This window comes from Silurus meridionalis, chromosome 2, assembly GCF_014805685.1.
Source record: "Silurus meridionalis isolate SWU-2019-XX chromosome 2, ASM1480568v1, whole genome shotgun sequence".
In the NCBI taxonomy this organism is placed as follows: Eukaryota; Metazoa; Chordata; class Actinopteri; order Siluriformes; family Siluridae; genus Silurus; species Silurus meridionalis.
Genome location: NC_060885.1, coordinates 23,516,390 through 23,588,478, shown reverse-complemented (window position 1 = coordinate 23,588,478; position 72,089 = coordinate 23,516,390). Strand labels below are relative to the sequence as shown.

General features: G+C 39.7%; 3 protein-coding genes across 6 annotated transcripts; 1 reads left to right on the top strand and 2 right to left on the bottom strand.

The window, feature by feature from the left end:
* Positions 1 to 12,537: 12,537 nt before the first annotated feature.
* Positions 12,538 to 34,675, top strand: LOC124400971. Its single transcript, XM_046872842.1, has 4 exons — positions 12,538 to 12,876; positions 15,007 to 15,135; positions 22,968 to 23,105; positions 31,704 to 34,675. Exons 1-4 carry the CDS (start codon positions 12,538 to 12,540, stop codon positions 32,295 to 32,297), a joined length of 1,200 nt encoding a protein of 399 aa, XP_046728798.1. The 3' UTR covers positions 32,298 to 34,675.
* A 5,973-nt stretch (positions 34,676 to 40,648) lies between these two features.
* Positions 40,649 to 44,368, bottom strand: LOC124394564 (cytochrome c oxidase subunit 7A-related protein, mitochondrial-like). Its single transcript, XM_046862884.1, has 3 exons — positions 44,181 to 44,368; positions 43,502 to 43,636; positions 40,649 to 41,354 (listed from the first exon to the last, which is right to left on the bottom strand). Exons 1-3 carry the CDS (start codon positions 44,250 to 44,252, stop codon positions 41,211 to 41,213), a joined length of 351 nt encoding a protein of 116 aa, XP_046718840.1. The 5' UTR covers positions 44,253 to 44,368; the 3' UTR covers positions 40,649 to 41,210.
* Positions 44,369 to 51,349: 6,981 nt separating this feature from the next.
* Positions 51,350 to 58,527, bottom strand: LOC124378463 (potassium voltage-gated channel subfamily G member 3-like). Of its 4 annotated transcripts, none has more exons than XM_046838172.1 (3): positions 57,369 to 58,527; positions 54,932 to 55,005; positions 51,350 to 54,853 (listed from the first exon to the last, which is right to left on the bottom strand). In XM_046838172.1, the coding sequence occupies exons 1-3, from the start codon at positions 57,995 to 57,997 to the stop codon at positions 54,360 to 54,362; spliced, it is 1,197 nt and encodes a 398-aa protein (XP_046694128.1). In that variant the 5' UTR covers positions 57,998 to 58,527; the 3' UTR covers positions 51,350 to 54,359. The 4 variants fall into 4 exon arrangements, with proteins under 4 accessions (XP_046694128.1, XP_046694127.1, XP_046694126.1 ...); XM_046838171.1 differs by having other exon boundaries at positions 57,339 to 58,526; XM_046838170.1 differs by having other exon boundaries at positions 51,350 to 55,005; positions 57,369 to 58,525.
* Between the last annotated feature and the right edge of the window lie 13,562 nt (positions 58,528 to 72,089).

The following is a 72,089-nucleotide window of genomic DNA, read 5'->3' as shown; positions in this document are numbered from 1 at the left end:
TGGAATCAGTATCTAAATACTTAAGTATAGTCTTACTGTACATCTGCAGGTTACATCTACAGGTCCAGATGCCTCATTAATTCTGACAGAAGATTCCTGCCAATCTCCCACCACCAAGTCCAATGAAAAGTAACTTTTTAGTCATACTTTTCAGAGCTTGTCTAACATATTCTAGCATTAGTGAAGAAAAGAGTACATTACTACATTTCAAGGTTGAAGAAAATGGCAGATCCATGGATGCCTGGAGCATGTGCAATTGAAGGACAGTCAGCACAATATAAATAATTGGCTTATTGGGTGGTTTTGAAGACATTTCCTGGCAAAGATGGAGAATTAAGAATGATTAAAATCAACGTGGTCAAAGAGACATGTTTGTTTTTAAGAGGGTTTTTTAGAAGGTTTATGACAACAATGGAATCAGTATCTAACTACGTAAATATAGGCTTACATTTTGAAATATGTGTTCTATGTGCTCTATGTCAGTTAAGAGCAAATGTCTCTAGGTTACGTAAGTAACCCTAGTTCCCTGAGGGAACTCGAGCTGCGTTGGAACGCTTTGGGAACACGATTGCGTTGTCCATGCTCTGAGTAATGAGTCTAATCAGTCAAAATTGAAGACAGGCTGTGGGGTGACGTCACGACTAGGGAGTATAAAGCACACCTGGAGTGAAGACTGTTTCAGCTTCTGTAACCGTGAAAGAAAGCGCTGAAGGGGCACCGGAGGTGTGGCTAGAAATACAGTGTCTCGTTCCCTCAGGGAACTAGAAAGGAAACTCATAAGAAAGAAAGATAGAGACGGCAAGACAGACACCAGTTATGCAGATGCATTTAAAATCGGTAACGCTGTTGAATCAAAAGTTGTTCAATGCGTGTGCTCAATTCCTGAACTCTGCATCTGCATTTATGATTTATTATTATGATTATCATAAATGCACTTTAATTTGTAAAGGTGTTCTTTGAACTAGTTTGAAATTAATATTAAAACTAGAACTAACACCATTAAAACAAAAGCTAGAAAAACTTTGTACATTTTTCTCAGAGTAAATTATAAATGAACTACTTTTTACTTTTACTTGAGTACATACTTAAATAAAATTTCATTAAAATAACAGTTCCTTTACTTGAATAGAAAATTGTATTACTCTTTCCACCTCTTCAACTTCTATTTATTCATATAGCACATTTAAATGCAACTTTGTTGACCAAAGTGCTTCACAAAATTTAAGAAAAGTCTAAATACATACACAACATTCAACGCAAATAAAACAAACACATGTAAGGGTTCCCAAATCACAATTCCTCGCTTCAAAAGCCAGACTTGTCTTCAACTTTGACCTAAAAACTAGTTTTTAGGTCAAAAGAATAAAAAATATTAAGAGAAAGACCATTCAACAGTTTAGGACCTACTACCGAAAAAACATGAAAACCCTTTTTTTTTTTTTTTTTTTTTTTGTGGATAAGTATAAATTTACTGTACATTATAAAAATTTTAAAATCTTAATTGAGTTCATCACTGGCCTTTAAACACACACCTGACACCCTGAGCAAGACTGCACACCACCTTTACAACCTTGAAAGACTATGCATTTAAAACTTAATTTTCCCAGGAGATCCAGGATCTTGTTTTCATCTCTTTTTGTTTATTGAATGTTTGGTCTAAAAGAAGAATGTATGGCTTATGTGGATTGGCTTTTTCGAATTATCCACTGTCAAGGGTAAATATAACTTGCTCTACCTGCTTAATTTCTCCTGAACCATTGATCTCCTAGTGTTCCCATAGGAGAAGATGAACTGTACAGCACTGACAAGATCCTGCAGTGTGTTTGAGAACTAAGCATACTGAGTTGGGCAGTGTATGACTGGTAGTGCCACATCAAGGCTTACTGAGTGTTAAGTGTAAAAGAACAGCCATGCTGAAAGCGAGGTCTGATCACAAAGCTGCAGTTTCTTTTTTTTTTTCATGCTTTCAACAAAAATAACTGCTTTGATGATTTATTGCCAGCATAAATGTCCATGAAAGTCTGGGTATAACTGAATCTATACAACTATAAAAAATAAAATCGAAAAGCTTGTCAATGGCTCATTATACATGATTTAACTCAGAAGGTCTTCTTCATTCTCCATAGCAACAACTGTTCCATGTTTTGTGAAAATTATTATGTAATTTTTTATGCTTTATTGGAAACAGGAAATTGTTTCAACGTAATGTTCTCAGCATATAGACACGCTATAAGCTTGAATGTGCTAAAAGAATGATGTTCACACCCCCATTCACAAAATTCATTACATATAGGAATTTTAGTACATCACATGTTTCTTCAAATGGCCCAATTAAAATTGTGACAAAAATGCATGCTTTCTCTGAGATTAATTTGAAAAAACACTTTACCATGTTAATTGCATTTAGATCATTGTTCCCAAAAAATCTATTTTTTGTGAAGAAAAAAAAAAAAAAAATGTGTGTCTATGTTTGAGAAATTCCTTAATGAACTATTAGATTTATTAGAGAAATTCTGACTTTATGCATTTGTTTTCTGCAAGGTATTTTCACTAGCACTTTATTTCAACGAAAGGTCTTCCAACACATCTGATTTAGCATATATTATCTCATGTTTTCAAGTTTTGTCCTGACTTTTTTTTTTTTTTTAATGATGTTCGGTGTAACCAGATTTGACACCATTTTCATGTGGTTATGAGTTTTAAATTTGTATTATTGAAAGGATATAGAGCCATTCATGTGTTTTGTTCAGCTTAGAACTGTATAATACTCTCAGCAGGTGCTGATTGCACAGTATCCAGCTGCTCATTCATTCTCATCAAGACGAAGGCTGTCAATGTGTTTGGATGATCAAGACTGTGGTGCAGTGCCTGATTAGACCTGTAATGTGTTATTTCTGGTGAAGAAGAATTTTCTATATGATATGTGCAAAGAATTTGGTTTTCACTATAGTTACCTTTTGTTGATCAGTAAATCAATTATATAGGAGTGCCTATATTAATTAACTGGCTTTAGGATTTATTGAACCTCTGCTGAAATACTGTATTGTATAGGCTATGATGCTCCATTTTTTGGTGCTTTCTCTAAGTTTGAAGTTGGGGAGTAAGGGTCTGATGAGCTAGAGGGAGGAAAGGACATAAAGATGCATGAGATCATGCTGTGGATCTTTGGTTAATTCTTCCTATGTCTTTGGATTTGACCATGAATAAACCATAAAGTAAAGGCTTTTTCTGCTAACACCAGAATGTGGAGGTACACATCTCAACTGTATCTACTGGGAGTGGTGTAAGTAATTGTTCCATCAAAATCCATTATTCAAGATATCCATCATATGAATGACTTGTGCCATGCTCTTTCACCAGTTACTGTCCATTTTGTTCAGGTTCTGGGATAACTTATTCAGGATGACTTACTTTAAACTGTCATGCTCCAGCTGTGTCAGCTGCTGGGCTTTGAATTGGACTTCTTTAAACAGAGGCAGCCACCCCACTGAATATGTCTCAGACGAGCTCTGTACAACTGCAGGAAATTTAAAACCGTCCCACAAAGGTTTTCAATTCATCCTGTGGTGGCACCTTTGTAAGACACACCTGGGACTCTGAAGGGTTGATGCAAACTTCACAACATCCTGTCAATCATTGCTCTGCTGTTTTGGCAGTACCTCAAAGCTGGTTATGCCAATGCCAGACAAAAGGGAGCCAAAGTCAAGTGTTTTGGGTACCACTGTAATAACCCTGATTGGCTGTGTGGGAAGGAGTAAACAGAAACTAGACAGAATGTTTTTTTTTTTCTTTTATAAAAACAAATTAGGTAAACGTGCTGCTACACATTTCTCCTATAGGCAGTTGTTTGCACTGTTTCTCCAATCCAGCGCTGATCTTTTGGCTTTTGTAAACAAAATAAGCTGAATGTTTTGCTACTTATCTCAATTTATCTCAATGGTCTCTACAGACTTCTGCTTCTCTTTGGTGAATCAGCAGCCTACTAAGAAAATGTAGGACACATTATGTTTTTCCTTCAGCAGCCAGCATTCATCCACACCCTTCTTATTACAATGATCCAAATTATTGCTCTGCAATGTTCTTGAAATTACTTTAAAGCCCTAACCTAAATCTAATTATCTTTGGTGTCTCTGAGAGCTCATTCAGTCTTGACATAATCAGTGTTCTGATTGTATTCTTAAAATTAGTATTTCTTGTATACTTTTTAAACTGGCAAGGCTAGTAATGCCTTTATGTGGTTTATATAGTCCTGTTTATTAAACATATTTTGCTAATCATATTTACATTACATTTATTCCATTTGCAGGTGGACATTAACAAGGTAAATGTAGTATGTTACTGTACTTAAGTACCTTTTTCAAGTATCTGTACTTTACTGAGGTATTTCAATTGGGCAAGACTTTAACTTCACTACATTTCAAAGTCAAATATCGTACTTTTTACGTATCTACCATTTGCGAAATCAGTCGTTCTTTTTTATCTATTAGTGGACCACACGTCTTTGTTTTCACGGAGACATGGCTCAGCGACAGACTTCCAGATGCCACCATTCAGCTAGATGTGCTAGCCATGTTTCGTGTCGACAGAAATGCAGCTCTGTACAGAAACATTTGCGATGGTGGAGTATGTGTTTAAATAAACACTGAATGGTGCAGGAACTCTGTGCTTGCCTTTAGCTACTGCTCATGGCTGGTGAAATTTGTGACTGTAAGATGCAGGCCATTTTATCTGCCCCTGGAAATCACCACTGCTTTTATTGTCGGAGTGTACATTCCCCCCCAGTGCTCATGCTAAGGAGGCACTGAGTGAACTTTATCGGGCTATTAGTGACCTGCAGAATGCTCACCCTGACTGACTGTTGTGCAAAAGAAAAGGGCACCCACTAAGCAAATCCAAAGGAATTCCTAGAGCTGACAACTTGGTGTTTTCTGTGAATTCTGAGCTATATTCTGTGCCACCACACTTGTTATATATCTGAGTCACATGCAGGCTGGTGATTGTCCCACATCGAGTGTAAAAAAGCATAGAGTTTTGTTATAAGTGTAAGAATTAAGCAGTCATCTGACAAACCATCTCACTTCACGATCTGTGGCAAATGGTGCAATTGTACAGTGAAGAGACAAGGATGACAAGTTCCACAGATTTTTGTTCAGAATGTCCCAAAAAGAAATTTCCCGCCATGCAAGTTCCAAGTAAATCAAGTTTCCATGGCTGCAGTTGTGCAGGGTAGACTGCTTTGTTAATATAGTTTTCATGCTGACTGTAGTAAGTAAACAGTGGGTGAATGTAATTTTAGTTAGCAATGAAAAGCAGAGACAGGGATGAAATTATTTACATGAATATGTGATTATACTCATAAACCAAACACTAATGCAGGTTTGCTTTATCTTTACAATACAAATGTGCACAATTAGAAGTTTGTAATTATGAGTGAGTATATAAACTATAAAATAAAAGTTAAATAAAAATAAAAGAATTTCAACATTACAAAGTCTACAGCAGAGGTAAAAATATCAACCAGGACTAATCAAAAACCTTTTATTCTCTTTGGTCCATCCTTTCCAAACCCTATCCTCTTTTGATGTGTGTACAGGGGGAACAGTGATAGAAAGTAGAAGTGAACAGTGGTGGAAAAATGTGAGGAAAAAGAGACGTACGATAAATGGAGAGGATGGCAGGTGCACGTTGTTGCTTCCATCTGTCGTTCTCAGTACACCTCTAATCCACTCATCTCTGCATTTTGCTCTTTCCGATTCAGTGCTTAAATTGTGCATCCTTTGTTTGAGTAGATTTAGTGAATAATTTACCACCAGAGAAGAGCGAGGACTGTGTGTGTACAGTCTCACATCTGTCACTATGAATGTTAATGACTCTCTCCAAGTCTAGCACCTACTTGTATACATTTCCGACTATATACTTATTGACATATCATATAATATGATTTTATTATAAAAAATAAAAGATTACTAATGTTGCTGATTAGATCTCTATTACTTCAGTCTTATACTACTAGCTGAGTGTACATACATTCTCCTTGATTCACTTGGATAAGGTTTGACCTTCTAAATATTCACTCTTTCAAACCCTGTGCATCTCGCTTTGATTACCTCTCGCTGTTAGAAGTGTGTCAGACTTCTAAGGAGTGACATTTTATTGGCCGACATGCGGCAGACAGAAAAGGGTACACAGTGACCCCAAATCTGTAACACTGGCCACCCCATAAACTCACTTATTGGTGAATATGTTAGTGGGTCTAGATAAAAGAGAAAAAAATTACCTTTTACAAAACAATACACCAAGAGTGGCATTGAATCTGGACACAGCTGCTTTGGTCTGACAGTAATTTGTTTGGCCATTTATGAATCAAGCTATTGTCAAGGAAAATGTCATGTCATGATGATATAGATGATACATGGGAAGAGAGGAAGACTTTACTTCTTTCTTTCTTACATAAAAACTAATCAATCACTGCTTGAAGTCTGGAAACAGGTTTCCTCATTTGTATTGTATGCCTCAGAGTGACAAATAAAAGCTTGTATTTCAGAACGCATGTGGATAGCTTAAAGATGGTACAGATTCTTTTGTGACATTTTCTATTTGTGAATGGTGCTACACTATAAGGATCTAAGGACTGTAAAATGCAGTACAAGCCTCATTCCAATGAAAATAAAGCATGAACAGAATGGAACAGAAAGTTGGATTTTGTTGGATGTTAATGTTCCTGTTTTAAGAGAATTGTGTTTAATTATACTACAATACAAATGTAAAATAGCACCACCTGCAAGTACACACATTATTTTCTAAATATTTGAAAAAAAAATTCTTTTCCTAAACCAAAGCCTTTTTAATCAGTCACAGATAGATTGAATGATTTAGTATAAACTTAGTATTCACTCCCTCATGCATTGCTGTAAAATAATGTGCAGAAATAGGAAAGGAAACCTGTGCATGAGAGCCTGCTATTTGTACAGCATTTGAAACCCGGAGCCCCAGCAGCACGGCAAGAAGTAGCGACTTCCTTTCCCCAGTGCTTCAAGCTTCAATGAGATCCATTTGTGTTTGTGCCAACATCCGTAGTACCAGTTCATCTCTGTCCTTCGCTTCTCTCTGGGGGAACCGCCCTACCATAGCCAACATGAAGGCTTATAATGCATGACTGAGCATATGCCACAGACATGGAAATCAAGACACATAAATAAGGTGTATCCTGTATCCACCTGTGGCCAATCGACCGACCCCCCCACCCTCAAGCTTCAGGAAAAACAAAATTGAGTGACAGGAAGAAATGCCACACTGCCTCCGACACATTTCTCTCACCACTAAATTGCTTTGTCCATAGTCGTCTCTTCAAATCCTGCTAGGTACTGGATGCTGTAGTCCCCATAACTATGAGTGCTCAGAGAGGCAAAATACCTTACTCCTTTTGGTGCTGAGAGGGATAAATTGGGAATCGGCCATGTGTGGCCAGGACCCTCTAAATAAAACCCTCTCAGTTTTTTTTTTTTTTTGCACAAGCCTATTAGAGCCCCACTCCAGCCTGTTCAGCTGTGGTGAGGTAGAAAGCTGGGAGAGATGAGCAGCAGTGACCTTCCATTTTAGCCATCCTACCATTTCTGTATGGAGTTCACTCATGTGGCATGTGAAATGAAAGAGGCAAAGAACTGTGGAGCTGTAGCTTTGTATACTTTTTACCTGCAAACTTAATGTGGTTTAATTCAGATGTGTACCGTTTAGTCTAACGGATAACTAATGCATTCACTTCTTGACCCATGTCGTATAAGTTTTATCATGTAGTTGGGAATTATCCACAGCATTGATGTGATAATTCCCGAAATCTAAACTAAATGAGTATCACTTTTAATAAACACTAGAAAAAAAATAGAAAAGCCACTGACCTTGTACAGTATGTAGGACAGTGGGTGGGAAAGCATGCATGGACTTACTCTTACACACCCACCGATGCTGGTGTAATGGGATTCCATGGCCCAGATATGTCATGCAGAGCTGGAAAGTTGGCCTAATAAGAACGTACAGAAGCTCTCCTGCAACCTTTCCATCTCTATTATAAGAAGCATGTTTTTTGGCCACGTACACACATGATTTCTGTAACTTCCTATTATCCGTTAACACTTCAGCATTGAGAAGCCACAAGAGACCTTCAATTGGCTGGCTCTTTAATTAATTCAGTGAATTTTAGAGCTGATCTGCAAAGCCTGCCTGACACTACAGGGAACATGAGCGTTATGTTTCACAGACTTGAAGCCTAACTAGGTCCGGCTGAAAAAAGCAACATAGCACACTTATAATAGGTGACATATCCATGCAAACACATTTAGATCACAACTAATGGCCTTCTTGGATAACTCAATAATCAGTGCATGATTTGAGAATGGGGAAAACACAGAAAATAGAGTTATTTTAATCAAATGGCGCTGGTTGTCTTAACAAACAACATGCCTTGTTACTAATCCCTGCTCATCAAAACTGCTAATCACAAAACAATGTCTTTTTCATTGTTTGGTCCCCTGAGAAATTAACATATTATTTCATTATTTTAACGTGTATAATAAATCATTTGATTGATGAAGCTTGTCTTTTTTAATACATATTTTGCATCCTGTCAGTGCTGCAGTGGATGATGGGAACAACACAAATGTGTGTATGCACATATGGGGTGGGGGAGGCAGGAGGAAACTGTGAAAGAGGGGCAGAGTCAACAAGGCAAGAAAAAGGAGATAAAAGGATGTTGAAATTCTTAGTTCGCTATTTCCTTTTTGGTTTAAAAATACCTTATATTACAATACTCTGAATATGTATAAAGTAATTAAAATAAAATGAATTTAATATAGTGTCTTTTGTAAAACGTTAATAGATTGCACATATGGATGTTTGTAATATTAAACATTCTTGGGTTGTCATATTTGTCTACTTGCCTCTCGTGCTATATGTCTAAGATGAACAACACGTCACATTACAACTATAGGATAAATGAAACCAATTCAATGTCTCGTTTGATATAACACATCTTGAATTGTGTTAAGTGGTCCAAAACCTCACTAAGCTTGTAGAGAGGTCATGTGTCTCTGAGCAGCCTCCAGACAGAATCTAAAAATTAGCGCAGTGCTCAAAATGCAGTCATCTCTGTTTGACCTCACATTAAGTGGAATCAGGAAATCAGGTTTTTAGGTGAGTCTGCTTTATTAAGGGTACTCCCATATTACTTTGAGAAACAGCCACTACCATGTCAAGATTTTTACCTGTTTCCTTTTTAATGGGAGTTTTTGGTCCAGACAAAATGATGAATGCCTGTTCTCTTTCCCCGTTGTGTGCATACAGTACACACACAAGGGTAACTTGGGTAATACTTTAAATAAATAAATAAGCTTAAAAGAAATAAAACAAAGTGCTTTTGTTTCAGTGGATGTCTTATTCCATCTTGGTAATTACTTCCTGATAAATGTACATGCCACACAAGTGGGTTCTTGGGAAAGTTCAACTTTGTCACAAGAGGAGACTGCTGGACTTGTATTAAACAAACACCCGGGATTCACATAAAGTCATTCCTCGACCCAACTAGGACAGTCAGATCACCTCTGCGTGTTGCTACTCCCAGCATACAGGCCACTGATGAAGCGCTCCAGGCCAGTACAAAGAACCATCAGAGTATGCCTGGAAGGAGCTACTTCAACCCTACAGAACTGTTTTGAGTTCACGGGCTGAAACATGTTCAAGAAAGCTGCCACCTATGACCAGCACATTTGTCTGGACGAATACACTGACTCTGTGACTGGGAACATAGAGAAGTGCATTGAGAACAGTTAATGTCACTTTGGGAAAAAACATAACCACATTTGCTATACAGAAGCTGTGGATGACTGGTGAGGTCCATGCCTTGCTCAGACAGAGAGATGCTGCCTTGAAGTTGGGGGTAGAAGGACCTCTTAGGACAGCAAGGGCTTGGCTTTCCAAAGCCATCAAGAAAGCAAAACACCAGTATGCACAGAGAATTAACAATCACTTTTGCAATACTAAGGACCCCAGACACAGGGCATTCAAGCCCCAACTAAATACAAAACCACATCACATACTCACGATTTGAAGCTCTGTACATCACACAAGCATGCAAGTCCACAGCTGACATGAGGAAAAGATTATCAAGAGTCAACTCACGAAAAGATAACATGCCTGGATAACATACAAGGGAGTGTGCTCAGGGACTGTGCTGACCAGCTGGAAGGTGTCCTCACAGACACCTTCAACATCTCCCTGACTGGATTCTCGATTCTAGACATCCTGATAGAGAGACAGTGCATATCGGCAGCAGAACATCAAACACCATCACACTGAACACAGGTGCCCCGATAGGGTACCCACGACTGCATGAAACACCATACAGAGAGGAGGTGAAACGGCTGGTGGCCATCAGGCAGGAGGTTCCGATGCAACAAGGTTCTGCAACAGCTTCTATCCCCAAGTTGCTCCCTCCTCCTTTATTGTGCACAATGGGTATTAATGGACATAACATAGACATTAACGCACACTCAAATTTAGCCACTTTACTGTGCATTAAAATGCACATTGGACACTGTAGCACATCTGCAGACATCTGCATTTGAGGACTTACTGTTTACTATAGCCATCCACCGATTCTGTTAAATATTACAAACTGATCATTGCACACACTTGTACATGGTCACTCTGACTGTTCATTCGCACTTTACTTAACTCAGTTCTTACATTACTCACATCCCAATCTCATATCTATTACATCTACCTTATGTATCACAACATAACTGTGCTATGTCTAATATTTAATCTTTATTTATTTATGTTTATTGTTACTCAATAATATGTTTATTCACTCTGTATGAACCTTGGTTCATAGTAACTGCATTTTGTTCACCACAGGGACGAGAGGAAGAATAAATAGACTTTAGACAAGCATAAAATTTAAGGTTTTTATTCTGCAGACTGCATATCTCAAGTCATTTGTGATTAGAAGAATAGTAGTGTTACCGGCACGGAAAGTTTTTTTTATGGAATGCTTAATGTGTCATGGATCTGCACACACACTGTCAATGGCAGTGCAATCAACATGACTCATGTAACTCAAGTTCTCATCACATACACCCACAGTGAAAACCCAGCCATGAGGCTCACCATTTTAGAACACCTAATGTGTGATGGGAAGTGGAAGTGGGAGAGAGAGAGAGAGAGAGAGAGAGAGAGAGAGAGAGAGAGAGAGAGAGAGAGAGAGTGAGTGAGTGAGTGAGTGAGAGAGCAAGCATGTAGGGGGAGTGGGAGGGAAGGCAAAATTTGATACTAAGCAGACAAGCAAAGCAGAAGAGATAAAATAAAGATGGTAGCTTTTAACTCCTAGCCCTGGGACATTCTGGCAAGAGAAATGTGGTAAAATATTGAAAGCAGAGTGGGAAACAATTAATAGTGTTCCATGCACATACCAGCCAAACTGAAATGTGATTACACACAAGGGATTAAGAGTGTATCTACGGATTGTATTTGTCCAAGACTTAAATCCCTCATTAAACAGTTCAACGTTTATTGTCTTTCTATCTTTGTCAGCCACAGGTGAACCTCCTTTCTGCCTCAATGGAATGGCCAAAACAACATCTGTTGTTTGTTAGGAAGACTTAATTTAAAAAACAAAATAAACAGCATATAAAACTTGCTTCAATGCCCATGAGAAAAGGAATGTGGTTGGGTGCACAACAATTGAAATAATTTATTTTCAGTGTGTAATTTAGTGAAAGCATTTCTGACTTGCCTGTGCCTGTCTGCATTAGGGATGGTAAAATTCACTGATTTGCATAAAAGCCAAGGATGTTATGCATTGATTTAAGTGTACATTGGATACAAGCGGGCATTTTTATCGTGATGCATCGTTTTTAACATATTTGCATTGAAAATGTAAGAAAGTGACCAATATTTATGTAGATTGGTTAGATTGATTTTTCCTTGCTACAACATTTCTCAATCGCGTTCTCTCAGCACCACTGCTGTTAGGTAAATATGACGTATCACACCGAGGCATGTCCTGAGAGTTACATAGAATACAGATTAACATGGCAGAACATTGCATCTTCTTGGAAACAGAACAGGAACAAAACATCTGGTTTTATTTAATATTTTTTTCTTTTTTTTCTTTTTGCACCACAAAGGCCTGTTTGTAAAAGGGACATACGTTAGAAGTCAGTAGGCACTTACGTAAATTTATGATATGCTGTCTGTCTGAACCAAAAAAATGTAAGTTAAAGTTTATTTCTATAGAGCTTTTCACAATAGACATTGTCTCAAAGCAGCTTTACTGAACTTAAGAATTAAAGGGAATGATGTGGGGGGCGCTGTCTAGCTTGTCATGTAGTAGGACATGGTGTTAGGAGGCTCCGTTGGATTATTGTTATAGTTGTTATTATTTCAAGCTTTTCACTTTTATTTTTGCTCTCAATCCCTCAGTTTACCCTCGTTATTATGATGTCTGGTAAAACTACTAAGACCTGTAGCACAACTCAGTCGCAGATGCGGCTTGGTGCAACAGTTGCGGCCTCGCCTTTGCATGATTCACCTCCGTGTGAAGAGCCCATCGTTTCACAGGCAGCTTCTAAGGCTGATATTGACTCATTAAAGTCAGAGCTGCTGTCCTCTTTGAGGTCCAAAATCACTGAGATTTTTAAGGCCGAACTACGTGCATTGGAACGTACATTGGGAGATGATTTACTAACAATAAAGTCGGAGCTGCAGGCGGTGAAGGCGCAGCTGTCCAGCGATAAAGCTGTGAATGAGGCTGCGGTGCGGGAACTAAAGGGCACCGTGGTTGAAATGGAGCGCTCACTTTCTGTTTGCACCGATGATATCACTGTAATGCAACATGACATACAACGTCTTACTGCTGAGTTCAATAAAAATGGAGACCAAATGCAAAGATCTGGAAGCTAGGTCACGGTGCGATAATGTCCGGATAATCAGTGTTCCTGAGGATCCCAATAGCTCCACTGTCACGAGTGTTGCCGTGCTGTTGAGGGAGGCACTAAATCTGGAAAAGGAGCCGGTTCTAGACAGGTCACATCGCACTCTACAGCCCGTACCAAAGCCTGGTGAACAACCACGAGCCATTGTGGCCAAATTTCACTATCACTGTGAATGTGTTGATGTCTTGCGGCGTGCCAGAAAATTACAGCGAATTCAGTTTAAGGGCCTGAACATTTCTATCTTTCCCTGATTATACGGTGGAAACCGCAAAAGCCTGGGCTGCCTTCAACGAGGTGTGGCGGCAGCTCCGTGGCATTGAAGGTGTACGGTATGGATTGTTTTATCCAGCGCGGCTTTGTATTACACACAGTGGTGTGGGCAAAGATTTTCTTTCACCTGACAAAGCCAGCAAGTATAACATATTTTTTTGTCGCTGTGGGATGCGATGTTTACTCCTCGTTTTCATATCACTGCACTGCTCACAAACTCCGCGTGGTGATGCTGGTCTCTAACTTTACACACTTTGTGTGTTGTTGTGTTTGTTTTTTTGGATTTTTTTTTAAGTGTTATTTTTACAGGAATCAAAGTGTAAGTGATCCTGAAAACCTAATGTTTGTTTCATAAATGCTTGGTCAATTTATTTTTGGAATTTATTTTCCTCTAGAAACTTTGTTTATATATTTATGTAAACCGGGGATGAGTAGCTGTAAACTAGATATAGTTGCGCATAATTTATGTTGTGTTAAATCTGCTGAAGCCTTCTCTTTGCTTAGGATAGGCTTGTTCGTTAGCACATTTATTTGTGTGGGCGGTAGGTTTCTTTTTTGATAGTTAATGTTGCTGTCCCTTAGGGTTACTGTATGTGTTTGAGTGTCGGATGCACGTGGACAGAGGTGGGGAGATGGGGATCCCCCTGGCTTCACAGGTCCTGTTTTCATTTTTTTTGTGTAGTTGTTTTTGAAAGAATGGCTGACACTAATACCGACCCACGTTTAGCTAGCAGTGGTGCACCTGTCCGGTTCCTTATCTGGAATATTGGGGGCATGGGTAATCCTATTAAACGGTCTAGGGATTTTACCCACCTGAAACGCTTACGTGCCGACATAGTATTTTTACAGGAAACACACCTCCGAGTCAAAGATCATCATAGGCTTCATCGTCCTTGGGTGGGTCAAACTTTCCACTCCAATTTCAATTCTAAGGCACGAGGGGTGGCATCCTAGTAAATAGAAGCATACGGTTTTCACCTACCCGTATAATTACAGATAGGAATGGCAGATATGTCATTGTGGCTGGTACGTTGATACAGACCAAGGTTTTGCCGGTTAATATTTACGCTCCAAACTTTGATAATCCTGATTTTGCGAATAAGTTATTGAGTAGTCTTCCCTTTTTAAATACCCATTTGATCATTTTTGGTGGTGATTTGAATTGTGTTTTGAACTCTGTTTTGGATCGTCTGCAATGTCTAAATCAGCCAACTCGATCAGAGCTACGCATCCAACCCTTCTCCAGAGCTATACAAACAACGTGTTGAGTTACAAGCAGAATTTGATCTCCTTTCCACTAAAGAAACTGAACACATGCTATTACAAACTCATGGATCATATTATGAATACGGTGATAAACCAAGCAGATTGTTAGCTCATCAGCTAAGAAGGCAGGCTGCATCACGCCTAATACCGCAGATTAAAAATGACTCAAATGTTACCGTTACCGATCCCATAGAGATCAATGCAGTATTTAAGTCATATTACTCTGCTCTTTTTAAATCTGAATGCCTTACTGATAAGAGACTGTGTGATTTCCTTCAAAGTGTCAATTTTCCTGTTATTGATACGGTCTCTGTAAGGGACTTGGACTCTCCACTATCTCTTGAAGAAGTCAGAGCTTCAATAAAGGCGTTGCAGTCTAATAAATCCCCAGGCCCAGACGGTTTTCCAGTTAAATAAAAAAAAAAAGTTTAGCGATAAATTGGCACCGCTGCTTCTTGGTGTGTTCAATGAATCTCTGGATCAGGGCGTGCTACCACCCACTTTCAGTCAAGCCTCAATAGCCCATCTCTTGAAGAAGGGCAAGGATCCCAACCTGTGCGGGTTGTACAGACCGCTGTCACTGCTGAATGCCGATGTGAAAGTGCTGGCGAAAGTAATTGCATCCCGGTTAGAAAATGTACTACCATGTATCATATCTATGGAGCAGACTGGATTCATAAAAGGGCGGCATTCATTTTTTAACACTCGTACATTTTTCAATATAATTTACTTTAAGTAGTCATCTCTGTTTCCTGAGGTTGTAGTCTCATTGGATGCTGAGAAAGCGTTTGATAGAGTTGAGTGGGAATACCTGTTTGCGATATTAAAGAAATTTTGGTTTGGTGATACATTTGTCTCCTGGATCCGCCTCCTTTATAAATCTCCACAAGCCAGTGTTCGTACAAATAATATTAGCTCTGATTATTTCAGTCTCAGGCATGGAACCCGGCAGGGGTGCCCACTGTCACCACTGCTATTAGCCCTTGCCATTGAGCCATTATCCATTAAACTTAAATCCTCATTAGCCTTTAAAGGTATAACTCGCAAGTTAAGGTATCCTTATATGCTGATGATTTGTTGCTATATGTGATGGATCCTGCAGCCTATAATTTTATCTATCTTGGATGATTTTGGCTCTTTCTCAGGATACAAACTAAATTTTCAAAAGAGCGAGTGTTATCCGGTAAACAATACCACTCTTCAACTTCAGCATCTGAATCTGCCATTTAAATTAAACTGTTCAGGCTTTAAATACCTTGGTATTACGGTGACCCGTTCCTTACCCAACCTCTTTCATGCCAATCTTGCTCCGCTTATGGCAGACATGAAGTCGGATTTTCAGAGGTGGAGCAGTCTACCTCTGTCTTTAACGGGAAAAATCAACGCAGTTAAAATGAACGTTCTTCCCAAGGTCCTTTATTTTTTTTCAATCACTTCCATTATTTTTACCTAAGTATTTTTTTTATTCTTTAGATAGAATCATTAATTATTTTCTTTAGGGTGAAAAACCTCCCAGAATCTGTAAGACTCTATTGCAGAGTTGTAGGCTCAGTGGTGGGCTTGCTTTGCCCAATTTTCAAATATACTACTGGGCTGCACATATCCAAAAACTAAACTTCTGGACCAATTCAACGGAATCCACTTGGTGCAATCAGCTTTGCTCACCCCTTCCGATCAAACCATCTCAATATACTGACAATCCAGTCGTACTGAACACACTTAAGATTTTGTTTCAGTTTAGGCGTCACTTTAAATTTAGGGCTCTATCAGTACTGGGTCCCTTGAATAAAAATCATTTGTTTCCCCTGTCATTTTTAGATTCAGCTTTCTCACTATGGCACGAAAAAGGCATTAAGCAACTTTATAATTTGTACAAAGATGACATCTTTAGTTTCACCAGCCTATCCTTGGAGTATGGGCTGCCTACAGCTAATTTTTTTCGATATCTCCAAGTCCACAGCTTTGTATCTAAATGCCTTCCCAATTTTCCCTCTGTACCCCCCAAGAAACCTTTGAAGAGTTTAGTCATGTTTACTCTACACCAGCGTAGTTTGATTTCCCAGGATATAAAGTTTCATTTTATCTCTCAATAGCTGTAATACAGATAAAACCAGGACCCCTTGGGAGGAGGAGTTAGGGCTGCAGTTTGGCAACAAACGGTGGGAAAAAGCCGTAGATAGGATATGGTCTACCACTTCCTGTGCCTGCCTCAGTCTCAGGTTTTGTACAGAATTCATCTTTCCAAATCTAAACAGGCAAAAATCTATCCTGGGGTTGAGGACAGATGTGACAGATGTTATGCTTCCCCCTGTCATTTAAGTCATATGTTTTTTCTGTGCCCAAAATTACATTTACATTTGCGGCATTTAGCAGACGCCCTTATCCAGAGCGACGTACAAAAGTGCTTTAAATCTCTAGTAATGAATAAATCTACACTGGTACGCAAGATTACAAACTCAATATAAATATAACTCGAATTCTACAAACTTGGAAAGTGCTAATTTAGGTATTTCAGGAAGAGGTAGGTCTTCAGTCGACGCTTAAAGATAATCAGGGACTCTGCTGTACGGACATCTAGGGGAAGTTCATTCCACCACCTCGGTGCCAGAACAGAGAAGAGCCTTGAAGTGTACTTACCTCTCATTCTGAGAGAAGGTGGTACCAGTCGAGCAGTGGTGGAGGATCTCAGACAGCATGGTGCAGTGCAAGATGTGATGAGGTCACTGAGGTAAGATGGTGCTGGTCCATTTTTGGCCTTGTAGGCAAGCATCAGTGTTTTGAATCTGATACGTGCAGCTACTGGAAGCCAGTGAAGGGAGCGCAGCAGTGCGGTGGTGTGGAAAAACTTGGGCTGATTGAACACAAGTCGTGCCGCTGCGTTTTGGATCATTTGCAGTGAACGAATAGCGTTCAGGGGGAGACCTGCCAGCAGAGAGTTGCAGTAGTCAAGTCTTGAAATGACAAGAGACTGAACAAGCACCTGGGCAGCCTGTATGGACAGAAATGGTCGAATCCTTCGGATGTTATAGAGAAGAAATCAACAAGAACGAGCAACATTAGCGAAACATTAGTGGGAAAAAAGACAGTTCATTGTCCATAGTTACCCCAAGGTTACGAGCAGTGGCTGAAGGGGAAAGTCATGAAGTGTTATTAGGAGATCTTGACCTGGGGATGAATCACCTGGGATGACCAGCAGTTCTGTTTTGCTGGGGTTGAGTTTAAGTTGGTGAGCACTCATCCATAAAGATATGTCTGACAAGCATGCTGAGATCTGAGCGGAAGCTGTGGTATCTGATGGAGGAAAGAAAAGATGAGTTGAGTGTCATCTGCATAGCAGTGATAAGAAAACCCATGTGAGGATATGACTTCACCAATGGAGTGGGTATAAAGGGAGAAAAGGAGGGGACCAAGTACAGAGCCTTGTGGGACACCAGTGGTGAGTCTGCATGGGGCAGATGTGGATCCCCTCCATGTTACCTGGTAAGAGCGACCTTCCAGGTAGGAAGCAAACCATTCCCATGCTGTTCCGCAGATACCAAGGCTCTTGAGGGTTGACAAAAGTGTCTTGTGGTTGACTGTGTCAAATGCTGCTGAAAGGTCCAGAAAGATAAGTACAGATGACAGTTTGGCTGACCGAGCAGCATGTAGTTTCTCAGAAACAGCCAAAAGGGCCGTCTCTGTGGAATGTGCTGCTTTGAACCCAGACTGGTTCGGATCATGGAGGTTGTTCTGTGAGAGATAGACAGACAGTTGGTTAAAAACAGTGCTTCCAGAGATTTAGAAAGAAAGGAGAGAAGTGATACCGGTCTGTAGTTGTTGATGTCTGATGGATCCAGAGCAGGTTTCTTCAAGATAGGAATGACCCTTGCTTGCTTGAAGGTAGTTGGTACATAGCCAGATGTTAATGACCCATTGATGATTGTGGAGATGAAGGCCAGGAGATCTCGCGTGATGGTCTGGAGCGTAGTTGAAGTGCATTCTGGACAGGTTTTTTCTGCATTATGTCCTCCATATTTGAAGAGCAATTGACGCCATGCCCACTGATCGCTATATTTGGTATTGCCAATGAGTCAGTATCACTGAGATCTGTACACAAAGATGTTTTAGCCTTCTCATCTTTGTTGGCCAGACATTGCATACTTCTACACTGGAAAGCAATAAGATGTCCCCCCATCTCTCGGTGGTTTAAAGATTTGATGTTTTTTCTTAAGTTGGAGAAAATAAAATATACACAGAGGGGTTCTACTGACACCTTTTTTTGCAAGTGGCAACCTTTTATTTCTTATTTTAGAAGACTACAGGTGTTACCTGATTAAAGTTCTAATTTGGTCAAAAATGTTACTGTATGCATTACCTTTCTTCCGTTTCTACAGTTGTTTTAACAGGGGGATGTAGGGTGTGTGTGAGTGCGCATGTGTGTGTCTTTGTCTGGGGGTTTGTTTGTGTTTTTGGTGGTGGGTTGGGGGTGCTTGCTCTTTGTTGTTTAAAAAGGGAAAATTGAGAATTTCTGTTTACATTTTTGTATTTGTGATTGTTGATTTTTCAATTAAAAAAAAAATAATTATAAAACAAAAAAAAAAAACAAGGGTGTGTATTTATCTCTAATAAGCAGCCTGAGTCGACTGTGGCAAGGAAAAACTCTAGATGTTATGAGGAAGAAACCTTAAGAGGTACCAGATTCAAAGGGCAACCCATCCTTATTTGGGTGATATTAAAGGTGTGATTATAAATCTTTAAACAATACAAAACACCGGATAGTAAGAACTACTATGAGTACTGGAGTGTGTGATTATGAGTTATGTCCTTTCTACAGTCTTATACAGTCAGTTGACAGAGCTACTGAGCAACTCATTAAATAGCTCAACATCTGAGATCATCATAGATCCAACACCAGCTTCTCCATGCCAGAGCCTTCAAAATTTCGAAGAGGTTCAATGCCAAACTCTACATGAAGTGGGAATCAAATGGTGCTGGTATGTCTCTAGATGGTTCGGGATGTCTGTGGGGTCGGCATCTACTTCTTTAAAGGTCCATAATCTTCATGAGGTGGGACACAACTGGAGCTGGGGCAACTTTTTGATACCTCAGGATGGGTAATGGAAGAAAAGCAGTGGAGAAGAATTAGCGTAGTTGCTGTTCATAATGGTAATGAGCACAAGTTGATAATCAGATGTACTGAAGCACAAGCTTATATTATGTGATTTGTGATGTGTAGGACTCGGTAAAAAGATACAGTATGTCTTTAATCTGTGCTTACACTGGGAGAGTGTTGAACACTGTCAGAAAGGCTATTCCAAAGTTTGGGAGCTAAATGTGAGAATGTTCTACCGCCTTTAGTGGACTTTGCTACTCTAGGAACTACTAGAAATCCAGAGGCCATTTCTTTCATTGCAGTTTGTGGACGCCTAGCATTATGATTTATGTGTGCTTTTTAAACATTCCATTCCGCTTTTAATTCCTAATTGTTGTTATAATCACTTTCATCCTCCTGGGAAGAGGTTCCACTAGATTTTGAAGTTGCAGTTGCAGAGATTTGTGCTCATTCATCTACAAGTGTGTTTTTGAAAATTAGGTGCTGATGTAGTTGAGGATGCTTGGGGTGTAGTCAGCATTCCAATTCATCCCACTGTTGTTTAGTAGGGTTGAGGTCAGAGGTGTCATGTCGTGTGTCCTAAAACTTTTATCCATACAGTTTCTTTAACCTATTAAGGCTAGATTTTCACACATTTTAAGTATAAGTGTATGCAGTTGCCAATTAGTGGTCCGTATTAGCAAATCGAATGTGGTGTTACATGAGTGACAGACGCTTGTCTAATGTTAGTCAAATTAATGTTTCTGTTTAGCCAAGAGGAATACTGTTGGTAAGCATGACTCCAAGAAGACTTTCTGTCCTTTTGCAGCTGAGAGGTTTAGAACAAAAAGACAACTCGTTGCACAAAAACACATTATTTTGTTAGTGCTGTATCCAGTAACCTCTAGCACCTTTCTCTTTTTTCATTACTGTTAAACTTTCAGATCTCCCTGGAGACAGATACCAAGAGTGAATTAACTCCAGAGGCATGCCTTCTGAGGAAAGCCTTGAATTATTATTTTTTTTATCCAGAGAAAAGTTGTTTCTGAATGGTGAAGGGAAGCAAATAAAAGCTAGCCTTCTCCAAGCGGCAAGACAATAAACAAACTATTCACTCAGTATGAGTCAGATTTCACCTTATGATTTTCATAGACCTTTGCTGAGCCTTTACTTCTCCGAGTCTATTCAAACCACCCTGTCCGTTGCCATGCGAACTCAGAAAGTGAGATTCTTCAAATCTCTCACGGCAGCTGCAAATAAATATTGCTTTATCCAGCAATTACTGTACTGTACAATGAGCTGATGGTGATGGTCCACTCTGAGTGGTATAAAAAAACAGCAATGAAGCTGTGGTCTGAAAAATCTAGAGTCTAGAATTAAGTCTGTGGAGGGCACGCTGCATTTCAGCCTCCACCCAGTCCTTGGAAACAGCAATAAGTGTGGTTGTGATAGACTGATCAGAGTGTGTTTAGCTGTGTGATTACCCAGCAGGCTTCAATCACTCACAGTGGCAGCAGTGTTGAACAGAACACGTCAGCCCACACTTTCACTTCTCCCTGTTACCTCCCGAAGCTGCTCCTGAATATTGACTTTTCCATGCCCACATAAATGAGACTTGCATTCAGGTATACATATATTGTATATAAGCTTAGAAATATTGCTGTCATAGTTAGTACTTTGTGACAATACAGTATTGTCGAGAAAAATATTTTAATCAACCATATCTAGCGTGTGTTATAATCAAACTAATATTATCAAACTAAATTAACCTAATTAACTTAATAAAGCAATATAGAACTTATTAGATATAATAGAAGTAGTCTGACAAAACCTATTTGATCTATATGTTAATCAAACCTTTAGTTACATCAAGTATTAATAATAATAATAGGGTATTTACATGTGTGAGTAGGATAGAATCTGACTGAATGTTATGTGTATAGAATAGGCAAAGAAGGACAGGAAACAAACTTGAGGGAGATTAAGCATCTTTATTGAAATAGCAAGGCGTACAGGCTTCAGCAGCTGCAGGAGACATGTAGGAGTAGCTAGGCCCAAGGCCGGGTGAAGACACAGAAGCATGGGCAGGAGACATGAAAGAGCGGCTTGGCCCGAAGCCAGGTGAAGGCACAGGAGCACGGTGACTTGGCAAAGCAACAGGCCAGTGTGAAGGATAGGGAGAAAACTGTGGTGTAGTGTCAGGAAGTAGGAGCATCCGTGACGGCTGTTGAGCTCAGGAGAAGTCTGTGTGCTCTTGTCACGCGTAGAAGTGCTCTGCACAATGCGAGGAGGCAGGAAGGCATCCTCAGGGACACTTGGGCTGGAAAGATGTTCAAGAAAATGAGTAAGCTCAGCGGCAAGTAAGGAGAGCTGAAACTGGCGAAATTGTCGGCGAAGAATGCCCAACTGAGTCGTTCTGGGAGGCAAACGTGGTGGAGCTGAGCAAAAGAGACCAACAGAGATAAGATATTAGACAGGGTCAAATCACGGTGACGACGGGCATAAGCAAAAGATAACACTCATGCAAGAAAAAAGATTCTACACACAGTGTAACATTCAGTTCAGAATGCACAATTAAAATATAACCTAGGCGCATACAACTATTAATTAAAAGTATTATAATCAAGCACAGTATACAAACAATGCTATAACTCAATTAAATGAAAGTAGAATAGCAAAACAGCATTATAAAAGAATAAAGCATAACACTTACCCATTGCAAATGCAGGAGGACAAAATAGGCAAAAGGTTGTTCACACTTGAGAGACTGAAGAACGTATGGTTGAATCCAGAGAGAAATAAGGGCTTTATACTCACTCATATTTTTTATGTATAAAATTATGGGCGAATATAAGGGAAATTGGAAAAACAGGAACTCCAAATATGGTGTTATTTGGAAGAATGAACACCAAGGCCAAAGATAAGGGAATTGACAAGGATAGGCAAGATCCGAGACATAAGTGGACTTGGCAGAAGAAGGCAGACATAAGGGAATTGACAAGGATAGGCAAAGGGACAAGGAACGGCAAGAAGGCAGACATAAGAATTTCTCAAGGCCAAAGAATTTGAAAAATAGAAAAGACACGGTGGCTACAGGGTATAAATACAAGCGAAACGAACAGTCAGTGTACTTCCTCACTATGGCGTGCTCTATCATTTGTTGATGTGCTGTTCATTTTGATGTGAAGTACCCACCTTCTACTGAGCTCTTTGGAACGTGCATGGAAATAAAGAAGTTTTGCTTTTACTCATCCAGGACTGAGGATCCTTCATTGGCGGTTTGTGTCTATTATATTTGTGTTTTTTCTAGAATTGGCTGGGCATTATTGGGAATCCTCTGAGCAAAGAAATCCACCCTCGATGTGTCGCCTCAGAGACCGGCTCTGAGTTCCGACATATTTATTGGCGTAACGTGGGGCCCTGAAGGTCAGCACAAAGGTCGAAAACCTGAACAGGGGACCGAGCATCCTGTGGGCTACAGCCGCTGGAAACAAAAAATTCAGAGAAAAAAGGTAAGCAGACACCTGTTATACTCAAAGTCTGTGATTAGTAACTGTATGCCTATGAGGTTGTCGGCCCCGGGGAGGGTATAGACTGCTGGCCTAGGGCCAAAGAACTATCGGGTGGAAAATTAGTGTTGGATGAGTATAAGCAAAAGGAAAGACATAAAATTGTGAGGTGGAGAGTCACTGCATACAGAGACGCAGGGTGGGACCCACGTGAATAAAGTTGTGAGGTGGAGAGTCACTGCGTATAGAGACGCAGGGTGGGACCCACGTGAATAAAGTTGTGAGGTGGAGAGTCACTGCGTATAGAGACGCAGGGTGGGACCCACGTGAATAAAGTTGTGAGGTGGAGAGTCACTGCGTATAGAGACGCAGGGTGGGACCCACGTGAAACTACGGCTAATTGTTTGTACCTTAGTCTGTCGGACTTTCCATATGGTCTAATTAGGTTGCAGACTAAGCAGACCGAAATCGTGTAAACCCAAAAGTGAAGTCTTGGTGATTCGGGTGCAAGTCCCGATGTGAGAAGACAACACTTCTCATATGGTCTAAAAACAGGAAAGATACCATAGGTCTTTACTAGGGGATCCAGATTCGTAACCTGGTGTGGAAAGGGTACATTTAAAAGGTCGTGAGTTGTCAGTATAAGAGTAAAGGGCTCGGAGAGTCACCGTTACGAGTACGGGGTGGGACCCGAGGATATTGAGATTATTGAGATGAAGTGATGGCCATGTGTACATATACGGTAAAAAGAGAAACGTTGTAACTGCAGTTGTGTAAGTGTTGTTGTCATATTGTTTATGAGAAGCGTGTTTTGTGAAAACCGGATTTATAGTTGTGTTTTCTGTATGTTGATGTTTTGTCTATGAATTTATATGTATGCCTGTGTTTGTATTGTTGCTTGCTGTTTGCTTACGCTGCTTGGGATGATGCTGAGTTTGTGAGTATACTCATATTATTTGCATATCTGTACTATTGATAAAATAGCATGGTATATACGCGCACACATTAGAAGCACAGGAGAGCTGCGCGTGGACGAGAGACGGAGCAGAAAAGGAGGGGGCGCGGGCACGCGCGTATAGACACGGAGTGCACGAAGGGGGGTGCGCATGCGCATAGGCGCACGGAGTATAGCACACACACATAGTGGTCGCTCGCTGACACACATACACATACATGCATACACTCGGACATACACAGTGCGAATAAACGAATAAATCAAAAAGAGAAAATATAGCAAGATAAATGTATGGATTTGATAGACATAGAGATAGAGACGAACGGACTTAGAACTCATTTTGGGACGAAAGAGCATATAAAGATAGAAGCGGCATAGAGAGGAGGTAGACAGAGAAGCAGATACAAGACAAATTGTGGGCTATTGCACGATTACATGGCATAGAGGTGTTACTCCAGATATTCCCAGATATTCACAAACCTCAACTGTTAAGCCCAGTATTACGCACCCTCGTGGAAGCCCCTACACCTGGTAAAGCCGTGATACATCTGTTTGATTTCATAGCAGACCCACACAACGAAGACGAGGAACCATTGATAGAATTAAATGCAGAAGTACCTGAACAATCTAATTATTGCTCAGGACTGACGGCAACTGTTGTAGTAGAACCTAAAGAGGTTTTGTGGGAAAGAGGTGTAGCCACCTCGATTCTAATCGATAAAATCAACTCGTTAAGTGGACAAAGCCGAAAGAATCCAACACGACCTTGTAAGACAGTGAGACGGATAAACGTCTATCTAAAGTGGTCTGCTCAAAATAGAAACCTAGGCCACCGTAGAGAGGCACACAGAGCAAGAGTGCATCATGAGCAAGGAGGAATCCCCAATCACACCTGTGGATGTGATAATTATAAGGCATAAAGGGGCTGAAAAGGAGATCAAAAAATACATGAAAAAATGGAAAGACCTGACAGCTGGGGATTTGCAATGGCCGGAAGAGGGAACATTTAACAAAGAAAAGTGTGATGTAATGAAAACCAGAATTGGAAATTGGGGAGAAATAAAAAAAGAAAAGAAAGAAAAGACAAAACGGAAATTAGACATCATTGAGTGGTTTGAGCATGAGGGGGAGATGTTAAAAGTGCACAAAGAAAAGACAGAGAAGGGAACAGGAAGTAAGGAGGGAAAAGGGTCAGAAAAGGCCTCAGCCCCACCATTGGAGGAGTTTGAGGAACAGAAGAAACCACCACCATATGCTGAAGTAAAGAAGCAAAAGGTGATTAGCTTCTACCCAGTACTAGGAAAAAGAGAGTATCATGACATACAACTAGACATAACAGGAGGACGCATTGAAGGGAGGATGGAATTACCAGCTTCAGACAACAAAATGAACAAAGGAAGTGCAAGACTAACAAACAGAGTGTTATTTCAGAATCTTGAAGGAGAAGAGGGAGATGATGAAGGAAGCAGCAATGAAGGGAGATATGACTATGAATATGACTATGATTTAGATATCCCACCTGAAGAATGGGAAAGAGAGCGAGAGGAACTAGAACCACCTGAGCATGACCAGAATCAAAGACATCGCCAGAAAAAGCAAAAACAGAGGCAAGAAAGGTGTGAAAGCACCCCTAAAGTACAAGAAAGATTATGATCGCTGGACATTTGGAGTGAAAAGAAATGACGTGTGGAATGCACTTCGATCCGCATACCCAACTCAATCTGATCTAACCAAGGTGGAAAACCTGAAAATGGACGAAAAAGAAGGAGCTGCGGCCTTCATTCTTAAATTACAGAAAGCATGGGCAGAAGGGATGGGGTCAGCATGGGACGAGACAACGGCTAACATCACATTGTTCAAAATAATGTTGAAGAGGGCGCTTCCAAGTGAAGTACAAGAAAAACTTGAATCAGTTGTGGGACTTAATGCCCTGCCCTGGGCAGCTTTCCAGGCAAATGTCACACATGCTGTGGAAATGCACAGGAAAAAGAAAGAAGCAAGCAAACAAGCAGCAGAAGATTTAATAACATTGCTGCACAAAGCACAGCTCGGAGAGATAGCACGGAGCAAACAAGAAAATCAAGAAAAACGAAAAGAAGAGAAAAGTTCAGCTAAACAAGCAGCAGTCATGATGATACCAACAAATGCACAGCAGGATCCAGCTAGTCAAACCATACCAGATCAAGGAAATCAGCAACTAATGCCTGTGGGACAACCAATAATGACCCATCCAATGTATCAACAATATCCACCACAAAACAGAGGGTGGGGGCAAGGAAGAGGCAGAGGAAGAGGAGGAATGTTTCAACCAAGAAATTATCAACCACCGAGAGGAGGAAGATGCTGGAACTGTCAAGATCCCAATCACATGATGAGAAACTGCCCCTATCCAATAAGACAACAGCAAGGAAACCAGCAACAAAATCAAAGCTGGCAAGACCCCGGAAATTGGGCAGGACCATGGATGGGCCAGAATCAGCAGAATCAACAAACTCCGGGACCACCTCAAGGTAACATGTGAAGATGCCCAGAGAAGCCAGAGGGGGAGCTGGTACAGTGCCCCACCTCACTGTACCCTGCACAAGAACCAACCATAATGGTGGATGTGAATAACCAGCTCCAGACATCGTTTTGATTGACACAGGAGCAACATTTACAAGCATTGGAAAAGAAGGCTCTAAGCTCCCCCTCTCACGCAAAGCAGTAAAGACAGTAGGCTTCTCGGGTAAAACTCAAACTTTGCATTTCACAGAGCCACAAGACATAACAGTAGAAGGAATCACAATACAAGCACCATTGTTGTATTCCCCCAATACCCCAGCAAATCTATTAGGCAGAGATGTACTGTGTAAGCTAGGAGCAAAAATCTTCTGTGGACCTACAGGAGTGTGGGTCGAACTTCCTGAAATCCTAGCTCAACAGTGTGTGATGGTAGAAAGAAAAATAGAACAACAAACACTGGATAAAGTCTATTGGCTGGAACTCGACGGGACATCCTCAGAAATTCACAAGCTATATGACCACTGGAAAATATGGTTTACAAACATGCGTCCAGACTGTGAAGAAACCAGAAAACCATGGCATTGCACAATAAGGTACGATGAGGGGGGACAAGATGAAGAATATGAGACTTTGTGGGAGAACATGTAGAAGGAACCAGTACAGTCTCAAAGCAGAGAACATGATCCTTGGTCCCCAAGGGATAGCTGCAACAGTACAACTACCAGACCACATTGCACAGTGGTATTCAGTCGAGAACTCTGTTCCACATGTCTCCCTAATGATCGGGCAAAATTTTAAATCAAAAGACTTAGGGCCAATGGTCAGAGAAGCAAGCCAGATAACTGAATGGATACCAGTGGTAGAAAATATGAGCATGACATTAGACAGGAAATATCTCAGAATAAAACTAACAGCTGAAGACAGTGTGGTAGCTCACACTATTTTGATCAACAGACAGATGCAAGTGAGAACACAAGTAGGACAGGTAGGACAATGGCAACAGAAGGAAGAACAGGCTGAACTAGAAGAAGAACAGGTACTGAAACAAATTCCGGAAAAGCTATGGACTAAACATCAGACAGATGTAGGGTTAGTTAAGTCATCAGGGTTGGAGAAAATTCAATTAAAACCCAATGTGCAGTTACCTTACCAGAAGCAATACCAATTGTCGCAACAAGCGATAGAAGGATAAGACCAACCATTGAAGGACTAGTTGAAGCAGGAGTGTTAATTCCAACAAACAGCCCTTGCAACACCCCCATTTTTCCGGTCAGAAAACCAAATTCAGACAAGTGGAGATTGGTCCATGATTTAAGACCAATAAATCGTGTGGTGGTAGCAGAAAATCCTGTAGTACCCGATCCACACACACTGTTAACAAACATCCCTGAAGGGACTAAATGTTACACGGTGATTGATTTATGCTCAGCATTTTTTAGTGTACCTCTGCATCCTGAGTCTCAGTTTCTGTTTGCATTCACATACGGGGGAAAACAATACACCTACACGCGTCTGCCACAAGGGTATTGTGAAAGTCCATCAATTTTTAACCAGGTGTTAGCACGAGATCTGGCAGATCTAGACATTCAAAGCAGTTTGCTTCAAAATGTGGATGACCTACTGATTTGTAGTCAAACTAAAGAACAGTGCATGAAGGACTCGTTAAAGGTCCTGGAAACCCTAGCTCATAATGGACACAAGGTCAGTAAGGAAAAATTGCAATTCTGCCAACAAAAGGTAGAATATTTGGGTAGAGTGCTCAAGGCACTACACGCAAAATCTCGCCTCTCATGTAGAGGCAATTCAGAAAACACCACAACCTCAAACAGTGCAACATATGTTGTCATTCCTGGGTTTAGCAGGTTTTAGCAGACCGTGGATTTGTGACTTTGCGTTGAAAGCACAACCTCTCAGAGACATGATGAAAGCAGCTGATCAGACAAAATCTAGCGCACGTGTGGTCTGGACAGAGGAAGGAAAAAAGGCTTTTGAAACAATCAAAAGTGATCTAAAATCTGCCCCAGCACTAGCTTGTCCAGACTACACAAAACCATTTCACCTCTATGTGTCAGAGAGACGAGGTTTTGCATCAGCCATTTTAGCACAACAGCAACAGAGCATGGGAAAGAAGCCAATTGCATACTATAGTACGGCTCTTGACAATGTGGAAAAAGGCATGCCACCTTGTTACAGAGGATTGGCAGCCGCAGCATTTGCCTATCGAAAAGCATCAACAATCACGATGGGTCATCCAGTGACCCTGTACACTTCTCATGCATTACATGCTCTGCTGACAAGTCAAAAGTTTGTGATCACGAATGCACGAAAGACAGGGTATGATGTCATCCTGTCTGCACCAGAACTAACAATTGAGAGGTGCCTCACAATCAATCCAGCTGATCGAGTGGTCTTATCAGATGAGGAATTCCCCATGAGTGCACTACAGAAGCAGAGAAATTTCTAAAAGCTAGAGATGACCTAGAGAACCAACCATTGCAAAATGCCCAAATTGTTTTGTCTGTGGACGGTTCTTGCTATCGCGAATGATGGCAATAAAGCAGGATATGCTGTGGTCATGCACAATGAGGAAGATGACTCGTTTGAGTACTAGCTAGTGTAAGTGTACCACAACCTTGTTCTGCCCAATTGGCAGAAATAAAAGCGTTAACAGCAGCATGTAGGCTGGGAGCAGGAGGAAGGTGTACTATTTACACTGATTCAACATATGCACATGGGGTATGTCACACATTTGGACCCATCTGGGAACAAAGGGGTTTCCAGAGAGCTGATGGATCATCCATTTTACATGGTCCTGCAATTTCGGATTTGCTCAAAGCAATGATGCTTCCAAAGGCATTAGCCATTGTGAAGTGTAAAGCCCACAAATCTGATGGAGATATGGTCAGTAGAGGTAATGCGGCAGCAGATGAGGCAGCTAAAAGTGCAGCAGTAGAAAAAGACTGTGTGAAAGTGATGATGGTACAAGATGAAGAACATGAGGAAGTGCGAGGGCAGGTAACAGAGGAAGATCTTGGGGAATATCAGGATGTAGCAAGTGGAGAGGAGAAAGAGAGATGGAAAAACGAGGGCAGTACAAGACCCCAACACAGGGTTATGGAGAAGTATTGATGGAGTGTGGGTAGCACCATTAGCTCTTTACCAAGCTCATTACTGAAGCACATGGGGTAGATCACTGTAATCTTTGGGAGACCATAGACACAATCCGAAGGAATTGGTGGTCGCCATATCTGGCCAGTATGGTGGACAAATTCCTGAGGTCCTGTGAGCTATGTGCAGCACGAAATGTCAGGAAACATTTCACAGCACCAATCAGTCACATTCCTGAACCAAGGGGACCATTTCGACATTTGATGATGGACTTTGTGGACATGGCAGATAGGAAGGAAGGGAAAATATACATCTTGGTAGTAATAGATCGTTTTAGCAGATGGGTTGAGGCAACAGCTACTGCCAAGAATGACGCAAAGACTGTAGCTAAGTTTTTGATCAGGGAAGTGATTCCAAGGTTTGGGATACCTGACAAGCTGAGCTCTGACAATGGACCACATTTTGTAAATAATGTGATCAAAGCATTTGCAGAAGCTTTGTGTATCAAGCAAAGAATGGGCTGTGTTTACCATCCACAGTCACAAGGAATGGTTGAGAGAGCAAATGGAGTGTTGAAGGAGAAAATAGCAAAAATTTGTGCTAGCACAGATCTGAATTGGGTACAGGCTCTCCCACTGGCATTGATGAAAATGCGCTCAAACAAATCGCAACACACACCTGACACCGCATGAGCTGCTGACTGGACGACCCATGCCAGTGGCTTTTACACAAGGACCTTACACAGGCTCCTCACTTGACCAACTTGAAGCAGACATGTCTAGTTATTGCAAACATCTGACGCAAATACACAGAACTTTATGTTCACAGGTTCGTGAAGCCACACACGGGGCACAGGTTGATGAGCCACTACAGCAGGTGCAACCAGGTGACTACGTGTATATCAAAGTGTTTAAAAGGAAACACTGGAGTGAGCCACGCCGTGAAGGCCCATTCAAGGTGGTACTAGCAACTCCTACCGCAGTCAAGGTTGAAGGTAAGGAATACTGGTATCATCTTAACCATTGTTGCAGAGCTGCGGTGAAAGGACCAGAGTGGAGGAAATCTCAGGCTGAGTTGGCACAAGATGAAGAACATGAGGAAGTGCGAGGGCAGGTAACAGAGGAAGATCTTGGGGAATATCAGGATGTAGCAAGTGGAGAGGAGAAAGAGAGATGGAAAAACGAGGGCAGTACAAGACCCCAACACAGGGTTATGGAGAAGTATTGATGGAGTGTGGGTAGCACCATTAGCTCTTTACCAAGCTCATTACTGAAGCACATGGGGTAGATCACTGTAATCTTTGGGAGACCATAGACACAATCCGAAGGAATTGGTGGTCGCCATATCTGGCCAGTATGGTGGACAAATTCCTGAGGTCCTGTGAGCTATGTGCAGCACGAAATGTCAGGAAACATTTCACAGCACCAATCAGTCACATTCCTGAACCAAGGGGACCATTTCGACATTTGATGATGGACTTTGTGGACATGGCAGATAGGAAGGAAGGGAAAATATACATCTTGGTAGTAATAGATCGTTTTAGCAGATGGGTTGAGGCAACAGCTACTGCCAAGAATGACGCAAAGACTGTAGCTAAGTTTTTGATCAGGGAAGTGATTCCAAGGTTTGGGATACCTGACAAGCTGAGCTCTGACAATGGACCACATTTTGTAAATAATGTGATCAAAGCATTTGCAGAAGCTTTGTGTATCAAGCAAAGAATGGGGTGTGTTTACCATCCACAGTCACAAGGAATGGTTGAGAGAGCAAATGGAGTGTTGAAGGAGAAAATAGCAAAAATTTGTGCTAGCACAGATCTGAATTGGGTACAGGCTCTCCCACTGGCATTGATGAAAATGCGTTCTCAAACAAATCGCAACACACACCTGACACCGCATGAGCTGCTGACTGGACGACCCATGCCAGTGGCTTTTACACAAGGACCTTACACAGGCTCCTCACTTGAACAACTTGAAGCAGACATGTCTAGTTATTGCAAACATCTGACGCAAATACACAGAACTTTATGTTCACAGGTTCGTGAAGCCACACACGGGGCACAGGTTGATGAGCCACTGCAGCAGGTGCAACCAGGTGACTACGTGTATATCAAAGTGTTTAAAAGGAAACACTGGAGTGAGCCACGACGTGAAGGCCCATTCAAGGTGGTACTAGCAACTCCTACCGCAGTCAAGGTTGAAGGTAAGGAATACTGGTATCATCTTAACCATTGTTGCAGAGCTGCGGTGAAAGGACTAGAGTGGAGGAAATCTCAGGCTGAGTTGGCACACTGCGCCCACTCTGACGACTCAGAGGACGATGACGACGGCGCAGGCCCAGCACAGGACAGAGGACCAGCATACAGGACACGTGCCAAAACCACACAACCACGGCCAGTTGAAGGAGAACCGAGCCCAGGTTGTTCGTATCAGGTTGATTCACGACCACCACATGACACACTAGACCATGACACACTAGACTCTGACACACTAGACTCTGACAAACTAGAAGAGACTGTGCAGAGACTACTAGGCAGCGAAGAAAACACTGTCACTCCACCTGAACAGTTTGACACTCTTAATCTACAAGATCTAGTAGACTTAGATATCGATCCACCTGTGGAACCATGATGAAAAATTGCCCAAAGACCAAACAGACTCCCACCAAAAGACACTGGGCAGTACTCGTTATGGCTTTAGTAGTATGGGTCATTTGCATATATATTTCCCTTAACCAAAACCAACATCATCCAGCAGATATATCAGTCCCTTTGTCTAATATTTCTCTAAATAACTGCTCCCAGCCCGCAGCATACCTAGAAAGTCGTAACATGTCCACACACAGATATAAGAGATCTCAACCCCTAAGGTCCCTAGATCGCCACGCTGTAACCAGTCTCACTTCAGCACAGGCTGCAAAGGTTTCTGTATATATGGCCAGAAACGTGCTTGCAGAACAGTTCCGGTGTGCATTGGGCGTTTTAAATAACACCAAGGTCCTACCATCCTTTCCAGTAACTGCACAACATATGTTTATAACATATACTATATCCCTTTTTCATCCCTGCAACTCTACAGAGATAAATAATACTCCTGAATACGAGATGAGACTTGAGGCTCGAATGACCGACACGGATAAAGAAACAGACATTATAGTGGTCACAGGAGTACCCCACAGAGTTATACCTCGCATATTAGGCACCCGCAGTTGTGTTGATATTACGCTTTTGTGGTATTTTGGTTTTCCCCAAGTAGGGATCCCGCATGGCACGTTTGGAAGAACCTCAGTGGAATCTCTAGCGTATGGGGATGTTTTGTATAAAAGTCTAGTATATGTCCCTAACTGGCAGGAAGGGATGAACTTACCTAGAATACAATTTAGTTTTAGATACAAGAACCCCAACTATCCCTCTAATCCAAAAGCCCTGACCTGTTTCAGATGTGCGGAAAGGATCAATGTAACATCAGTAAAGCAATATGCTGAAACTACAAACATTCAGCCAAACCTTAACCTGTACAGGCAATGGTTGGTAGATTCGGGGCGTGCAGCAGTGCCCCACTCTACATGCATTGTATGTGACAGAAGATCTCGACGTCCACCTCGTGTTATGCCGACAGTAGGGTTAGAGGCATGTGACAAAGCACCTTATGACACCACTCATCTTTGTCCAGCTATATGTTTTTTGGGTTCAGCTGCTGTTGATTATGGTGCCAACTGGATGCGCTCACGTAGTGCTGCACACCAAACATATCCTTTTACTAATATCCTTTGTATTATGTATATAGATGTATATCTGTCTAGCCATCTATCTATCTGTGCCTGATTACTGATCTTGATACTGATGACATGCCCGCAGAGTCTTACTTCTATATTTCCCACTTTCATGAAAATTGCTTCAAGACGCTGCTTGTCCAAATTATGTTGTATGAACCATGTTGTTGTTGTGAGTTCTTCATGTTGTGTGCAGGAACATGGCCGCTGGTGAACCCAGGTGGCTACAGCCGAATCTGCGACTGTTTCCTGGTGTGTGTGCATTCGCAGAAACATGTTATGAGGGATATCACTTAGCCTTCGACACATTCAGGGGTCCCTGTGAGGCATGTGCAGCCCTAACCTATGACCATCAGACACATTGCTTGTGGTGCCAAGACGGTGACGACTGTCCTTTGGGTGACCAGTGCCATGATGGACCCCATCAGTGGTTCGGTTTTCCTCCACAGAGGGATGAGTTTGCTTGGGAAACAGATGAGGACCAGCGTAGACCAGTGACCGCTATTTTGCGCCATGCTAACATGTTTTCTCCGGAGGGTATGTGGCTAGACTCCATTCAGAACTCTGTCTATGATCTTCCTGGTGGACTCCAGATGGTCACCCGAGTCTTCACAATACGTCGTGCAATCTCCATGGTACAACGCTGTGTGGTTCGCAATACGGACTGGTCGCCATATATCCGCTCCCTTACCTCATTGGATTAAGCGGTTGTCGCCTGTTTCATAGCTCTAACACATTTCTGCGGACTACATTGTTTAATTTCAATTTTCCTTTTGTTCATGTGTCTCATATTTAACTGCATGTACACCCACGACTAAGGATGACCTTGGTGGTGATTCCACGGTCGCGCCACTGGCGGGCAGAGTGGGAATTTTCCCTGGCATGTTTGTCTACAGGGTTTTTCGCCCACTCCTAGTTCATCGATGTTGTGGTTTGGCGCACCCATTAGTGTGAGGGTGGGAGTAATGTCGATCTTATAATGTTGCATTGTCGATCTTAATCATTTTGCTTTTATTTCTTTTACTTTTTGTTTTTGCTTTATTATTCTTTTCAACACACGAGTGCCTGGTAAAATGCTAGTAACCTCTTCCAGGGCTCCAACAAGACCCCCTGCGATACGCAAAGTATCTGGGTCAGAAGAAAACTACATATGCCAAAGAAGTCAAAGACTTTTACTTTGTTCTACTGCTGTATTACATGACATGTATGATTGAGAAATGGTTATAAGTGGTTATAAGCGGAATGTGAGACTATAAAGTCTCAGAGGGGGGAGTAATGTCGAGAAAAATATTTTAATCAACCATATCTAGCGTGTGTTATAATCAAACTAATATTATCAAACTAAATTAACCTAATTAACTTAATAAAGCAATATAGAACTTATTAGATATAATAGAAGTAGTCTGACAAAACCTATTTGATCTATATGTTAATCAAACCTTTAGTTACATCAAGTATTAATAATAATAATAGGGTATTTACATGTGTGAGTAGGATAGAATCTGACTGAATGTTATGTGTATAGAATAGGCAAAGAAGGACAGGAAACAAACTTGAGGGAGATTAAGCATCTTTATTGAAATAGCAAGGCGTACAGGCTTCAGCAGCTGCAGGAGACATGTAGGAGTAGCTAGGCCCAAGGCCGGGTGAAGACACAGAAGCATGGGCAGGAGACATGAAAGAGCGGCTTGGCCCGAAGCCAGGTGAAGGCACAGGAGCACGGTGACTTGGCAAAGCAACAGGCCAGTGTGAAGGATAGGGAGAAAACTGTGGTGTAGTGTCAGGGAAGTAGGAGCATCCGTGACGGCTGTTGAGCTCAGGAGAAGTCTGTGTGCTCTTGTCACGCGTAGAAGTGCTCTGCACAATGCGAGGAGGCAGGAAGGCATCCTCAGGGACACTTGGGCTGGAAAGATGTTCAAGAAAATGAGTAAGCTCAGCGGCAAGTAAGGAGAGCTGAAACTGGCGAAATTGTCGTGAAGAATGCCCAACTGAGTCGTTCTGGGAGGCAAACGTGGTGGAGCTGAGCAAAGAGACCAACAGAGATAAGATATTAGACAGGGTCAAATCACGGTGACGACGGGCATAAGCAAAAGATAACACTCATGCAAGAAAAAAGATTCTACACACAGTGTAACATTCAGTTCAGAATGCACAATTAAAATATAACCTAGGCGCATACAACTATTAATTAAAAGTATTATAATCAAGCACAGTATACAAACAATGCTATAACTCAATTAAATGAAAGTAGAATAGCAAAACAGCATTATAAAAGAATAAAGCATAACACTTACCCATTGCAAATGCAGGAGGACAAAATAGGCCGCAAAAAGGTTGTTCACACTTGAGAGACTGAAGAACGTATGGTTGAATCCAGAGAGAAATAAGGGCTTTATACTCACTCATATTTTTTTTATGTATAAAATTATGGGCCGAATATAAGGGAAATTGGAAAAAACAGGAACTCCAAATATGGTGTTATTTGGAAGAATGAACACCAAGGCCAAAGATAAGGGGAATTGACAAGGATAGGCAAGATCCGAGACATAAGTGGACTTGGCAGAAGAAGGCAGACATAAGGGGAATTGACAAGGATAGGCAAAAGGGGACAAGGAACGGCAAGAAGGCAGACATAAGGGGAATTTCTCAAGGCCAAAGAATTTGAAAAAATAGAAAAGACACGGTGGCTACAGGGTATAAATACAAGCGAAACGAACAGTCAGTGTACTTCCTCACTATGGCGTGCTCTATCATTTGTTGATGTGCTGTTCATTTTGATGTGAAGTACCCACCTTCTACTGAGCTCTTTGGAACGTGCATGGAAATAAAGAAGTTTTGCTTTTACTCATCCAGGACTGAGGATCCTTCATTGGCGGTTTGTGTCTATTATATTTGTGTTTTTTCTAGAATTGGCTGGGCATTATTGGGAATCCTCTGAGCAAAGAAATCCACCCTCGATGTGTCGCCTCAGAGACGGGCTCTGAGTTCCGACAGTATATAGTATAATACAGGACTAGCTGCCACTCTCAGTTGTTGTTTTTTCATTGGGAATTCTATGTTCTTGGATTGTATCCTGCCTCACTTGTAAGCCTTTCATAAGAGCATGTTGACTGAATGAACACAGAGCCTTGTTCTTAGATGATGTGATGCAGATATCTTTCTAGAACACTCATTCATTCATTAATATGTATTCACTTTATCCTGGTCAGGTTTATGGGGTATCTGAAGCCAATCCAGGGCACAGAACAGGAATGCACCTTGGGTAGGACATCAGTTTTGACAGTGCATTTCACACATACTTAGACACTTTCACTGTCCAGTATTTAATTCAAATGATAAACCACACACTGAGAATTCTAAAAAAGCTATTTAAAGATCCCTACTTTAGTCTGCTGCCTGTCAGCAAGCACAGGTCTTTCTAAATAATGGCATCATTTGATTTCTCCAAAAAGCATTTATTCCATTGGTGCCAACTCATTTTAATAAAAAGTATCTAATGCATACTTAAAAAGTCACAATAATTCACCAAAAAAATTACTATTTTGCATATTAATGAAATCATTGTGAACATTTGCATTTCAAACATATAGATGAAAGAATTCCTGAGATTATTATAATATAGACTAGAAAAGTTTTATATGACTTTGGTCATGGCAGCATAAATTGAATTGAATTGAATTGCGATGCCTTTTTTGGGTTGCAATCGACTTGAAGCCTATTCTGAGAGCCATGTTCTTAGTAATTTTATATATATATATATATATATATATATATATATATATATATATATATATACAGTACAGACCAAAAGTTTGGACACACCTTCTCATTCAAAGACTTTTCTTTATTTTCATGTCTATGAAAATTGTAGAGTCACACTGAAGGCATCAAAACTATGAATTAACACATGTGGAATTATATACATAACAAAAAAGTGTGAAACAACTGAAAATATGTCATATTGTAGGTTCTTCAAAGTAGTCACCTTTTGCTTTGATTACTGCTTTGCACACTCTTGGCATTCTCTTGATGAGCTTCAAGAGGTAGTCACCTAAAATGGTTTTCACTTCACAGGTGTGCCCTGTCAGGTTTAATAAGTGTGATTTCTTGCCTTATAAATGGGGTTGGGACCATCAGTTGTGTTGTGCAGAAGTCAGGTGGATACACAGCTGATAGTCCTACTGAATAGACTGTTAGAATTTGTATTATGGAAAGAAAAAAGCAGCTAAGTACAGAAAAACGAGTGGCCATCATTACTTTAAGAAATGAAGGTCAGTCAGTCCAAAAAATTGGGAAAACTTTGAAAGTGTCCCCAAGTGCATTTACAAAAACCATCAAGCGCTACAAAGAAACTGTCTCACATGCGGACCGCCCCAGGAAAGGAAGACCAAGAGTCACCTCTGCTGCGGAGGATAAGTTCATCCGAGTCACCAGCCTCAGAAATCGCAGGTTAACAGCAGCTCAGATTAGAGACCAGGTCAATGGCACACAGAGTTCTAGCAGCAGACACATCAACAAATGTTAAGAGGAGACTGGGTGAATCAGGCCTTCATGGTAGAATATCTGCTAGGAAACCACTGCTAAAGAAAGGCAACAAGCAGAAGAGACTTGTTTGGGCTAAAGAACACAAGGAATGGACATTAGACCAGTGGAAATCTGTGCTTTGGTCTGATGAGTCCAAATTTGAGATCTTTGGTTCCAACCACCGTGTCTTTGTGCGACGCAGAAAAGGTGAACGGATGGACTCTACATTCCTGGTTCCCACCGTGAAGCATGGAGGAGGAGGTGTGATGGTGCTTTGCTGGTGACACTGTTGGGGATTTATTCAAAATTGAAGGCATACTGAACCAGCATGGCTACCACAGCATCTTGCAGCGCCATGCTATTCCATCCGGTTTGCGTTTAGTTGGACCATAATTTATTTTTCAACAGGACAATGACCCCAAACACACCTCCAGGCTGTGTAAGGGCTATTTGACCAAGAAGGAGAGTGATGGGGTGCTGCGCCAGATGACCTGGCCTCCACAGTCACCGGACCTGAACCCAATCGAGATGGTTTGGGGTGAGCTGGACCGCAGAGTGAAGGCAAAAGGGCCAACAAGTGCTAAGCATCTCTGGGAACTCCTTCAAGACTGTTGGAATACCATTTCAGGTGACTACCTCTTGAAGCTCATCAAGAGAATGCCAAGAGTGTGCAAAGCAGTAATCAAAGCAAAAGGTGACTACTTTGAAGAACCTAGAATATGACATATTTTCAGTTGTTTCACACTTTTTTGTTATGTATATAATTCCATATATAATTCCACATGTGTTAATTCATAGTTTTGATGCCTTCAGTGTGAATCTACAATTTTTATAGTCATGAAAATAAAGAAAACTCTTTGAATGAGAAGGTGTGTCCAAACTTTTGGTCTGTAATGTATATATATATATATATATATATATATATATATATATATATATATATATATATATTACATGCATACATTACATTATGCATTAGAAAATAATATGGTACACATACCCTGTTTGTCTCCGTCCCTATAAAATGTCGATCATCTTTCTACAGTTATTGCCTGATTTACATGTGACTTATATTTAATTACATAACATAAAAGAACTGAAATGCTTTAATGTTCATGTGATTGCTGCCAACAAGCAAGCAATTCCAAAATAATAACATCCTGTATGGTGAAAAAAACATGCTGCAGATAAAGCTTTCCAGTTGGTTATATATATATATATTAAACTTTTATTATTAAGATTGGTAAGATTCACATTCACATCAATGCATCAGCAAAAAAGTTAACAATGTGATGCATCGATTTAAAAAAGTGTGCATTGGCATTTTATCATGATTTTAAAATATCTCCATCAGTAAAAATCTATATCTATAATTATTAGTAAATGCACTACTTTTATTATTTAGCAAATGACAATATTTTATATGTAGATTCATTTCTCCTCGATTAGCTGTTTCTCAAGCGCGTTCTCTCAGCACCACTGCTGCTACGTGAATATGACGTATTACACACTACGGAGACCAAGGCGTGTCCTGAGATTCACATAGAATATAAACAAACATTGCAGAGGTAGAGCTGCAACTTCCTGGAGACAGAACAGGAAAAGAACATGCTTTCCTTTTTACACTACAAAGGCCTGTTTGTGAAAGGGCCATGCGTTAGAAGTCAGAAAGCATTTAAGTAAATTTATGATTTGCTGTCTGTCTGAACCAAAGAAATAAAAGTGGACTATCTGAACCATATTAAATTGCATAGCATTTTTTTCTTTTGAATTAAATCGCTTTGTGTTGAATCAAATCAACAATTTCGATTATTACCCCATCGTAATAGGGGAGACTTTTATCACACTGCATCATTAGCTGCTTTATATGCACTTTTAATATATAGTATGATCCACTATGCATAGAGATGCAAATCGCATTCACCTCAGTTATGGAGATGCACAGCTACAATTTATATATTTATTTTAATATGATCATATAAAAAAATATATAATTGAACTCCTTATAACAAACTAAAACCCATCATAAACCAAGCCACAATGCAGGATTTGAGTGACAAGTATTTTATCATTTTTATATATATATATATATAAATAAAATGGATCCTGAATTATGATTAGTGGAATATAATCTCTAGAAAGATCATTAGCCCCTATACAGCTATACTTTTATACATCCTAACAACTCCCCTTACTCCAGACACCTCACTCCCCATTCTCACCTCCTGTAAATACAAATTTGTGGAATCCTGCCAACTTCCAGACTGAAGCAGCTGCTTGGAATGGGAGTAGTAAATCATTTTGATCCAACCAGAGTTGACACAACTCAACTTCAAGATAACCTAATCCAGATGACTAAAAATCTTCACACACATCTGTAGAAAGTGGTAGCTCAGTGGTTAACTTGCAGGACTTCTGTCATGAGTTCAAATTCCAGCACCACCAAGCTATTGGCCCCTTATATAAGACTGTAAAATGTTCCTCTTGGTTGATGCAGTTATTAACGTGGTAGCTTAGAGGATGAATCACAATGTTACATTTACCTCATTCCGTATCCTGGTATCTGACATGAAATAGTACATTTGTCATTACACAGCATCATATTATGCACAATATGTGTGTGTGCCCATGTGTATTACAAAAATCACAGGAATCATGAATTACAAAAATCCTGCCCCCCCATCGATGCCTTTTTATGAACAAAATATTTATTTTCTCAAGAAAAGTTACAAGGACATCATTCACAGCCAAGTAAAGAGTATCTGAACACCTGAAAAGGACATTCTGATCTTTAGTGAGTGAGAATTACATAATTTCTTAAACACAACAGAAACCCTGTCCATGAGTATTCTGTAACACACAAAACTTGCTGGCACAGTTCCGATTTATTTCATAATTTCACATTGCACTCTGTTGTCATTGAAACCATCTCTGCATACAAGCCACCTGGAGGGTTGGTTAGTTTTTTAACACATTTCTATGTTTAAAACATCACCTTTCCAGACCTAAAGCAGGCACCTTCTTTACAGCATGTATCACAACTATACCATAATCCTATAAATTAGCTGTTGCTTCTAATTTGACCGATTTCTAAAAACATGTGCTTGCAAGTAATCTTGAGGGCTATATAAATTAAACTTTCAGAGGAGGTGAAAACATTTTGCAGACCCAAAGCAATGATGCAAACTGTCTTTGAGAGTGCAGTCTTAATGGTCCATTTTGTTGCTCCAGAGGGAAGGTTATTCAAGTTACTCAACTTTTCTGGGCTGAGCAGCAAAATACAGAGCCACTAAGCAGTACAAGGTTCCACCAATCGTCAGGCCCATCGTCGTCCTGTACAGTAGCCGGTCCATGACTCCACGTTTCAGGTGAATTGGCACTCCGTCAGCTTTCTGTAAAGGAATGGGTGGGACAAAGTACAAACAAATTTAATGTCAGTAGTTTGTAAGAGAAATTGATACGTTTATAAAATTAAAAAAAATAAAATGTTCCTCCTTTACTACTTTGATTGGTAGTTTTGTATTATTTGTATAATTTATGTATGCTTTGTATATAATGTATGTATGTATATTTATATAAAACCTTTGTTTCTTTTAATTGTGTAATTGAACCTTCTTATATGTAAATATATATATTTTTTTTTCCCCCAAGAATTTTTATTGCAAAATTGCACTTTTACATTTTATAACAATCCCATTCCACCCAACCCAATAATCCCAAACCATTAAAAAAAAAAAAAAAAAAAATCCTCCACAACTAATCAATTACCCAAAAGGATTACTCTGGTAGCTCAGGCTACATCTACACTAATCTGGATCAATTTAAAACCGATGTTTTTGTCGGAGAATGATACCCATTTATCATTAAAAATAATTTCCCAAAAGCTGCTCATCCACACCTGAAACGTCTGAAAACACTTAGGTCACTTATATACGACGCATAAGTAAAATGTAACGCACTTTGACATGTCCACCTGCCGTTTATTTACTTTCCGGCTCTTGGAAACGCCGTGGCAACGACTAAAAATGCGTCTTCGTTTTCCAACGCCTCTGTTTTCAAAATCCACACTGCTAACATGAAAATGGAGTTTTCAAATGTATCCTTATTGGAAAGCATTTAAAAAAAAAAAAGCTACATTTTCATTGACTGAAAATGCTGTCTCAGTGTGGATGGAAGACCTAAATGGAGAGGAAAATATGCTTTTTTTAAACCATGCTTTTTTTAAAACCAAAAAATATTAGGTGTGAACATGTTTGAGATGTTCAAATCCCAGTACAACCAAGTTGCCACTGCTGGGTCCTTGAATGTAGCCCTTAACTCTTGATGAGATAATTATAAGTCACTATGAATAAAAGCATCTGCCAAATGTCAAAGTAACGTAATTATATTATAACAATCCTTACAGTATACAACTGCCATGGTATAAGCAATCATTTTAGAGTTTCCAGTCAGAATCTATACTGCTTACACATCGGTGTATGGTTGTCTGCTAGCTTTCTAATACACATGGTGTATGAAAAGTAATGAATCAATGGAAATATGTTGAACAAAATGCACAAAAACATTCAAGTAGGGATATTAAGAAAGCACTTCAAAGCACATGTAATTCCAAAATGATCCCCAACCCCCCCCACCCCACCCTTGCACACTGACAGCAAGTTCAAATATACACAAAACAGTATATGTACCAACACTATCTGATTGTTGAAACCTTTGAACAGTCCTGAGGACCTTACTTGCATATTGCGGTCCATTGTGGGCACAATTGTTTTGCACATCTAATAACTGCTTTTACTTAAATTGGTATACAAAACATGAAGCAGCAAGCTGTGTACAGAATTTACAGGCAAACATTAATGATAATCATTTTTATTTATAGGTGCCTTGCGTGACACTCAAGGACACCTTACGTAAAGTTAAAACACACAAAACAATTCACAAAAATAATAAAACACTATACACCCTATAAGAAGTATGCATTCAAGATCACTGATATGCCTGCCTAAAAAGATTTGAAAGTTGAGGTGAAAGAGTCTCTATGAGGAATATGACGAGGAAGAAGATTACACACATAAGGAGATGTGTAGCGAAAAGTGTGCTGTATTGTTTAAAGATTTATAATCACACTCTTGATGTCACACAAAGGAGGATGGGTTCCCCTTTTGAGTCTGGTTCCTCAAGGTTTCTTCCTCTAACTCTAAGGGAGTTTTTCCTTTCTACAGTCGCCATGGCTGCTCATCAGGGATAAATACACATCATTCACCTTAACTGTTAAATTCTGTAAAGCTGCTTTGAGACAATGTCTGGTGTGAAAAGCGCTATAGAAATAAACTTGACTTAAAAAGCTTTAGATATGCATATGAATAAGAACTAAGGAGAATGTGGACTTCGATCTACACTAATGCAGATCAATTTGACGGCATCTAAAAACCCTCCGCATCCACATTATCATTTTTATTCATTTCCCAAAACATCTGAAAATGCTCAAGTCCCTGTACTAAACGAAAATAAAAGGAAAAAACAGAATTGTGTTGAATACCTGAAAGAGTTTTTGCAGCTCCGGGACTTTGTTAGATCCCATGTACTCGACTGTAGGTCCCGCTTCAGACACCACCTTGGTGGGCACGGCGAAGATCATAGGTGTGGGTTGGGAAGGTATGGTGGGTTTCAACCCCTAAAGGGGAAAATTGTGTTAGTGTTAAAACAGTCTTTGTATGAAAATAGTAGTAGGCTATCTATCTAAATATCTGAGCAGGATGAAAACAAGGTCACTATGGAAGCCTCCAGTGCAATGCCCATCATCATGACCTAATAAGAAAGGTCTGCCAAAATACACTACTACAAGGTTATAATATAAGTGAAGGTTCTCTCTCTTTAGCATATCCATGTCTAATTTAATTTACTCTAATTGTAGGTTGTGTAATATGATCATAAATCTTGTTCAATGTGATAAAATCAAATACAGTGTGACCGTCGATCATCTCAACAGCATGCGTACTCGTCTTTCCTCGCTCAGCAAGTTTTATACACTCTTCCCAACCTCAACAAATTTAAGTTAACATACAATTGTGTCCATTTATATGAAATGTTGGTGCGTGTTTTCAGATCAAGCGGCTGTACAGCTGGAGCTTCTACAATCAGTCATCGACTTCCTCCTGCACAAACTCCGGTGAAGGTCACTTTTCCCGACTCCACACAATAACCGAGGCAATGTTTACCTGGGGACAGTAAGCGTTCGCCGGGGTGCATCCCGTCAGTTTTCCCGTCACTCCGCTGATTTTGTGGTACATTTCGAAACGAACGTGTATTTTCTATAGTAATAAAAGTAAAATAAGTCACAGCGGTGCGCTCCTACTGCTTCATCCCACACCAGAAGAGCGAGGGCCTAGCTGAGCGGAAGTGACGTCTCCGGGCAGGCTTCTTTACGCCTGAGCAAAAAAAAAAGAACATTTTTATTTATCTTCAACTTTTAAAACTCGCAAAGAGATCTGCTCGTTGTAAAACGTTTTAAATAATGGTTTAGTTTCAGAATCTTTGGACTTTCACTAGGGAAGTATTTACTCTATTTCAGTGGTGAATGAAGAACACAAACCGTGTACTTGAGTAAAAGATACACTAGGGAAACTATTACTCCAGTAAAAGTAACAAATTACTTCCTTTCCTTTCAAATGCACCTAAGTATCCAAAGTACTATGATTTATTACAGCTATAATGTCATTATTATTGTCAAAAGACTCGTAATCAACTCAGTTTCTGTTAGGAAGTTTACTATCTATCAGGAAGGTTATCCTAGTAATATCCAGTGTTGGGGAAAGTTACTTTTAAAAGTAATGCATTACAATATTGAGTTACTCCCCAAAAAACTAATTGCGTTACTTATTTACTTATTATGGAAAGTAATTCATTACATTAATTTTGCGTTACTTTTTCTTACCTGGTTAAGGCTTGATCTCTTTCAGGCCTTACAGGTGTAACAGGTGAGAAGTTCTTGTACTAGTGTTTAATGCAGTAATGCATTAAAACAGTGTAATATAGATAATTGCCATTAAGAAATAAGTTATATTAGGGCAAAATACATGTCTTATACATTTAAAATGTTTAAGAACTGTTTAGAGAACAATAAGATGATCGACTAATTTTGACCACAATTCTGAACACTTTCCAGTCGCACTTCTGTACACTGCTTTGCAATCTGCCTTCGCCATCAAAAGTGTAACTATGTCATTCGTGTATATAAGGTTAAGGGTGTGGGATGCACACCGGTGATGTGGAGGGAGAACATAGCTTAAAATCGCTGTAAAACTTCGTGCAATTCTGTAAATATGACCTCGTCCTTGTCTACATCATTATATGCTTCATCATCAGCTTGAAACTATTCTGAACGCTTTTATAAAGTTTTCGCCATCGTCATTGACCGTGGCAGTTATCTTACCACAAAGAGCAAATGAGCTGTAAATTTGCTCTCTATCTCCCCTGCGTCTCCCACGAAAATGTCTACAGGCGATTGCAGCTTTTCGGCGATGCAGAGTAACAGGATCCATCCAGTGTACAGTAATGCCCAAACAACTTTTATTCTGAGCAGTTCATAGATCTGCAGTGGTGGAAACATATTCTAAGTCGGCAAACGTTTTCTCCATTTCCATATATGCCTTGTCCAAAAAGTTTGTAAAGGTTTTGCGATCGGGCAGCACGCCCCCCGGCTTTTTCACTGTCACAGAGATTTTGCTGATGATATTATGAAATGTGGGCACCTCCACAGTGGACAGCGGCTGCATCTCCTCAACAATAAAAGCAGCAACCAATTTGTTGAGTTCAGTTGAACAAATTGTTTTACCTGGTGGTGAACGTGAACTGAAATCAAGCCTTTCTTGTTTAGCTTGAGGCGGGGTGCAGGTTTCATTCGGCTTAAGGGCTAAAGTGAGTAATTGGCTTGTAGTGGATACAGGCTTACCAAACTTTAGTTGTTCGTATTCCTCTGGAAACCTGTCTTGTTGGATGTTACGGAAGAGATGTTCTGCTGTCATATAGTTCTGTCATATAGCTGTAGGTAAACTGGATTGGTTTGAGTCACTTTGACGGTGTTGAACTGTGGCTTCAACAAGCCAGGAACCGTACTCACTGGGATCTAAGGAATTTTAAATTTGTGTGACACTAGAGAATACACTGGTTCTCCTTTCCACTTTATTTTCAGGGGTCTTAAGGGATGGCAGCACTGGCCACTCTGATTTAGCTTGAAGTAACAATTGACTCGACCTGTTTGGTGTAACAAGCTCTAGTTTGTTAATCTCTTCATTATACGCAGCTGCCTTCATGGAATCCGTTGCCAACCGCCGCTTTGTGCTTTTTAAGTTGGGCATAACAGAGTCCTTGGAGGTACAGAGTTGAGGCATATTAGCTTTTCTTAACAGCTGTGCTTCATGGTGATTTACTCCATCTACCATCACCCTGGTTGCCCTAATTTGTAGAAAATCCATTGCCACTCGATCCTGCCTTGATCGCACGACTAATTTCTCATTCCTGTGTGGAATAATATCACCTTGCAAAAATCTCTCTACATTCCCGGGATAGTTCTTCCATTTTAGGAGTGATAGAGAAAGGTAAACATTGCTGATGCTGGAGCTGTTGCTGCAGAAAGCATGTTGGGCCATGTAATGTCCAACCTAGTCTGGTTTGAATTGCTGCTGGACCTCCAGGGGGCCCAAGGCGTACAGGCTCAATAGGTGTTATCAGGTGTGGATGGTCTGCCCCTATTAAAAGGAGGGGTTTCACTTTGTCAATGGGCTGTAAAGGAATGCCTTTCAGATGTTGGTATATGGAGATTTGCAATGGGATAAGAGTGCTCAGCCAAAGTGTTCAGAGGTAAAGGCATTCTGGGTTGGGGCTGTGATGCAGAGCGTACTCAAAGGAAACTGCTGCCCCATTGATTTCCTTTACATCTTGTTGAAGAGTTCTTAATGCTAAATCCTCTGTCTGTCCTTGAAGTGGCATGGTTCTTTCGTAACCTTCATCGAGTACTGCATAGGTGTTTAAGGTTCGATTGTTTTTGACTGCTGCTCTCTTAGTTAAAGCTAACTAATAAGTGTAAGTTATATAGTGTTAGGAAGGTTTACTATCTAGCTCGAAGGAACAATTTTAGGAAGTTTACTATCTAGTTCAAAGGACTAATGTTAGGATGGCTATCTGGTGTATGCTGATCAGGAGATTGTACTCACCCCAACATGTCAGTAAAAATCAGGTACAGGATTCAGAACACTCAAACATTACTACACCAAGCTGCCACTGCTGAGCCACTGCTGCTTAACCCCCAAACTGCTCAGCTGTATAAATTATTTAATTGTAAGTTGTTCTGGATAAGGGCATTTGCTAAATGCTGCAAATGTAGTGAATGTGGAAATACATAACTAAATGTAGAAATACAGAAATAGCTCAAATATAGAAAAACAGAAATAGCCTAAATATAGAAATAAATTGAAAGCATTACTTCTGTTATGAAGTAACAAAATATATGTAGTCATTTATTTATTTGTTTTTCATCCTCCAGATATTTATAAATAAATATGGCTTCTTCCATTACAATTTGCAGAGCAAATAATAAACAATTGATTTGGCCATAATCTGTTTAAAATGACAGTTATTCTAAATATTCTTTTTCAACTTTTCCTTTCGGCTTCTCTTAGGGGTCGCCACAGCGGATCATCCGTCTCCATACTACTCTGTCCTTTACATCTGCATCTTTCAAACCAACTACCTGCATGTCTTCCCTCATCACATCCATTAACCTCCTCCTTGGTCTTCCTTTTTTCCTTCTTCTTTGTGGCTCCATCCTCAGCATTCTCCTACCGATGTACCCCATGTCCTTTCTCTGCACATGTCCAAACCTAATTTCTAAACCTTTCCATCCTCGTCACTACCAATGAAAACCTCAACATCTTCAGCTTTGCTACCTCCAGCTCCACCTCCTCTGTTTTACTCAATGCCACTGTCTTTAAACCATACAACATGGCAGGTCTCACCACAGTCCTATAAGAGTTCACTCTTGCAGATACCCTTCTATCACAAATCATTCCTGCCACTCTTCTTCACCCACTCCACCCTGTCTGCACTCTTTCCTAACTTCTCTAACACACCTCCATTAATTTACACTGTTGACCCCAAGTACCTAAACTCCTCCACCTTCTCCACCTCTTCTCCCTGCAACCGCACCACTCCACTACCTCTCATTCACACACATGTACTCTGTCTTACTCCAACTGACTTTTATTCCCCTTCTCTCTAGCGCTCTTTTGAACCTGCTCAATACTCTTACCACAAATCACAATATCATCCGCAAACATCATAGTCCAGGGAGACTCCTGTCTGACCTCATCCATCAACCTGTCCATCACCACTGCAAACAAGAAAGGGCTCAGAGCCGATCCTTGATGCAACCCACCTTAAACCAGGCTGTCATTCATACTGAACACTTCACTGCTGTCACACTGTCCTCATACATGTCCTGCACCACTCTAACATACTTCTCTGATACATCAGACTTCCTCATACAATACCACAACTCCTCTCTTGGCACCCTGTCAAACGTGTTACCTAAATCTACAAACACACAATGCAACTCCTTTTGACCTTCTTTATACTTCTTTATTAACATTCTAAAAGCAAATGATGCATCTGTGGTGCTCTTCCTCGACATAAAACCATACTGGTCCTCACAGATGGTCACCTCTTCTCTCAGCCTGGCTTCCACTACGCTTTCCTATTACTTCATGGTGGGACTGATAAACTTTATTTCCCTGTATTTACTGCAGGTTCACATCTCCCTTATTCTTAAAAACCGGTATCAGCACACTCCTTCTCCATTCCTCAAGCATCCTCTCACCTTCCAAAATCTTGTTTACTATCTTGTTAAAAACTCCACTTCCATCTCTCCTAAACATCTCCATGCTTCTAGCGGCATGTCATCTGGTCCTACTGACTTTCTACTCTTCATCCTCTTAATCGCTGCTCTCACTTCCTCCTTACTAATCCTATACACTTCCTGCTTCACCATCTCCACCTCATCCACTCTTCTCTCTCTCTCTCTCTCTCTCTCTCTCTCTCTCTCTCTCTCTCTCTCTCTCATTTTCCTCATTCATCAGCTGCTCAAAATACTCCCTCCACCTTCTCAACACACTCTCCTCACTAGTCAAAACCATCTCCATCCTTTATTGCTCTAACTTGCAGCACATCCTTCCCAGCTCGGTCCATCTGCCTGGCTGAACAGTACAAATCCTTTTCTTCTTTCTTATTCAAATTCAAATCCTTGATTGCAGTTGTTGCTGCTAAGGGTCAGTTAGAATAGAATAGCCTTTTTATGTCACATATACATTACAGAACAATGAAATTTGTTCTTTGCATATCTAAGCTTGCTCAGAAGCTGGGGACAGAGTGCTGGGTCAGCCATATCAAATTTTTGCAAAGGGACATGTACTTTTGGATTTTGTTAATTCCTCAATAATAAACTTCTTTTAAAAACTGCATGTTGTATTCACTTGTGTTATCTTTTACAAATAGTTAAATTAGTTTGATGATCTGAAACATTAATGGGTGAAACAAGTGTGACAAACATGCAAAAAAATAAGAAATCAGGAATGGGGCAAACACATTCACACCACTGTATATTAGAAGAGCAGATGATATTTAATTTTTATATTCATACGCTATTAAAAGTAAATGGCATTATTTACCAATATCTGGTAATATAACTGTGCTAACTATGATAGTGGGTGAAATTTTAATATCCAAGTCCTCTATTCCATCACTTTTTTCTCCACACCAGAGATGGGACATGAAGTACAACAAATACTTTGTTACTCTACTCAAGTAGATTTATTTGTTATCACTATTTATTTTTAACCTTTTACTTTCACACATTTATCTATACATTCTACTTCTTACATTTTCAAACCAGGCTCGTTACTTTACTTTTAATTCATTTGGTGACAAAGTCAATATTTTTTCTTCTGGGTGCCATTTTCAGCCCATCAACCTACCATCAAGCTTTTTCAATCTACCACGTGTATAATTTCCTGGTTTTCACAAACCACATATGTAGATGTAGTTTACAAAGCTAACAACAAGTAAGGCAGACGGAAACAAGAGTTATGGGGCTAACGTGGAAGACAAAAGGGGTCAGCGATGTAAACATGACTGAGAACAGAGACATTCCCAGTCACCTTATCATCATCTTTTCACTGCTTGTGTTCTATATGGTGGATGTTCAGCCTGGATACATTCATTAGGGAACAACATTTGGATTTTTTTTATATTATTATTAATATATTAATATGATGTGAGGTAGTAGTAATTGCTACTTTTTACTTAAGTACATGTCAGAGCCCAAACTTCTTTACTTTATCTTGAGTGAAAAAGTGTAGTCAATACTTCAACTTTTACCAGAGTCATTTAAATAGGTCTGTAGGGATTAGTAATTAACCCTTATATAGATATTATAATTAGGTTTCCACACAATTTTTCCTTCCATGGTTTTCAACGGTATTTCAAAACTTTGATGGGAAAATCATTCACAAAATTTAATTGTTTCCTCTTTACATAAATCTCATCCTTCCCGTGAAAAGGGAGAACAGTGCATTCATTTTGTTTCTATTTCATTTCCACTGAAAAACATAAAATGTAACATATAATAAATATATAAATTATACATATGACTATGAATGGAATATATGTCACTGTTAATGTCAGCCTTTATTCATAGTGACAGGCAATTCAGCCTCACCATTGATTTCTGTCCTGTTGCCCAAATTATCATGTGCTGGTTTTATTATGCCCTTTATAGATTTAAAAAATGTTAGTCAGGGCCATCTGTATGGAGTGTGTAAGTGCATTTCTGTCATGGTGATGAATTAGGGTATTGCAAATATTTTGACAGTATTTATCTGGATCATTGACTCACATTTATTTTTCACATGTGAAATTATTGTTGTTTTAAAGATTTTCACACAGATCTGTCAACTTGACTACTTAGTCAACATGATCATTGCAGGCAGAACACCTAGACAAGATTTTAACATAATTACAGATATTTCCAAATTATTTTGTTAAAAATTTACAGTTTCGAAAAGCTGGGGTGGCAAAATATGTTTTAGGCAGAACACACTCTTTTGGTTAAAACTTGCCATTACTGCTTATTTGCCAGAAGTCAGTTCTGATGCATTTTCCAAAGGCTCACATTTCTAAGAACAAATTGACTGGCTTCAGTAGCCCACCACTTTGGCTCTCTTAACTCTTTAACTCTTTAAAGCATCCTGCATCTTAATGAATTCTCGAAGCGAGAAAATTTGCAAAAATAAAGCATCCATAAAATAAAAACAGAGGCCATCACATTTAGCCATCAAGGATAAAATTTATTCATATTTTATCGTAGAGTTGTTTTCGCCTTTACAGACACATATTTTATGCTACTTTATACAAAATAGAGTCTCTATTTTAAGAACGCTAAAAACAATAATAAAAAAAAGATTACAGGAATTTTAAACAGTATGCTTATCTAGACTGTTACAAAAGGAGCCTACCTACCTATTAGGCTATAGCAAAATATCGAAACCCCAAATTACCTTAAAATTTAATTCCCCTACAAGAAACTTAAGCCAAAGCATAAGATAAGCAATTGTTTAAAATTTCTTTTGAAAAACAGTCTGTTGTTTTATTTTAATCAATATTAATAGACAGTGTTGCACAATGTGGCTTCATCTTCAAATGACAAAAATCTGTACATGTGACTTCCAGGGAATATATTTGGAATTTCTCTACAGTTGCTATAATATAATGTTATAAGTAAAATTACAGATGACAAATTTATACAGTTGTTAGGTAGTTGATTCATCACAGTGGCAGTATCAGAACACAATACCATAGGTACACATAGACATGTTTGTCTGTTGGCAATGGATTTCATATCGGCATTAAAATTAACAGTACAAAAATGTATACTCATTTTATATTTTGTACATAAAATACCGTAACCCACTATCCACACTAATTAAGTGGTCCATGATTCTATGAAGCTATGAATTTCCATAAAAACCATTTAAAGGGAAACACTAAATAGGCATTAGGTACAAATATTGTTGAAATAGCACTAATGTTTGAAGCATCCTGTAAGGACTCAGGCAGTATTAGCGATTAGGTAAAGAATAATCCCTATAAAATCTCATGGCATTAGTATAAACAACTTTTGGCACTCAAATTAATGGCCACGTTTATTTTCACTAAAATCCTGAGCTTTTCATTAGATTTTGGTTGACAAAACATAAAGTAAACGAGAATTGTGTATACTATATGAAAAAAATCTATCATGACCTTGGAGTCAGAAAATTGCCTTTAAACACTCTATTCTTTAGTTTGTCATATCAGCATTTGTACAGAAATAGTTCTCAGAGAGAGCGAGAGAGAGAGAGAGAGAGAGAGAGAGAGAGAGAGAGAGAGAAGAAAGAGGGGCAACAAAAAGCAGGGTCAGGCAAAAACTAAAAGAATAGTGAAAGCAGGCTTCCCACATGACATGGAGCTTAATTATCAAAAAGGAAGATATAGCACATTAGGCACATCAAACACATCTTCATTCCTTTTACCGCCCTCAGAATGGATCGTCTTCCAATCAAGACATCAGTTTCTCAAGAGGAAAGAGCAGAGATGACAGCAAATGAATGAAGATGCTCATTAGTGACAATAACAGCATTAGCAGGGAGGAGTATCACCCAGTTGAAGGGAAAATAGCTGGATTTGATGTACATTTATGATGTTTACTTATTTTTTTCAAAGTAGCTTTTTTCCCCCCACCTGATACTTAGGTGTGAAATTACACCTCCCTTTGCTGACATGCATGTGATAAGATTACCATTAGAGTACTTAGCATAACTAAGCAATTTACATGGAGTCTGGTCAGTATATTTGTCTTTTTCTCTAAGCAGATTTACTTTTTCCATATAATAATAATGCTAAAAATTAAAATGCAGATCTAATAGAATAAGCCAAATAAAAAGACAAAGGGGCCAGGATGGCCCCATTAACTTGTGTTTTTTCCATGTTTAATATTTTTATCATTAATTGTATTTATGTTTACCTTTAACAAAGCTTCTCCTTAAATCCAATTCATTTATGACAAGAGGATTGTTTCCCGGAGTAACTGGGTTTTAGGATTATTTGTAAACACTCTAGAGAGTGTTGTATGAAAACAAGTATTTGCCAGAGTCTAGCACAATATGCAAAGCTCTTCACTCCTCAAACGTTAAGCCATATTGAACCACATAGGAGGCATGCCAGTGGTGAATAAGAAGAACTTTATATGTACATGGCCAATCAATTCATATAATAGTGCTCTCATTCAGTAGCTCACTGTATTCCACTTTACATATTTACCAATGCTGCACAGTTGCCTACACAGCTAAGCATCATTCCTCTCTGCTCCTCTTTTTCTATTCCTCTCTCGCTCTCACACTTTTGGATTTCCAATATCCCTGCAGATTTCATGTCACACATCATTGGATTTTACACAATCATTTTAATGTTTGAACATTTCACCCTGCAATGCTTATATAACCACCTAAAATTTTGTTTCAGAGAAGCTGGGTTGTTGTGTTCTAGAAATACTGTTATAATAAAAATTAATTTAGTGAAATTGGATTAATTTTTATTTATTTTTTTGCTCTGTATGTTTGCCAAAACTGGATGTCTACTTGACATTCAGAAGCTAAAATCTTTCAGAGGCTGTATACCATTGCTAGTGGATGAAATGCATGTCTGTCTGGCTGTGAAGATCAAGTTTTTAAGCCATGTCGAGTATGCTTGAGGCCTCTGGTAGACAAGTCAAAGCTGCCCACCAGCAGTTTCAGTAGTTTGCCCCTAACTGGGATATCTGGCCTGAAAGCCAATGTTTCCATGGTATCCTTGCCTACCACTGTGAAAGCTCCTAACTGTCGCTATGGTAAAAACAGCACAGCTGAGCGAATCCTGACCTGCAAAAATGTTTGTCAAAAGTGGACTTGCTGGGTAAACCATGGACACTCAACCTGCACCATGAAGGGACACAGAATCCACAGTATTTGTTCCAACTATGTACCACAACACTCAACCTGACTGAATGAGTTCCAGTCTTTGTTTCTGGTAAAATCAGTTTGTGTGGAGCAGGGCTGGAACTAATCCCTGTAGACACTGAGCTCCTCAGTGGACTGAGTTAAGTACCAGATAGGTTAAGCACATGTAAAGTCATTTAAGACCAAGCTCCTATGCTCTACCTGAGACAAGATATATGACTGAGTTGGATCATTCACTCAGCTCAGAGGACCAAATAAATCTCTTATTCAAATAGTGATGAGAAACAGGTCCGTGTCAGTCTGCCAGACACACAGTCAGTTGAGGAACTCAGCCGAGAGGCTCCTGGTGCAGCGAGCGGAACGGAACTTAAGTTCATTGTAACACTGCACGAAGCTGTGATAGATGAAAGTAATGGGCAGTGCCAGCAGCACTATTCCACTAACCACACAAAGGCCTCCTAGCACACGCCCTGGCACGGTGATGGGGTACATGTCTCCATAGCCGACAGTCGTCATGGAGATAATAACCCACCAGCAGGCGGCAGGGATGCTGGCATACTCCTCATTGCTGGACTTCAGGTCAAGCCCATGCTCAAGCAGCTGGGCCAGGGCCCCAAAGATGGCCATGGCCACGCAGATAAACACCAGTAGCATGACCATCTCACGGTAACAACGGCGCAGTGTTAGGCCCAGTGTCTGCAGGCCCAGGAAGTGGCGAGCAAGCTTGATCACCCAGAAGATGCGCATCATACGCAGCACGCGCAGTGTCACGCCGGCCCGCTGCAGCTGCGAGTTCTCTCCAGTCAGGACTGTCATGGTCACGGAGATGTAGTAAGGGGTTATGGCCAGCAGGTCAATGATATTCAAAGGACGGCGTACAAACTCACACTTGTCACGTGACACAAGGAAACGCACGATGCACTCTGCTGTGAACCACCCAATGCACACCGCCTCGATGATCCTAAGCAGATGCACAATTATGTGAGAGAAAATTGAGAGAGACATTAATAGAGAGGAAGTCATTGAATCAGCATGCATTTACAATATCAAGTGACTAATCTAAATGAAGCACTAAGCAGGGTCTATGTAAGTAAATTCCAATTATAGCCATCCAATTAAGAATCAGATGCCTCTTTGGTACAGTAGATAAATGACTGGATCAGAGTATAATCATGATTATCTGTTTGCCTACCTGCACACTAAATAACCATTTACTAATCTTTAATTAGCATAGACATTATACACAAGATAAACAAACAAGTTCACTAGGCTGTGAAATTGAGCTAATATTACCTTGTGTAGAATGTGCCACGATGTTAGTCATGCAAGTGTTAAACATGCTCAAAGACCTAGGAAATTTTTTTTACCTAATCATGCCATTTTATTACAAGAGGTTTAGTGTATGTGCATTATATCTAAATGGATAACACTGATTTAGGAAATTTCATTTGTAATACAAAGCATTTCAGGGCCATATTGATCAAATATGTCAAGTATAAAATGACACTGATTTCTATTTTGTAAATACATTAAGGCATGTTAAAGTACTGCTAGGTCTTAAAGTGTTAAGCATTACAAAAAAAAAGAGTAAAAAACACATTTCCAGTTCAGAGCCCAGGCAATTAGAACCAATTTTTTTTTTGCCACTTTTGGCATCACTGTTTCTCAATGAGATGTGTTTTGTTTTTATAATCAGGACAATGCTGGGCAATCTGAAAAGGAGTTAACAGACACATGATAACATGAGATTTAATATACGGCTGAAGCATATTTCTAGTGATGTTTGATACTTGAAATGAACATCTTATTAGAGACGTTTCACATCCACTTGAAAGATCCTGTAGGAAAATAAATCCTCTACACAAATGGTATTTCTTATGTAGATTTTCTTTTTAAAGCTAAATTGCAAAGGGTAGCATATTTAAGCAGGGAAATCTTTATGACAAGTGGTGTGAAACTAATGGTGTCAAAATGACAACATGTCCATATATAAATAATTCTTACTGTGCAAGCAATGAACTGGAATAAAAACATATTTTTACAAAGGGAACAGATCCATTAACATTTTGTATCATGTATGGATGACATTGTTTGGTGGCTTGAATGACAAACCTGACATCTCACCTAAACAGACCTTTCTCACACATTCTCTCTCTCTCTCTCTCTCTCTCTCTCTCTCTTACACACATACTCACTCATTCACTTACTCTAACATACACACACACACACACACACACACACACACACACACACACAGACATAGAAAAGCCTGGACGCTCCGCAGGTACCAGCACCTTCAGAACAGTCCACGTGGCAATATAGATATAGGACAGACACATGCAGAGGTTAAAAGGACAGGAAAAAAACAACTCCAGAAAATGTGAAGGTAATTGTACTTATCAGTTAATTTCACCATTAATATAAATTTTAATATGTTAAAAATCGCTTAAGTTTTACTACACATTTAACAGTACAACAAGATAAGCCCACTTCACAAATGAATTGTTCTTAATTGTTAGATAAATAACTACTTTTTTTTACAAAATCTTTTCCAATATTTCATTCACATCTACACTGTCAGAATCACGCATTACTGAGTTAAAGTTATATAATGTACAAACAGTGTAAAAGTCATAACAGTGGTCCTTGAGAGGCAATTATATATCCCAGTGTCTGAATCTCCCTGAGTCTCCCCTTTCCCCAAGAGTGTATAATGATTATGTAATTCCAGATGCATAGTGCAAAAGTTAATTAAATACTAAGTATTCCGTTTTCATGGCCTATGTTTAATGTAACGCGCAACAGCATATTGGACAGGGGCAATTATGATTGAATGAATGTCTTTGCTCAGTAAACAGTCTGATCATTTTTGCCATACATACGTTGTGTTTATTTAGTTTCATTACACTTGAAAATTAGTCCTGTTTTCAAGTGCAGTGACATGCCAATTATGAAACAACGCATGGTTTTATAATGTTTGCTCGGACAATGCAAAAGGAATATGATCTAATTTTAATAGCAAGCGTATATAAAATTCAGAAGTTCATTCGTCCTTGAGGATTTGGATATGTCGATTATTTTATGTTTCATGATCGAAGACAAAAGACGAACATTTATGAACTGTAACAAACCACTAGACAAAACACAAATTTGGCTTGGACACATGAAGTACTGTCTTTGTCAGAAATCATGCACATGATCAGCAATAAGAGGACCACTTCAAACGTGCTTTGACAATTTCTCAGCAGTGCATCGTGCATGAAAGGAACTAGGAATAAGAAAAGGAATAAGTACCCGGCCGGATGGTCTATAGACTCTGTGTACCTGTGCTCCTCCACCGTGTTACTTTCGGCCGTTTTCCAGTCGGGCAGAGTGCTCGCGCACAGGAGCACCATTGACACAATGACAAAAAGGACGGAGACGGAAGCGAGAATCTGCGCGGCCACGGAGGACGCGGGTTCCTCGAAGGTCCTGCGCATGCTCTCGAGCCACTTGGCGTCCTTTACGCGGCCCGCGCCTCGCCGCCTCTGCTGCTCTTGCTCCTTTTTTTCATCTCGGTCCTCGACGCGGCGCTCCTCCTCGCTGAAGTGTGTGCATGTGTCGGACATGCGATCGTCCAGGCGACGCTGGCAGCACATTTCCAGGTGTGAGCTTTCCAAGCCCCAGTAGATCATCTCGTTGTAGAAGGAGAGCTCGCACATGCGTGGCACCAGGCGCAGTTTGCCGTGCTTCACGTAGAGCATGAGGAAGCCGAAAGCTTCAGCGTGGCGATCGAAGAAGAACTCGTTGCGCTCCCGATCGTAGTCGTCGCACACTTCGAGCACCTCTCGCTCAGACGCGCAGCTGTGCAGGCGGCTCACTCTCCTCAGAGGGAAGTCCTTCAGCACATCCATGGGAAAAGCGTACCGCGTGCCGCCCACGTTTAAGATGCAAACGCTTTGGCCAAACTTCATCCTCGGGAGCGTTCAGCGAGCACGCGAGAGAAAAGTGCCAATCTTGGCGAGCTGCTGGCAGATGGAGAAACTCCGTAGCTGCGCGTTAGTCTCAGAGCACATGGTTTGGCCGTCTTCAAGTGAAGCACTAAAACTCTAAAGACCCCGATGCAGTCTCCGTGGATATCGGGCTCGGAGAGAAAACTTGAAGACGCGATCGCCGACGCGGAGGAAAGTGCGGAGGCGCGCACCGTTACGCGCGCACAGCCTCTCACCGAGGTGTCACCGTGCCGCTGTCAAAGCGAGAAAAGGAGGAGTGATGTCAGGCGCGCACACACACACACACACACACACACACACACACACACACACACAAACGTGTACGCAGATATTTAAAGACGTGCGTGCATTCACACGTTCACGCGAGCGCGCGTTCTTGGTATCCTCAAGAATGGCGATAAACTACAAATGGGTTGAGTACATTAGCTTGTGTTACACTGCGTCAATCTCACTATACATTGATAACGCATATGCACACCTGTACAAAGCCAAACCGGTTAAAAACAAAACGTTTTAGAGATCTGGAGCAGATTTGGAGGCGTAAACAGCAACACGGCTAGAGGGCGCCTCCTCTCTGTGTTCCTTCATTGCTTCAGATGTAATAGCTTTTTTTGCCCAGTCTTCACACCTACACTTTGACCCAACTATAGATAAAAGTGCTTTTGTTTAGCAATGTGCAGCTCTTACTAAATTTACAGCCACGACTGCAAACCTTCTTTATATATATATATATATATATATATATATATATATATATATATATATATATATATATATCAAGTCGCTGTCTCCCTGATATATATATATTAGAGAAAAAAATTAGAGAACAATTTATAAACAATTGAACAATTCTGAAATAATGTCATCTTCACTGCTCAACAGTTGAAGGAGTTTTTGTCCTGTCTATACCATGCTACCAGAACACCTTTTCCACAAAATAACTAAGGCATTAAAAAAAACATTATTTTGCAGAAAACACACTGATCAAAATTAGAGAAGAACAATGACTGTAACATGGAAAAACATTACAACAAAATTTTCTGAAGGTTACAACAGTCAGCAATTAGTAGGAAGTGTACAGGCCTCTGCCAGCCACAGGACAGCCACAGGACAGCACTAGTCTCTCACACTGCTCTGGTGTGATTTTGGTCCACTCTTCTTCCAGTCTCCTCCACAGTTCGGTGACTGTAGTGGGTTTCTTGGCCATAACTTTGTCACCAAGGATTTTCCAGAGGTTCTCTATTGGGTTGAGATCAGGACTCTGGGCAGGCCATGTCATTATTTCATTGTTTTCAGTTTCAAGGAACTGTTTACCCGTTTTGCTGTGTGACATGGAGCGTTGTCCTGCATGAACACTGTGGGCTGATTGGGTGATGAACGCAGGGAAGGAACCATATGTTGTTGAAGAAGGTTCTGATAAACATTTGCATTCACTCTGCCATGTAGCTGTATAAGAGGCCCAACTCCTGCTGCAGAAAACATGCCCCAAACCATGACACTTCCTCCTCCACTTTTCACTGACTTCTTTACACACTTTGGGTTTAATCTTTCTCCTGTTTGTCGCCGAACATAATGTTTCCCATCGGACCCAAATAAATTAAACTTGCTTTCATCACTAAAGTGAACTTTGGACCAGTTCTCCTCTGTCCACACAACATGCTCCTCAGCAAAGCTTAGTCTAGCCTTTTGATTCTTTCTGCTAATGAGAGGTTTGGTCACTGCAGAGTGGCTTTCAGTCCAAATGCTCTTAAACGTCGAGACACTGTATGACGAGACAGATCCTTACCCTGTTCATCGCTGAACTGGTGAGCAATTCCAGCTGCAGTGTGGAAACGATTGCCCATTGAGATCCTCTGCAGTATCCTGTCCTCTCTTTTATTTGTCTTCCGTGGACGACCAGCCTTCTTGGCGGACTTGAATGAGTTTGTGATGTTGTAAAGATTCAATATTCTTGAAATCACAGATTTCCAACTTGTCTTGCTATGGCTGATAGGGTCATCCCTTTGGCCTTCATCTGGACAACCTGCTGCCGGAGGCTTTCAGTCACTTTGGAACGGCCCACCATCTTGCAGAGTCAGTGAAACTGGAAGTTAGGCTGACAGTTAAATAGGGGTTGACAGATAATCAAGGAAATTAGCACCAGGTACCAGATTAACACCAATAACTGGGAGGTATCTGAAAGTGTTCTCTAATTTTGATCAGTGTGTTTTCTGCAAAATAATGGGTTTTTTTTAAATGCCTTAGTTATTTTGTGGAAAAGGTGTTCTGGTAGCATGGTATAGACAGGACAAAAACTCCTTCAACTGTTGAGCAGTAAAGATGACATTATGTCAGAATTGTATATATATATAGTGACTTGTTAAAGATAGTGATATCCAGTGTAATTCAATGAACATGTCCTAGGCTGAAAATTGACTGGGTTAATTGGTTTACAATTATGTCTGAGGTGCTCAGGGTCAGTATTTACATAAATCCTACTTCAGTTATTTTGGGGGTTCTAAACAGGATATTGTAGCCTTTACATCCTTATTAGCTAGGCGTTGTATTCTACTCCACTGGAAGTTCAATAAGCATCCATCTTCATCTCAGTGACATGTAAAAACAATATATTTTATCAGACTCAAACGATTAAATATTCTGGTAAATGTAACTTTTTTTAAATTAACAAATGGCATTATTTTCGTGCCAAGTATGTCTCATAAATCCCTGCCCTCTATGTAGTTACTTTTGTGATTTTAATTGGGAAATTTGTCAAAAATAAATAAATAAATAAATGGTGCAAGTAAAAGTTAAGGAATGTAATAAATGCAGGGAATCCCCCGAATGTATAATTAACTGATGAGCTGATTCATTTACATTTTATTAAATGTTGTTTGTAGTTATAAAACATCCTTAAAGAAGGGAAAATGCTTAAAAAAATTAACTTAACTACTATGTACTGGACTAACAAACACTCATACATGCTCAAATAAACATACTCAATGAACCTTTTTGTACAAATAACTGCTGCTAAACAAAAAACATGTACAGTATTATAATTATTGCATGAACCCACATTAACACATTAACTGCACTGGTCATACACTTATTGTGTTGTATTTGTTTGCTATAAATGTTGTTTGGTAATGTTGTTATGGTAATATTCCCTGAACGATATTTGAAATATCCAATAAGCAAACTTCAGCTCATGCGTGGGGCATTTATTATCCACAGGCAAATAAAGAAATGTCATGTTTGTTAATCCCTTGATTAAACTGTTGAAATAAAAAGTTAATTATGAATGCTGAATTTGACTAAAAGGAATGCTGCTTCTGTATAACTATTTAAAATAAAATTCAGTGGAGTCGAACTCACTCAGCTGCTATCAAAGCACTTGAATTTGAATAAAATGCTTTTGGTTACCAAATTCCTTTCACTGTTAAACTTTTAATATAAACAAAATATTAGCAACATCTTAGGAATCTGCAAAGTCAAAATGGCTGCATGCAAAAAAATGCATATGAAATGTTTTTGTTTTGTGCACTAGTGATTTAGAGCTCAGTGGGTTACTTTGTTCAAGGATTCAATATGGCAGCTTGGTGATTCTGGGAGTTAAACTCATCACCCTTTACAAACAGTCACAACTGACACATTAAGCAACGTGTTTTTGCGGATGTAAGGATTTTATGAACCAGTATATGTACTCTACAGAAACATGGTCCATTCTTTTTCTATTACTTACTTGATCCACTTTTATACAGCGATCAGCAAAGCAATATTCTAGTACTGTTATTTCAATTAAATTTGACTTAAGGAAAAGTAAAAAGTAGCTTAATCAAAATTTACTGAGTCCTTTTTTATAACAGCGGGAGTGGAAGATTTTGGTGTAGTTAATGACAAGTTAATATAAATCTCAAACTAGTTGTTTTTAATTGAAGAAACACCTTTACAAATGAAAGTGCAATAACAACAACAACAAAAACCCAACAACTACAGTCCATGACTGAGTCTAATGTGAGCTATGCACAGCTATGACAAAATCTCTTCTAATGTCATCTATGATAATGGGAGAAATCGCAAATGTGGCCACCACCTGCCTAATATTGTGTTGGTCCACTCTTTTGCTGCCAAAATAGTCAAAGCTAATCGAGCATTAACAGCATTAACTGGATCGGACCACACAGTCCAGCCTTCGCTCCCCAGGTTCTTCAATGAGCCTTGGCTGCCAGTGTTATTCACTTAACCGATCATACTGTTATAATGTCATATTTTCATGCCTAATCAGTGTAAAATGTAATGTTCAAGCAAGAAGTTTCTTATGTTTTTTTAAATCTATGAACACACTCCGCTGAAATATCTAGACCTATTACAAAAATGTCCTTTTACTTGATCAGTGAACAGACGTGAAAGGAAACCGCTCTATGACAAAGTCCTCTGCCTAGGAAATATGTATCTGTAGTTGTGCTTGACACAGGGAAAATCAGTTGCTGAAAAGGTCGTGTACGTGGTCAGCAAGCCTGGTGCCATTAGCACTAATTAGACACATAATGGAAATCCATGAAGGCTCCCCGTGCCTTTAATTATCTTTTCACAGTGCCTAGTGCACCATGTCTTACTGCTGTCTCCCTTTAATGAGCCAAATCTCAATAAAAGCTCGTGCCAGAACACCAATTGCATGATAAAGCCAAGTGCTAATCATGGCTCTGTATGTCCAGTGTCATTCTCTCACAGCCCAGCAGTTAGACTTGACTAAAAAGGCAAGCTGTTTTCAGTCCCTACAAATTTGTATCATTGACCTGTAAATTAATGACTTGACAATCGAAGTTTGAAGTGAGATCAAAGGTCTGACCTTCTCCTCATCTTCTTCTATGAAGGCTGCTGAGGCTTTTAGTTTGGCATTATCATTAATCAGGTGCTAGTAGGAGCTAGTAGCTCACTGCATTTTTAATCAAATGTAGAATTTGTTTAGAAACAAAAGCCTGAACAACTGGGTGGTTAATGTGGACCGGGTGCCAAAGCACATTTGATAAGCTTCACAGTTATAAGATTAATCCTCAGTGGAGCAAGGTTTGCAAATATACAGGGTTGCATTTCACCCAGGCCAGGTGGGTCAGACTCTAGAATCATTGTTGATATGGTACATTATAAGGAAAAATAAGTTTGGGTTAAACATGGGTTTAATATATAATTAATTTAGACAAACTCAGGTATAAAATGAATAAATTGCTTTTCAAAATGAATTCTTCATTATTCTTCCCTTTTCCTTTTTTTTTAAAGCTTTTTTTGTAAAAGTTTGACCAAAAAGTTTTCTTGAACATAGCATTCATGTTTCTTGTTGCCAAGTCAGCAAGGATAAATACGAAAACTGCTCATTAAAAAGTCTCTAACACGTTTACAGTTCTCATTATTTTGCAGTTTTAGGTGTGCAGCCTAAATGAGGACAATTAAGAACATTTTCAGCTGGTTATTAACAGGAAGTGGGAGTGTCCAGGCACAGGAACGGAAAAGGAAGTCTCACCTGCAGTTCCACAGGCAGTCACTATTACAGAAAGATTAAAAAGTAAGAGGTTAAGGGGTGCTTTCTGTATAGAGACAAATAGTGTGTTAATTAGATGCAAATGTCAGTGTCTTTCTCACCAAAAGTCAATACTTGGTACCTGTTGTGTGAAATTGGTCACCATTCATCAACTACCCACACTGTCACACACTTTCTCTTTCTTTCTCTCTCTTTGACAGTACAGGTGGTATTGAGTTTGTGATTTAATTGAATTAACTTTATGAAAGCTTACATGAAAACCCCAAAGCACTACAATACTAATAAAGGAGGAATCTTGCTATGTATCTTGATCTTGCTATGTACTGTATGTGCATACCAGAGAACAAGAGAACATACTTGGAAAGGTCTGAGGTGGGAGACATGGTAAGGTCAGATAGATGTGTAAGATTCTGGGAAGCTTGAGACATACTGCTGCAGGGTTTATGACCTTGGAAATGGAGAATGGACCCATGAAATGAGGAGCAAGCTTCTTGCACATGGCCTTGAGGGGCAGGTCATGAGTAAAAGCTAGACCTTCAGGCCAATCCGATATTTAGGGGCAGGTCAGCATCTGTGATTGGCCCAACACTCGTAACTCTGGGAGTTTGGGTAGGGAAATGAAGTGACCCATGTTAGAGAACCTATCGCCCGGCGGAAAGGGGAAAACCGGTGACGAAATCCACCGCAATGTGCAACCAAGGGCGTCGTGGTATGGGAAGTGGATGAAGGAGACCTTCGGGGCACCCCTTGGGGTTTTTGTGTTGGTTACACATGGAGCAGGCATCAACGAATTCGCAAACATCCCTGCGGACGGATGGCCAATAAAAATGCTTCAGGAGCACGCCAAGGGACGAGAAGCATCTGGGTGACAAAAAAAGGGGAACTGTGACACCACTGGAGGACTTCAGACTGGAAATGTCTAGAGCCCTTAATAAAGCCCTTGTGGCGAGCAGCCCTCAGGGACAGGTTGGCCGACAGTGGCCCACTGGACCTTTTTCTCGATTCTCAGATTGAGTGTGCGGACGGTAACTGTGGCTGAGTTCCGAATGCACATGCTGGACATGTTCGTCAACCGAGTCCGAGAACATGAGGATGTCATCCAGGTATACGAACACGTAGTGATTAAGCATATCCCGAAGAACATCGTTTACTAGCACCTGGAAGACCGCTGGCACATTGGTAAGACCAAACGGCATGACTAAGTACTCGTAATGCAGGGTATTGAACGCTGTTTTCCACTTATCACCCTCCCGGATATGGAAAAGGTGGTAGGCATTACGGAGGTCCAGTTTGGAAAAGTTGATGGAGCCCTGGAGAAAGTCGAACGTGGAAAACATCAGAGGCAATGGGTACTGGTTCTTGACTGTTATGGCGTTTGACCCCCAATAATCGATGCAAGGACGGGGCTCTTGTCCTTCTTCTCCACAAAGAAAAACCCAGCGCCTGTTGGAGAGGAGGACATGCGGCTAATGCCAGCAGCAAGCGAGTCCTATATATTGGGTCATGGCCGCCTGTTTCGGGTGCTGAGAGATAATAGAGCCGGCCACAGGGAGGCATGGTTCCAGGCAGGAGATCAATGGTGCAATCGTAGGGCCGGTAAGGGGGCAAGGAAGAGATCCAGGTCTTGCTGAACACCACCCCAAGGTTGTGGTAGGCAGGAGGAATGGAACTGAGGTCGTGGGGAATCTCCGGAGAGCACGAGACTGGTATAGGGGAAGATGGAGTAAGGCAGTAAGATTGGCAATAGGTTCCCTATTCGAGTACCCGACCACTGGACCAGTCTAAGTGGGGGTTTAACCAAGGGAAAACCAAGCATGACCTGGACGTGAGGTAAAGAGATCACCAAGAAGGTGAGCCACTCCTGGAGTCGCTCACCGACGGTGACCAGAAGAGGCTTAGTTTGGCGAGTGGCCCTAGGGGGGGTCTAGGGGGTATCCTTTCAGGGCACTCCTGGAGGGATCTCGGAAATGCCTCAGTCTCCAGCCCCAGCTGGTGGGCAAGGTCTAGATCCATGAATTCAGCGTCCGCCCAAGAGTCCACAAAGGCTGCCAGCCGGGCGGTAGACCGAGCAAATGGGCGAGCAAAACGTTCTGAGCGACGTTCCTCTCTGTCAGTTGAATCAGTGTGGAAATCGGCAGCGTACTCGGCCACTGAACGCTCGCTCTGCGAAGAAGAGAGCAGCGAGCGTGCAGCATCCTGTCGAGGGGTGGATGAACCAATGGGTGGCAGAGACCTGGACCAGGGCGTTAAGGGTGGTCTAAAGATCAGGAGCATCTGCGGGACCATTAACTAGCCAGATTGTTCTGTGAGGGTTGGCTGGCAGAATAAAACAAGGTCAGGAGGGGTAGCACAGGCAGGAAAGATAGGATGTCCGAATACTTATGAGCACTAGGTCGCAGGACTCACGGGGTTAATGCTGAGCATCCGCATTGCTGGGAAGCGAAGCAAGGGGTGGATCCGAGGAAGGATATAAATTTCTAAACCAGTCCGATTTGAAGAGCCGGAGAACAAAGCAATAGAGGAAAACCAAGCCGAAATCGAGGGAAGGCAAAAGTCAGAGAAACCGGGACAGGCCTTATGTAAAAAACTATTTGTTTCCTAAACTTTCTAACTGGTAGTGCCACCCTTGGCAGCAACCACTGCAATCAAGTATTTGCGATAACTGTTAATAAGTCAGTAATAAAAAATAAAACAGTATGCAAACTTGATAAGACCCACTGCTCCTTTATGAGAAACATGTAACTGTTTTTACTTGGTTGTTTTAATAAATATGTAATTTGGGAAGTTTGTGTCTAAAGTAAAGTAAGAAATACTTTACAGAATCAATGCAAATATATCACTTTAGCACCTGTGGTGTAATTTGCAAAATTTGAATTTCATTTTAGGAAAGGCACACAGAGATGCATTTGCTATTAAATTTACAACCAAGTTTTTCTAATCAGCAGTTTTATTCTTATTGGATCAAGATTAGGTCTTAGTGTCAGGTGGTAGAGATGGTGACAGCTGCATCTTAAAATTATTTTTTTAACAATAGTAAACAAATCCAAAATGAGATGCAGAGTTAAAGTCAATAAACATGCAGAAAGTAGGTGATGTGCAAACAGAATTACTTGGGCAGGAGACCAAGACTTAAATCAGAAAGCAGAAATATCATATAAACGTTACCTTAAATGAATTACCAAGAATACGTTACCAAGAATAAAGAGAAGCAGAAGGCATGGTATAGCCAGGTGTGTGAAACTGTGTTTATATTTTGCACTAAGCTTTTGGAATGAAGTCCTTTATATTGTCAGTAATAGAGTCCAGTTAAATGCAATCAGAATTATATCGAGCGTAATTGTGTGAGACTTTACAATGTGGGTTTGCTGCATTTCTCAGTGGCCCTGTTTGTAGACTGCATAGAATTCTTGTAGTCAGCAGCCAATGTTTGTAGGTCTGCATTACATATAATGTACATATATACGGTTTTGAGGTGAGATTTAGTAATACAAAATGATAAAATGTCATTAAAATGGATTATATTACCATGTTGACCTCAATAGCATTTAAAGAGAATGTGAAAACATACATTTACTGATAAAATATTTTGTATAGAGCTGTCAACACATTAAAATATTTAATCGCAATTAATTGCATGATTGTCGAGTTAATTCATAATTAATCGCAACTTAATCACACATTTTTATCTGTTCTAAATGTACCTTAAATTAATACATTTAAAAATTTCCAATACTCTAATCAACATGGGCATGGACAAGTATGGATGCAAATGTTTATGTATAATTAGTAAAACCATATTCCACATAGAGCATTAAGACAAAATATTCTTGTAAATGTTATAAAGTAATTATGGTGTTTTAAATTGCATAAATCATCAGGACACCAAACCGAACTTTTACTATGTTTCTACATGGATGGTTTTACTTGCCGGATGTGCACATCATGACTGATTTCAGTGCTTAATTTTAGACTTGGCACATCAGTAAATGTTATCAACAAATGTTTAGTGATTAAAAATTATTTTTCGGTGGAGTATAAAAAGGACACCGTGAATAAATTTATGTTGCATTTAAGGTTTTAATTTCGCCTCTATTTATATTTAAATAAAAATGGTCAAATAAATGTTCAATAATCGCACACAAATAATGAGTACCTTTAAGTTTAATTTGCGTTAACGTTATTAACGCATGGATTTTGACAGCCCAAATTTTGTACATTTTACAGCCTTTAGTCAATGTTGTTTTGGACATTCAATCACAAGTTTTAATCAGCTGGATTTAATTTCTATTTACAGATCTGAACTGAGCTGTCAGGAACAAATAAAGCATGCAAAAATTACATTTTCATATTGTTTCTTGCAAATGACAATGCATGAAATAATTCATTATTATCACCAACATCTTGACTAATATATATATCTTATTGCCTTGTGCTCAAATAATAGCACTTCCTATTTACCCGTACTTTGTTCTTTTGAAAAATAAAAAGTATACATAATGTTTTTTGGTGAACTCTTATCACTGTCAGCTTGACTAACATGCCTATGCTTAGATTGAATTCTGCGTAATTATTAATCCTGTTTTTATAAAAGCATCTGCAAAAAAATATATAAAATAATATTTGTAATGCATTGATTTTAACAACATAAAAGTAGCCTTTGTTAGAACATGTCTTATGTTTGGACTTGTTTGTGTGGTTTTTGAAGTTTTTGCCTTCAGTTATTTGAGGTGTTTGGAAACTGTTGTCAAATAATAAAAATTGTCAAATAAACTGTTTATAATGTTCAAGCATTTTCAATCTAATGCAATTCCATACCAGTTGGAAATGCAAACCAGTAGTAAACTGCTGGGTTCACAGTCAGAAAAAAATACACAGTGTATATTATGAGGGCTAATATTTTAAGCTAGATTAAACACACATAAAGGGATAAAATGACCCATTGTTATAGAGAGAGAGTGCAGTCTGATATGATGAATGTAGTAAAAAGGACAAAGTGAACACCAGCCATTATTCTCTTCAGGCTTCAGGCAGATGAGTCATTTCAGAAATTGCTTTATCGATTGATAATAGGTATGAGCCTTTGTTCAGAATTTCCTTCACCTTCACCAGCCACGTTGATGAGTCTAATTCAGAGAGATCTTCACAAGAGAGCTAAGATTTGCGGATGTTTTCTGACCTTGGACAGTAAAATCCACAGCTATATTGTTCTCCTATATATTCCCAAAACATGTTTCATTCTGTGAGGAGTGTGACATAATAGTTGTCCAATGTGACCAATAGTGCATGCTGTTCCAGAAAAGCCATTTTAAAAGGTGACTGTGAGAGCTGACTGCAATGCATTCATAGACATAAGCGAGAAATTGTTGCATTTTGAAATTTGCATTTGCAAGCCTTGGAAAGTACGTTTGAATAATGGACTTCCATTTTGTTCATTTCTTTTCTCTCATTCTGTATGTTTCTGGGGAAAGTTGGGGCTTAATGCTGACTGGGTTTATGCTAGAAGTTTTCAGATCATTAGTGAAACTAATTCAGTCCATTTTAAATGTCTGTAATTAATAAACAATTTACTTAAGCAATTCATTATACACATACATACATACACGTGTATATATATATATATATATATATATATATATATATATATATATATATATATATATATATATATATATATATATAGGGAGGAGTACAGAAAAATGGAAATCATTCTTAGACTGCAATACAACAATCATTCGTTTTAGAAACTTTAACAATGGCTTCTGATGAATTCAGTACCAGAGCACCTGGCAAACCAGCTGCATGATATTATAGTTCTGATCTATTAACTGTGCTCATCTTTAGAAATAATTTAAAGACAGTGGATTCTACTTTTTGGACCACCTGACCCTTCAAAACAGTTTAAAGTTTAAACATAATCTTATTCTTTGAGTAGATTCAATACATTAAATGCATATCACCTTCTGAACATTAAGTTAGCTCATAGAATGTGCTCTGTCTAACAATTAATAGAAAGTAACATACTGGCAAGACATTTCTGCTTGCTTCCAGAAACACTAAATTGCATTAACAATTAATTCTCTTTTTATTCCTAGAGTAAACCTTTTGCTTTGAGTTACTATGTGGTAAAATGTTAATTATGAAATAAGATTTTAGCCATCGACCATGTCGTTATCAATTACTATCAACTACCATTAATAACTTTGAAATGTAACTGTCACTTGTCTCTTCTTAACATCATACCTATACCTTTACCACATGTATATGATCCCAATGTGATGTCTTTCTCTAGAAAGTCTCCTGTTTCAGTTGTATATTTTGTATTTATTTACCTGCTCTTTGGATCAATCTACTACAGTCTCTTTGTTCATTACCTGAGCCAATTTTACTCTTTTATTCATCTTCTTAAAGCACTTTATCTTTGTCATAATTGCAATAGATGCAGAGCCTTTTGGACATAATGCATGAATACCCCATAAGAGGGACCCTGGTTTAGCACAGCTGGCATATTCACATTTTTTTCACACACTCATGTTTAGGGCCAGGTTAACATAGTCAATTTACTGTCAGGGGCATGCCTTTTGCAGATGAGAAAAAAAAACAGAGAATGTGAAGTGTACCCAAGTGGACAAAAAAAAGAGTAAGGTCAGCATTGCCTATGCTTTCATTATGCTGTCATTTTGGTTGTAAACCTGGATACATTTCTAATGCTGAACAATTTATTTATACGTAACTTATTTGCATTTTCAATCTTTGTGTAAGTAAATTTTTTTTTAAGATTTTGAAAGTGAAATAAACGTAGTTGTTTTAATTTGTTTTAGCTTAGACTGATCTTGGCCCTTTCTGTGCTTGTAAACTTCATCTCTATTTCTGTAAGCAACAGTGGTGTGTATTGAATAACTTGGGAAAGGCAAGGCAATCTTTCAAAATTTATATATATATATATATATATATATATATATATATATATATATATATATATATATATATATATATATTTCAAAGGACTGTACAGGTTGATGTAACAAAACCTGTGATTTTTATTCACAGTCAACCCTAAGCAGAGAGCAGTGCAGAATCGTTCTTTTCAGCCTTTTTCCATTTTCATCCAAGAGTTGAGTTTTCAGGTGGATGTTGTGCAGCCCAGTGTGTCTCCAGAGTGTGTCTCTGGTTTTTCTGACCTTTAAATCTACCATTTTGATTTGACATCCTTTTCATATTCATGGTCACGGATTAGTGTAAAATGGTCAGTTTATCCAGGTAACATCTGGATAACAACTTTCAGAAGCAGTTGTCTGTCTGTTAATTTTAAAGTTTAATTTTTATATTATACTTGCACAGCTGCCAACTCAAATTCATTAAACCTAAATTAATCATGAGGGCATGTGAGCTGGTAAATAGCATTTTTTTATTATATACTAAATTTACATTTATATGCTAGAAATGTACAGTACCTCTTAAAAATTAATAATGTCCACAAAATTAATGATTATGAGACAGAGAAAGCTGTGGATATATACATTTCTGACTGCTCTGACACAAACACATATGACCTTGCATGCTCCAAACATCCGTCCGTCCGTCCGTCCGTCTGTCCATAAGCAATGTACAATATGCCGATGTCTGCTAATTAATCTATGACATTTACGATGTTATATAACGTTTTATTTGGCCCAAAAGCCATCTGGTTGATTGTGACTTTTGTCCTCATTTGTCTCTCACAAAAGAACACTTGTGAAAGCACAAAATTTTAAATGTAAAAAAAAAAATAAAATTTGCAAAGATGACAATTATGTGTGACCCATGTCTAATTTAGACAAACTCAACTTCCCGTGTTTCCATGCTAATTGACTAATTTTGATGAGACAAAATTAGACAGAAGAGCTCATTTGCAATCAGGAGATGAAGATGCACAGAATTATCGAGTTCTGAAGTGAGCAATGTGCCAATCCAAGTGGACTGAAGAATGTGTGGAGGAGGGATGGTAAGGGGTAAATGTAAGGTAAGAGTGGTAAAAAGGTAAAAAAAAAAAAAAGGACCAGGGATAGAATGTTTCTGCTTCTTTGGTTGAACTTGAAGAAAATAAGGAGGCTTAGAGAAATCTTGAGCATGTGTGTGGGCTGAATGCTAGGTTTTTAAGAGAAGTATGCCTTTCAGCCACTGCTGGGAATAAGTGATTTGACAATAGCTTACAAATTTTTGGCCTGATGATAACATGTAGCTGCCACTGCAATTCAAACAATATTCGAATGTATTTCTGTGAATACTATATATTATATACATATGCATGAATTTTATGTATGCAGTGTGATTATTCTGGCATTAAGATTAGTGTGTATAGTCTTTTAAACTGCATTATTATAGTCTGAAAAGAAGGTGTTTTGATCAGTAACAAATGCATGACTTTCTTTATATAACAGTTTAGATCAGAAATATTTTTACTGCACATATTCATGCATAATAACAGTCAGCATTACTGTAGTTTCCTGTTTACTTGGCATAATGTGACATCAGTTGATGTTTTACATAGGCACTGAGGTG

Bases quoted from the DNA above. Each gene is read 5' to 3' on its own strand.
- LOC124400971 (XM_046872842.1), top strand. From the start codon at position 12,538: ATGCGGCTTGGTGCAACAGTTGCGGCCTCGCCTTTGCATGATTCACCT. The intron at 12,877-15,006 runs GTAATGCAACAT...TCTCTGGATCAG, and splicing joins TTTGCACCGATGATATCACT to GGCGTGCTACCACCCACTTT. The intron at 15,136-22,967 runs GTAATTGCATCC...GTGTCGCCTCAG, and splicing joins ATGTGAAAGTGCTGGCGAAA to AGACCGGCTCTGAGTTCCGA.
- LOC124394564 (XM_046862884.1), bottom strand. From the start codon at position 44,252: ATGTACCACAAAATCAGCGGAGTGACGGGAAAACTGACGGGATGCACC. The intron at 43,637-44,180 runs GTAAACATTGCC...TTTCCCCTTTAG, and splicing joins CGAACGCTTACTGTCCCCAG to GGGTTGAAACCCACCATACC. The intron at 41,355-43,501 runs GTATTCAACACA...ATTCCTTTACAG, and splicing joins AGCTGCAAAAACTCTTTCAG to AAAGCTGACGGAGTGCCAAT.
- LOC124378463 (XM_046838168.1), bottom strand. From the start codon at position 57,997: ATGAAGTTTGGCCAAAGCGTTTGCATCTTAAACGTGGGCGGCACGCGG. The intron at 55,006-57,338 runs GTACTTATTCCT...GCATCTGCTTAG, and splicing joins TCTATAGACCATCCGGCCGG to GATCATCGAGGCGGTGTGCA.